Source organism: Vipera berus (genome assembly GCF_964194415.1).
Source record: "Vipera berus genome assembly, chromosome: 1".
Lineage (NCBI taxonomy): Eukaryota > Metazoa > Chordata > Lepidosauria > Squamata > Viperidae > Vipera > Vipera berus.
Window position 1 is genome coordinate 121,076,201 of NC_138202.1, and position 72,089 is coordinate 121,148,289.

Below are 72,089 nucleotides of genomic sequence, written 5' to 3' on the forward strand. Positions count from 1 at the left end.
ATCATTTAGCACAGAGGTCCCAAACCTTTTGGGTACCAGGACCCGGAGTTTTTTCCGCGGACCGGAGGGTGCATGGTTTTGTGTACTGCCAGCATCCCACGAATGGGGTTTTGCTTGTTTGTGCAGACCAGTTGCTGGCATGCTGCGGCCTGGTACTGGTCCACGGACTGGGGGTTGGGGACCCCTGATTTAGCACATGATCTGAAACTCCTCCTTGTGAGGAAGGGGCAGTCTTGTAAATCAGCAAGTGCTGAGTGGGCTTCCAGAATGGAGTCCCACTGCTAAGATGGACTCCTGCCAGATCCAAGAGTGAGGCAAACATCTCTTAAAGTGGGGAGCCCAAATTAGTGAGTTAAGATGACACCTTTAGCAAATCAATACAATAGTTCAAACTCTGTGATTCAACAGCTGATTCAACAAACTAAGGAAACTCTAGTTTTACTGAGAACAACAGTGTGACAGGATGTTGCAACCATGGAAAATGAGGAGTGAGTGAGCAAACTTGGCATTTTTATACTCAGCAGGCTTGTTAGACTGACTGGGTAGCAGGTCATTGCTAAAATGCTGTCATAAAATGAGTGAAAATTACATTTGCTTTCAACTATGTAGGTCAGGGTTCTTCAAACTTGGCCCTTTTATGACTTGTGGACGTCAATTCTCAGAATTCCTCAGCCAGCATGCCTGGCTGAGGAATTCTGGGAGTTGAAGTCCATAAGTCATAAAAGGGCACAAGTTTGAAGACCTCTGATTTAGGTCTTGGGAGGAGCATACAGAAAATATTGTACTGCTGTGAAATTGTAGAGATTATAATATTTTTCTCATTAATTTATATTGAAAGAAGCAAACCATCTTACCTATCAACAGGTTGCAGTTTTGTTTCAGTTGGTGCAAAATAGTGTTATATCTTTCAGTTTTGAGGCTTGGGCTGAAATCTAGATCCAAGTCTAATTCACTTCAAGTATCAAAGGGATCTAAAAAAAATGTGAATTGATGAGGCAGCAACGGTGCTTATAACATTGTATATGCTCTCTCCTAGTTTTTTTTAATAGCATTGGTATATTTTTAATTGTAGAATATTTTAATAGTTTATTTTATGGCTTTTTAAAATTGTATGCTATCCAAATTCACACTTGTGAGATGGCAGCTATACCTGTATACATTTGATGGATAAAATAAACTTAATGGAAGTTACTTCAGTTTTAACTGAATCTGTTTTGGTGTTTTTATCACAAATCACTCATCCGGCTTAAAACTTTTATTTCAGAATTCAAAGTTCAAAATTTAAATTCAATTAAAGAGAACACTAGAGTACTTTCCACTTGGAAAATTTGTCTGTTTTTGTGTCTCTATGCAAGAGATGCATGCCTTTTTTTTTTACTTGGAAAAATGCTCTTAAAAATAAAGTTTTTTAACATGTGGCTAGGATCTCACGCAATCTTACCAAGGCCATGGCAAACTATCAGTCCAGAAGAATTACTCCTCCCTGAAATCTTCCTATAAATGTAAATTAGGTACTTACTTTTCAAGCTGTCTGTATTAGCATTTTAAATGCTGCCTTGAAGATTTTTTAAGAAAACCTTTGTTATCTATTTTTAAAAATCTTAATAGAATTACATTAACATTCAGCCTACCTCTGAGAGTAATCAAATTGCTTTACTATTATTTTAACAATTTTCTTTATTCCTTCTACAATTTATTTATTTGGGAGGATGCTGGCCTACATACAGAACATGCCTTGTTGATCTGGGCTGCAAACTCCAGATAATCACTAGGAGACAGCAAAGTTTTAAATATTTTTTAAAAATTTCTCTTGCATTCTCATCTAATGTTTGTCTGTATTTTTGCAGCTGGGGTTGAGGAAGAATTATATTTCCTTTTTTCTGGGTGATAAGAGTGGAAAGGATAGATGAAGAATCCTTACTTTTATCTGGACAACAGTGCACTTAGTTAAATAACTTAAGACAGAGAAGGAGTAAAAGGCCCCAAGGTCATTTAACAGGGAAAGATTATCACTCAACTATAGAGCACAAGTTTTACATAATAGAACATCCCAGCTGAATCTTACTATCTCAAGATAAGTTCCAAAAAACTTCTGCAATTTGAAAAGCTGATGTTCACTCTTTTTCTTCTCTGCCCCCAGGCTTGCACAACATTCCAACTAAATCTGATTCCAAGTAGCTCAAAATTGTACTAGAAACATTTTTCTAGTAGTTTCTCATCAGGTTTGGCCCTCAACTTTTGGGGGGAAATCATCCAAACTCACCTACTGCTGCTACAGTAACAACACAGGGATATATATGAACTAACTAGGATAGTCTGATAATAGTTGGATTTAGAAACACATTAAAACAAATCTGAACAAACTGTTTTATGACTTAGGACTGTATGTTATGGATAGTTTAACTTATCATTTACTGAACGAAGCACCATTAGTTCTGATTATGAACTGAAATGGTTTAGGTCATAAAACCTGTCAAGCTACAAACCATAGCAATACTGATAGTACAAATCTTCTGTGATTTAAGAAACCATATACGAATTAAGCAAATAAACACATTTTGTTTTTACTTATTCAAATAAACATCTGGCTAAGTAGCTGAATGGTGGCAGCAAACAATCCTGCTTAAGTACTTTAGATTTTACTTCATGCTTCTCCAACTTTTCCTATTAAAAATGGCTCTAGCAGAGTTGACCCATAGCAAAAAGGAAAATTTAAGGATCCAGCATTTCATTGGCTTTGAAATGAAATACAATTTGTACTGTTTGTTAGCATATATGTCACAAAGCAATTTGCAAGTGAATGTGTCTTGGAGCCCACAATGGGATTCTTCAATTAACCTGCAGTTGCAATAATTAAAAGTGCTTCATTTTATCCATGCAGGTTTTGTTTACTGATGCCTCAGATAACATTTCCAAATTAATGGAATGTTCCATATGTGAACTAAGGAAAATGATCTGTTATGCACTCAATAACTTCTGCAAGTTGGTTAAAAAAATGGAAAGAGCAAATTGCATTTTCCCAGCTTATTGCTTTAGCTTGAAAATTTACATGGAGATGGAGAATAGTTACAATTCATATTTCTGCCAGCAAAATGTATGTTAAATATTTATTTGCAAAGGGAGGGAAGGAGAAATAGAAAAGAATGGTTTTGCTTTATAAAAAATACTGCATTTTCGCAAGGTTTAGCAAGGGAGGAGATAGCACACCTATACAACTCAGAACTAGTGTTATTTGCTCATGAGGAATCAAAAGGAAGGCTTTGCACATATAATGCATGAGTCCCTTTTCCGTTTCTGTGATTTGTCTGGCATGTCATTCTCCAAGTAAGATAACTACTTAAATAATTAGATCTCAACACACGAGCTTGCAAGATTTCTGTATTTCAGTATCCTTGGTTTAATAAACAGATTGATCATGGATGGGACAGTACTTACTTTGTCTAAGCCAGGGGTAGGCAACCTCGGCTCTTTTATGACTCATGGACCTCAACTCCCAGAATTCCTGAGTCAGCTATGCTGACTCAGGAATTCTGGGAGTTGAAGTCCATGAGTCATAAAAGAGCCGGTCAGCTAAGCTGACTCAGGAATTCTGGGAGTTGAAGTCCATGAGTCATAAAAGAGCCGGTCAGCTAAGCTGACTCAGGAATTCTGGGAGTTGAAGTCCATGAGTCATAAAAGAGCCGAGGTTGCCTTACTCCTGGTCTAAGCCCACAAGGAGCAAGAGAGTGACACACCTTGAATTCTATCTGAATGTTCCTGGGCCTAGGCCCTAGGTTCAGCCAATCCTCCACCCTGTCACTGATTTGTCACTCCTAACAAGTTACTTGAGAGGCCCTCCATACTTTTTCTGGGCAAAGCCCAGAAGATTCCATTCTCAGTTCACCATCTAACAACCCTCTTCATCAATGCTTCTTTCCACAGAAGGGTTGAATACTACATATCTGAAAAATTTGATAAAAACCTCTCTATTTCTAGACCACTATTTCTAATGGAGGAGTGACCATAAAACAGGGGGTCTTCAAACCTGGCCCTTTTATGACTTGTGGACTTCAACTCCCAGAATTCCTCAAGCCAGGCACTCCCACAATTCTGGGAGTTGAAGTCCACAAGTCATAAAAGGGCCAAGTTTGAAGACCCCTGCCATAAAGGAATCAGCGGTTAATTTAGCAACTAGAGATCCCTTTTTTGGACTTTGGACGCCTTTGGATCTTTGCCGTGCAATCGCAGGTCTGTTTCTGAAAATATCTGCATTGCAGAATGGAAAAGGTGTTGATGTTCCTAAGTCTTCTTGCTTTCGAAAAGAATCCACGGTCTGACCGGTTCTTTCTGTCAGATCCTTTAACTAGCCTGCAGGTTTGATTGTTTGCTCTTTCGGTTAGTTTGCTCTCGTGCTAATGCGGCAGAGGACCGAGGGGAAACCTATCTATACTAGCTCAACCAGTCTTTCCGAACAAGGAACACGGTGAGCTGAAGAGGAGTTGCAGCTTAAAGAGGATCGCTGATGCCGGGCCCCGTTGCTCCAGCTCCTGAAATCGACAGGCGAGTAAACTGTCCGGCCTCTCTGCGGTGCAGCTTCCTCTTGCACGTCCGTGGAGATTCTCAGTTAAACCAAGGTCACGGTTGTCCCAAAGATCCTTTTCCAAAAGGCAAAAAAAAACAACCCAACAAATTCCAGTCGCCACTTGGAAAAAAAAGAACCTTTGAGGTTTCTCTTGCACGTGCTTTTCCCAGGGCGAAACATCTCTCATTTCCACAATGCTTGCGAAGCGCGATTACTTTTGATTCCCCCGTGGTGTTACCGCCGTCCGCACGATCACCAACCACGCTTGCTTTGGCCGACGGCGTGCCTGCCTCACTTATTATCTATCCCTCGAGTTCTGCGATGCCGCCTAACTGGCTGCAAGTATTGCAGAGCGTTGAAGGAAAAGAGGTCATCTTTCTTTCTTCGCCCACCCCCCCCCTACTCCCACCCCGACCAAGAAAACCAGAGTTCCTTTTCCTTAAAGCAGAGGTCTTCAAACTTGGCCCTTTTATGACTTGTGGACTTCAACTCCCAGAATTCCTCAGCCAGTGTGCCTGGCTGAGGAATTCTGGGCTTTGAAGTCCACAAGTCCTAAAAGGGCCAAGTTTGAAGACCCCTGCCCGGGATTAAAGGAAAGTTTGTTTTCTTCTCCGGCGCCGCTAGATCGATAAAGAAGGCGGGCCGCACTACTGGGGTGGGGATATCTGTCGACGTGTAAACACACCCTTTGAGGCACGCGGGCTTTTTGCCCGCTCACTTCCATCGCTCGTTAAGTCTCCCTCGGATACTCCGACGGAAGGAGGGAGGGAGGGAGGAGAGGGAGGAGGAAAAAGGGGCGGGGGTCGTCCTGGAGGCGGAGCTGAAGAGGCGGGGGGCGGTGACCGTCTGTAGCCCCTTTGTTCGGGCGGGCGGGAGAAGAGGAATTGCACAAGGCGCGAGTCTTTGTGAGGTTCGCCGGGCGCATATCCAGTAAGTGGGCTTCCAGGGCTTCGGGATGGATTGGGTTGAGGGTCGCCGGGTGTCCTGTCTTCCCGAGCCACGCGGCTCCTCTGCAGGGAGCTCAGTCCCGATTGCGCGCGTGGAGAACGAGGCTCTGACGCCAACGTGGGATTCCCGGGGAGGGAAATAGAAGTGTGTGTGTGTGGGGGGGGGGAGGGGTCGTGCTAGGGCTTCTTAGGAGTTGGAGGAGAAGCAGCAAACCTCTCCCCCCCACCCAATTGCCCTGGATCGGATTTATGGCCTTTCCCTCCTTTTTCGGTTTCTGGGTAGTTGCGCTTTCAGGAAAGGATTCTCCCGTTATGCATGGAAGGCTTTGGTTCCTTTGTGCGATACAGCAATGCTGTTCTTGGAAATGCATTGTTTCGAGCCGTGATCGTAGTGCCGCCGTCCCTTTGCCCGGATCGTGGTTTTGAGCTGCCTATTAAGCGACCCCTTCCTTTTGTTTTGCTCAGGACCTTGGTACCCCCTTCCCCTTTCCCCTAATTTACTGTAAAGCATTAACACTAGGCTTTTTTTTTATCAGCCCGAGTTTCCACCGGGAACAAAATCGCTCCGGAGCCAGATTTTTTTTTAAAAAAAGGCTTAATTGGAGAGGGGCCAGGATGATATACCTGGGACTTCGGAACAGTTGTGTTTCATGTTTTGTGAAGTATGTTTAGCCCAGTTTGATAGGAAGGGGCCCCGTTGGCAGTCAATACTTGAAATTGTGTATACTAATTAAGGATGAAAAGAACTGGACATAATGACCAAGATTATATCCACATGTATTTTGGTACGTCTGATTGAGGTATATTGGCTAAGAAAGTCCACTTCTGTCTCATTTGGTAAGTTGTGTCTGTTCTTTTGGGCAGCAGTCTTAAGCCAGCTGGTTCTCTGATGTTGTTTCTTGGCTCCAGGCACATGGCCGGTTATTGACCATTTTTTTATCCTGGGCAGTTCCCCCCTCTCCCCCCCCTTTTGAACTTTAATACTACAGTATTATTGTTTAGATTTCTTGAGTTCTGATGAAAAGTTCCCCCTCAATGCTGGCTAAGAAATGTGAATACTGAAGGAGAAGGTTTATGGAGATTACCTGATTCTGGAAAGTTGCAAAAATTAGTATTTCTAAAGCCATTAAACTGACTGTGTAATTTGTATTTGCCAATGCTATTATCTGATCAAGCAAACAAGGTTTATCAGAATGATCTAAATTACTTTTGTCCAGGTAGCAAAACTGTGGTTTGGTGCATAAAGAAATTTCCTGGGGATCTTGTTAATGTTGCATCATTTTTTTTTAACCCAACACTGTTGCTTCCTGAAAGAATGAAGGGGAGAGGAGACAAATTTTTCCACTCCGAGGATACTGAATTGTTAATTGTTAAAGCAACTACAAGAAAATTTCTTTTATCTTCCACATTCCTGACCTTTTCTTTAGGGCCATCCTTCTGTTATTTCCTTACATGCCTGAAAGATTGAGACTAGCAGAGAATGTGACAATAATTTTCTATGGACTTAAAATATTTATTTGAATGGCTAGAGTTATTAACTTATTCCAGATTGTAAACTGCAATTATCACTGTGCCCTTGCACCTGTAGACAGTATATGAAGCCTTGCATTCATTTTAAGGTAGAAATCTTATAGGTTGGCTCTGGACTCCATTCATTTTAAAGACACTCTGGATAGAAGAGCTTTAGATCCTGCATAGTATTCATTCTTTTTAGCCACAAGGAACATGAACTAATTGCAAAACTGCCTAAGCCCAGAGCTCACTTGGAAGCTAAGTAGCTCCTGAGTGCTTGCATTGTGTGTTTAAAGAAAATAATGCTGGGTCCATACAAAGTGCATTTGTTAAACTGAAGTAATTGAGTTCTGAATGCTCTGAAACAGCTATTCACAATGAGGGCACCTTCTCATATTACATTATTTTCTTTTTGGACATAGCTGAGCACAAAGTATTCCTTGCATAGAAATGTGGAGTTTCCATGTGGGAGAGGCACCGGCTCCCAGGATTTCATTTAATTTGTTTTATTTACTACAAGTTTATTCACTACCACTATCCAGAGATGTAGGCAAGGTATTTGATGAGTTTTACAACCTTGCTTTGTGTCTTGGAAATAAAACAAAGCTTGCAGCCACTCATACCCACACAAACTTGCTACCTGCAAACTTTCTCAATTTCAGATGTGTTCTTGGAAATAAAACAAAGCTTGCAGCCACTCATACCCACACAAACTTGCTACCTGCAAACTTTCTCAATTTCAGATGTGTTACTTAAGGAAAGAGTGCTTAGTGGTAAAGTCATTTTTGTAATAGACTCAAATCAGTCTTTTGCTGTCTCTGGAATAAAACTTTTTAAGTGTTAAACAGTAAAACACCAAATGCATACCAGCAAGTGTTTTGTAGCTACACATATCTTGATAACCAGTGTATTTTGAATGTTACTATCAGTAAATGACTATAAAGTGTGATTTATGAAGTGAGGGAGGATATCTTTTCTCTTTAAATGAGATATTTAAAATCTGGGTGTAAGATAATAGTGCTCACCTGCCTGAGTTAGTCCTTCTCTTCAACTTCCACTCTCTCCCCACCTGACTCAGGACACTCTGCTCTCTGTCCCAAACATTTGAATTACCTTATCTATGCCTTAATTTACTTTAATTCTGCTATAATTGTTTTTGGCAGACATCCAAATTTTTGTTTCTTTTGCTCTTTAGTGCTGAATAAGTGATAATATCCCTGTTGGATTAGTCACCTGGATTTAATCACATAGTAATGGTGATAAACTGATTGATTCAGGCAGGGTAGAACACTCATTTTAGTTTAGAAACAGGAAAGACTTGATTTTTCATGTGAAAAAAATCAAGTATTGGGGGAATCCAAAGCCTGTAAGAAAGTGAGTTTCTGTGAATTCAGAGACTTGTTCTCTGAACAATTGATAATGCATTCTACAGGCATAGGTACCTCCAAATATATGACATTGATTGAACAGTCCTGTGTGTACCTCCCTGAACCCTACTGAATTAGGTTAATTGGCACACTCTGAGGATTGTCACTTTAATATTAGCTGAATGTTTCACTGTTTCTCCAATATACTGTTAACCTGAATATTTTTAGGAATAGTCATTTTTCTTTTACCACTGAGGATGTTTTCTCTTTCCAAGGATAAGAAAAAATGCAAATACAAAAATCAAAGCACTATTTTTAAATCTTACACCGATTGCGTCCTTTAGCATCATCTGGAGAGGGTGGGTAGACCTAAGCAAATTTTCCTGTTATTAAGAGGAGTGCCAGAATGAAAAAGCATTCGCCACTGCTTCTCTTTCATTATTTCCAGATGACCCTCTTTATCACCCAAGTTTCCCGATTGCAGATTAAATGGAACTAGGATTAAATGATTACATTTGACTGTTTCTACATCTGTAGAGTAGATCATACCTACTGTTATAAGCTGTATGTTTAAATGTAGGTAGGACTTACAGAGGGATGCGGTGGCTCAGTGGGTTAGGACGCTGAGCTTGTCGATCAGAAGGTTGACAGTTTGGCGGGTCGAATCCCGAGTGCCGCGTAACAGAGTGAGCGCCTGTTACTCGTCCCAGCTTCTGCCAACCTAGCAGTTCGAAAGCACGTAAAAAAGGCAAGTAGAAAAATAGGGACCACTACGGTGGGAAGGTAACAGCGTTCCGTGCGCCTTTGGTGTCTAGTCATGCCGGCCACATGACCACGGAGACGTCCTCGGACAAGCGCTGGCTCTTCGGCTTTGAAATGGAGATGAGCACCGGCCCTTAGAGTCGGAAACGACTAGCACGCATGTGTGGGGGAACCTTTACCTTTACCTTTTACCTTAGGACTTACAGAGAACTGACAGCCAGTGAGCTCTCCTCCTTTAGTAAGGTAAAAGAAATTACATAGTAGGAGTTTTCATCCTTAATGCAGTGAAAAGCCTTCTCTTCCCAGACACTTTAAACTAATCTGATAGCTACACTGTGGTTACCCAGCTGTAATATCCAGTCACCATGTTGATGACTAAGATATCTCTTGCAGTGATTGCACACATCAGTTGATTGAAAAGAGATTACTTTGTGTGGGCTGGGGAGGGGAGGAAATTACAAGTGGAACCGAGATAATCTATTCTAGAACTTGTGATTGGCAAAGTCAAGGGTTTTGATTGGCTTCTTGATCACGTCTCTACCCCCATCTGGAAACTTATTTCACTGCTTTGGGTTTAATTCTCAAAGAGATTAAGTTAGATGAAGGTGGTGGGAGCAAGAAACAGAGTGCATTACGGAGCCTGCTACTTATGACCTGGGCAAGCAAGCATCAGTGAAGAACAGAACTGTGCCGTAGGATTACAGTTCCTACTATGTGGCATCCTTTTATGGGTACCTCCCTTTCTTCAAGACACATTCATTGTGCATGACCACTGGAGCGTTATGCCCATCCCAGGCTACCAGGATGTGGCATCCATCCAACAACTAAGACATACTGACTCACAGAAGGAGCTTTCGCCAAACCTCTTTCATGGATTTTAGGGCTAAATGGACAGTGAAGGAATAGGAAAAAGAAAAGTGTACTAAAATTTACCCTTGCAGTTAATTGCTTCTGTCCAGTTTGGTTGACTTGCTTCACATCTCTTCAGCCTTCTGTGTGAAGTGTTGTGATGTCCACATAGGAGTTTTTAGCGACACGGTGTCCATCTGCTGGAATTACACTTGTCTTCGGTGCAAAAAAGCATCTCCTGGTATTGTTGGGGGAGAAGGATTAAAATTAGCTGCAGGGGGATAGGTTGAAATTTACAGTAAATCCAGCCACAAGGAAACTTAAAGGCACTTGAATTGTGCCTTTGTTTTTTCCTTTAGAGACAATATTAATTTGGGAGTGGAAGCTTAGATGAGTTGAGGAGAGGTGCCTTCTCCTCCTAGGTGCCATATCCCAACCCAAGTTGGATCCCTTGAAGTTTCCAGTAGTGATAGAAGATTTTTTCGGGTACTTCAGTTGACCACAAATTTGCCTTGAGGCTGAATCTATGAACAGTGAGAAAAGAGGGAAGGAAAGAACAATTGCTTTCTGAGTCTGTTCTAAGGGGTGATAACTGCCACCTTTTAATAAATGTATGGTAGTCAATATATGAAGGGACGCGGTGGCTCAGTGGGTTAGGACACTGAGCTTGTCGATCAGAAGGTCGGCAGTTTGGCGGGTCGAATCCCGAGTGCCGCGTAACAGAGTGAGCGCCTGTTACTCGTCCCAGCTTCTGCCAACCTAGCAGTTCGAAAGCACGAAAAAATGCAAGTAGAAAAATAGGGACCGCTACGGTGGGAAGGTAACAGCGTTCTGTGCGCCTTTGGCGTCTAGTCATGCCGGCCACATGACCACGGAGACGTCCTCGGACAAGCGCTGGCTCTTCAGCTTTGAAACGGAGATGAGCACCGGCCCCTAGAGTCGGAAACGACTAGCACACATGTGCGGGGAAACCTTTACCTTTACCTTTTAGTCAATATATGTTAAACTGGTAGGAATTCATGGCCAATTTTGGTTCACATGGTGTGGTAGGATGGAGGGTTTGTGGTCACTGTGTGTTAGGGGGAGGGAGCACGGGGGGGGGAGGCTCAGCTAATCTCAATGTACACATGTTGTACTTTGACAATAAAGGTTTATTATTATTATTTTACATTTCTTGTCTTTTTGCCTCTATAAATTCATGTGTTTCTATGTGAACATGTGTGCGTGTGTGCGTGCGTGTTCATATGCATGCTGATACATATTTAAAAAGTAATGTATTCAATTGCTGTGGAGATTGTATGTGTTCAACTGACACAGAGTTAGAGAGGTTTTCAAATTTGAACTTAGCTTTTTAAGGAAATGAAATTAAGCTTGACATCATCTGGCTTCAGTGGTTTCTAAAGGCCTGTGGAAAGATTGGGGAAAATCCACTTTCAAATCTGAGAATTTCCTCATCTTTCAAGTAGAAGTTGTGTTTGGATAAATATTGATTAAATACCTTGCTTCTAAGGGAAGTTTAAAGATTATTTTATGACTGCATGATTATAAATAAAATTAGTCTGGTACCAAGTCCATGCTGGTGTAGTTTTCTTGACAATGTGGATTTTTTTTTTCAATATTGGAAGTTGTTTACTATTAATTTCTTCCTTGATGTGAAGTTCAGTGAATTTTGTGGCTCTTGTCAAAAATCTCACATCATGTGGTTCCACTGAGGTCTTGGTAGTTGGTGATCTCATGAAATCTTATCCATTAAAAACAATCAAATCTAAAGAAAAGGTTTGGGAAACCCACTGTAGCATTTGAATGCAACTGATTTGCCTTTGAAAAATATGTACTTGAAATCAAAACTCAAGAGAGCAAGTATTTTTAGTTCATGTAAATGTTCTGAAGCCCATGAGGGTTCAAAGGAAAAGTTCAGAATCAAACTTGAATTTCCTGGGAAAGTTTTCTTACTAGCATTTGAAAAAAAAAAACCTTCTTGAAGTTACTGCTTACAATAATATATAAACAAACAAATACAGTTTTGGATCGCATGACTCTGATGTTATGTAGTTTTGTTCGAAGGAAGGAAGGAAGTTGTAAAGTAGTAGAAAGGAGATTTTAAAGTACGTAGAAAAGCTACGTATTTCCCTCCAGATGTTACAGAAGGGGCTATGCTTGAGACAGCAAGTGCTGCTGGTGAAGGCACCCTTGGAGTAGGATGGCACATGTCTTCCTGGGGATCTCTGTCGTGCAGCATTAGACAAGTACTGTTGTTTCATCCCTGCTAGGGATTAAAATAAAGTCTTCTGGAATTGTGTTTTGTCAAAGAAGGCAGTAGACCAAAGATTCATAAGCCCTATTCTCTGCTGACATCACCCCGAGCATTTCTCTGAGATTCATCAACTCTGACATTTCTGCAGTTAATTCTTATTATTGTGGGCAGTGAGAATGGAAAGGAATAGAAGGGAAAAATAATATCTTTGTCCTTTACGGATCATAAGGCTCCCTATTGCTGTCATTCCAGGATTGCTCTGTTTGTGTCCTTGAGTGTTTTCTTTTTATTTTCTTATCTCAACACTTTATTATTTTGGTTTTCCTTAATGCTTTGTGCTTTCAGGGGTGGGTGGAGATGAGTGAGGAGAGGGGGATCTTTTCCTTGACCTCTAGAGTGGAATGATATGACAAATTCCTCTCAGTTTAACCTTTTGCCTATTGTGTTTCTTGGCTGCAGGCCTACGCTGAGCCAAGATGAGCTGGAGCTTCCTGACTCGCCTCCTTGAGGAGATCAACCAACATTCAACCTTTGTGGGAAAGGTGTGGCTGACGGTGTTGATTGTCTTCCGCATTGTCCTGACTGCGGTTGGTGGCGAGTCAATCTACTACGATGAACAGAGCAAGTTTGTTTGCAATACACAGCAGCCAGGCTGTGAAAATGTCTGCTACGATTCCTTTGCCCCCCTTTCGCATGTCCGTTTCTGGATTTTCCAGATCATTGTGATAGCCACACCCTCGGTGATGTACCTGGGCTTTGCACTGCACCGGCTTTCACGCCAACCTCCTCGAAAAACCCGGGCACCTGTGGTGCGACATGGTGCTGCCCGTGATTATGAGGAGGCCGAGGACAATGGGGAGGAGGACCCCATGATCTTTGAGGAGATTGAGCATGAGAGGGTGGTGAAGGAGCCTGAGAGCGAGAAACATGATGGCCGCCGGCGCATCAAAAATGATGGTCTGATGACAGCATATGTGCTTCAGCTGCTGACCCGTTTAGCCTTTGAGGTGGGCTTTCTGCTGGGGCAATATATGCTCTACCAGTTTGAGGTTAACCCCTCCTATATATGCAAAAGCAGTCCCTGTCCTCACACAGTGGATTGCTTTGTTTCTCGCCCCACCGAGAAAACCATTTTCCTCCTCATCATGTACGCAGTGAGTGGGCTGTGCCTGCTTCTCAATATCTGTGAGCTCTTCCACCTTGGCTTTGGGGGGATCCGGGATGCACTCCGTGGCCTTAAGGATGATACTACGCCCCCAAAGCCCCAATATGCTCAGAAGGATCCCTCTGCACCCCCAACCTACCACTCTCTGAAGAAAGAACCCTCCAAGAGCCAATTGGCCAAGGAGAAATTGGGTTACAGGGGAGCGAGCATGGCTGCCGAGCGTTACCCTGTGGCATCGAGACTCCCCAGCCATGAATTGGAGCGGCTGCGTAAGCACCTGAGGGTAGCCCAGGAGCATCTAGAAATGGCTTTCCAACTGCAGCCGGAGGGTATCGCCAGCCCTTTGCGAAGTAGCAGCCCCGAATCAAATGGATTGGCTGCGGAGCAGAATCGCTTCAACTTGGCCCATGAGAAGGAAGGGGTAGCTTGTGAACGACCTAGTGGTAAGTGGGATGAGGAACAAGCTTTTGTTTGGAGGTCAGTGCCAGTGTGTTAGAAAAAGTCAACCATCGATGGGCAAGAATGGGCCATTTTGGCAGGAGCCCTTATTCTGAGTCTGAATGTGGTTATGTTTAAAAAGCAATTAGTGTGAATAGTTGGTTTCTTGGGGCTGTTACCTGTTGGGTCCACTTAGTTCTTTGAACCAAACGTGCCTCTAAGCTCTCTTTGCAGTGTGCCTGGGACAGTGAACAGTTTTTCTCATTAGGTAGCCCTTCTGAAGATGGTAATTTTAAGTAATTTTATTAAAGACTACCGATAAAGAGGAATATTTGTCGCTCAGGGTTGAAATTGGTAGTCCTTGATGCTCTCTAAGCTTGGTTGTTGTCTTGCAGATGGGTGATTATCCAAAGTAGGTAACATGATGTTACCTACTTTGGGTAGTGAGATGCTTGCAAGACAACAACCAAGCTCAGAGAGCATCAGGGACCCCTCATTGAAGACTATAATGACAGTAGGACTTCTCATAATTTCTCCATGAGGTTTGAATTGCCAGCTGTTTTGCCCTTTCCATAGGTTCAAGTTGTATCATTTGCTAGGACAGGCATGTAAAGTCTGGCATAGAATAAAAAAACATGCATGAATGCTGATGGATAAATCTTAGCCATTGTATGGTGTGACAACGCAGAATCAGATATCCCCAGGAAAGCTGGGAACCCCCCAAAAGTATTGAAGGGTGGGCTGCAGGATCTGTTCTTCAGGGATTGGAGTGAAAGGCTGTCCTAGTCCTATTAGACCTCTCAGCGGCTTTTGATACCATCGACCATGGTATCCTACTGCGGCGTCTCAGGGGGCTGGGAGTGGGGGGCACTGTTTTGCAGTGGTTCTCCTACCTCCTGGGCCGCTCGCAGTCGGTGTTGACGGGAGGACAGAGGTCCACCCTGAGATCTCTCGTTTGTGGAGTCCCTCAGGGGTCGGTCCTCTCTCCCCTCCTGTTCAACATCTACATGAAGCCACTGGGTGAGCTCATTCGTGGTTTTGGGGTGGGGTATCACCAGTACGCTGATGATACCCAACTTTTTCTTTCCACCCCGAATCAACCCAGTGATGCCCTCACCATGATGTCCCATTGCCTGGAGGCGATCCGGGTTTGGATGGGGAGAAACAGGCTTCGTCTCAATCCTGACAAGACTGAGTGGCTGTTCATACCGGCATCTCAGGCTGACCAGCCTTCTCCATCATTAACAATAGGGGGTGAGGTATTACTCCCCGTTGATAGGGCTTGCAACTTGGGTGTCCTCTTGGATTCACGGCTCAGTTTTGAAGATCATATAGGAGCCGTGACCAGGGGGGCTTTTGCCCAGATTTGCCTGGTGCGCCAGTTGCATCCCTATCTGGACCAAGATGCTCTACGTACAGTCACTCATGCGCTCGTGACCTCCCGGTTAGACTACTGCAATGCCCTCTACATGGGGCTACCCTTGAGGACCACCCAAAGGCTTCAACTGGTGCAGAATTCAGCCGCGTGAGTTTTGATGGGAGCTTCCCGATACTCCCGTGTAACACCTCTTCTCCGTGAGCTGCATTGGCTTCCGGTTGCCCTCCGGGTGAGATTCAAGGTGCTGGTAATGACCTATAAAGCCCTAAATGGCTTGGGTCCGGACTATCTAAGGGAACACCTGCTGCCGGCATCATCTTCCCATTGTCCTGTGCGCCCCCACAGGGAGGGCCTTCTCAGGGTACCGCCGGTTAATGAATGCCGGCGGGTTATTCCCAGGGGAAGGGCGTTCTCTGTGGGTGCGCCTGCCCTATGGAACCAACTACCCACAGAACTTAGGACTGCCCCCGACTTTTGCTCATTTCGCCGGGACCTGAAAACTTGGCTCTTTGATCTGTTTGGTCCAGACTGTGGGGTTGTTAGATTTACTCTTGGGGCTTGAATTTAATTTAATTGTTTTAATTGATTTTAATTTTTTGTATTTCATGGTTTTAACTGCCCTGTAAACCGCCCTGAGTCCTACGGGAATAGGGCGGTATACAAATTCAATAAAATAAATAAGTAAATAAAAACCTTTTCTTCTTATTTCCAGGTCTCTGAAGCATTGGACAACTGCTTGTCCCACAGGTGACAAGGAGAAGTGGAGGGAACTGAAAGCATGTACATAAGTGCACATAAATAAGCCTGATGTTTGGAAGTACCCTGATGGAAGAGTCGGGATGAGAATATGCTCCAATCCTATTTCCATGGAAATAGGAAGGAAAGCGAAAAGGTGATAAATATGAATCACCACTTCCCAGATCTGGGTGGGCGGGGCAGCTGTAGTGATTACTTTCATAAGTCTTTGTATGTGTGTTTTTTTATGGGTCTAAAAGGGAAACTTTTTTTTTTTACTTTTATACGTGTTGTACAGGTACTGTTGTTCTACCAAGGGGGCATTTTGTCTTTTTTCACCTCTTTCCAACGGTACTGGATTATTAGCTACATAGCAATTGCCTCCCTCTTTATACTTTATATTATTTCAGTTCGCTGTACATAAGAGGAGATCTCCAACTTTCCAGGATTTTGCACAGGATTCATCTGCGCACAAGTGGACTCCCTAATTTTTGGTTTCCTCTTCCCTGACCACCAGATAATGGAAGAGATTGGTGGTTGGGCCAAAGATAATTCTGCTGCATTCCAGGATGCTGACTTATGAGCAGCGTCTGCCTTCCTTGCCCTCTGTGGGGGGCTGTGCTTGGTTCCCTCTGAATGGTAGGGGGGACCAAAGTCACGTTTTGAGTCATCTCAGAGACAGACATGATTTTTTAAAATGTTTTTTTAAAATGTTTTTTAAATATAATTTACCGGAACGGTTCTGAAGTTTTGTTCTTTTATATGGATGTATAATATATACAATTTATATATATATATATATTTGGTAAAAAGAAAGATTTTTTTATAGCAATCTTGATGTCTTGACTCTTCTTGTAGGGAAAAAAAGTAATTAGTAAGGTTTGCATAGTTTTATGGATGGTTCGCAATGAGAATTGCAAAAAAGGTGTAGATCCCAGCAAATCAATAAATAATGTAAGGAAGGAGAAGGCATTGTGTATTGGCAGCTGAGTTAAATCCTTAAAATATTTGGGATGTTCCAACACCATAAGACCGATGCATGTATATTGTTGGAGGGTTAATAATTTGGCTTATTTTCCAGCAAAGAAGGTAGATAGGTTTTAACACATTAAAGCTTAATGCACCAATTTCAATCTTATTTTTTGTAAAAAGTCATAAAGTATGCTATGAATTTTTGAGTAGGTTTATTAAGATGGAGAGTTTAATTAAGATGGAAGAAGTGCCCTATCCTGGGTCAAAGTTTTGGCTAATTTAACAATCATTTATCAAGGAGTGTTTTGCCAAGAACTGGGAGGAGGCAAAATCCAATCGCCTTATTGCCAGGCAACAGTATAAGAATATAAGCAGTGTCCTGTCAGATAGGACCTTTGCCCCACCTAGGTCAGCAGTCTCCTCACAGTGGTCAAACAATTGCTCAAGGAATGCCATAAGTCTCTCAGCAGATGGCCTTAGGGCAATAATGCTGCCATCAAAGCAAATAGCCATTAATCTCCCTGACTTTCGTGTACTGGTCCAACTGTTTTCTGAAACCAGCCAAGCTAGTAGCCAACACTGCATCTTGTGATAGCAAATCTTAAAACATTGAATTATGTGTTCTATTAAAAAAAATCCTTTTGCTGGTCCTGATTCTTCCAGGATTCAGTGTCTTCCTGACAGAAAAAACAGGAAATGGGCCCAGATTGAAAAGCAGCATTTAAAACATAAGGTGTTGGTCCAAGATAGTTTTCTTGCAAAGTTGCTTTGAAATTGCACCTGTGGAAAACGATTGCCTTCCTTCATATGATGCCTCAAGCCAAGAGCCTTCCTGATGCTCTTTGCTGTGGTCTAGCTGAGAAGTGATGAGAGCATAAATCAGGGGTCTTCAAACTTGGCCCTTTTATGACTTGTGGACTTTAACTCCCAGAATTCCTCAGCCAGCTTCCTCAGCCAGGCAAGCTGGCTGAGGAATTCTGGGAGTTGAAGTCCACAAGTCATAAAAGGGCCAAGTTTGAAGACCCCTGGCATAAATGATTGTTGCAGGATTGTATTGAGCTTAGAGATGACCACTTATATGTTACCCATTTTAATCTATATATCTTGGGGGTTCTCAAATTTTGCAGCACCTAAGTGTCAGGTACAGGTTTCCACAGGCAAAGTAAGAAGGAAAGCTCAGAGTGCCTTTTGACAATGCCCTAAATTTGCTTGTGCAAGCCTGATCGATACTTTAAATAGTTGTGCCCTAATAAGTTGTTGGAGCAACAGGCTCCCCTCATAGAGTATTATACAGGTAATCCTCAACTTACAACATTTCATTTAATGATTGTTTGAAGCTATGGCACTGAAAAAAGTGACAACCGCACATTCAACTGTTGTCCCTGTAGTCACGTGATCAAAATTCAGGTGTTTCCTCAATCTGCTGTTTTGGGGATGTGTTCTACCAGCTCTCTGCTCCCCAGGCAACACAGCTGAAGTCATGTTATTTGGCAGTTATGGAAGTCCAGCGTATCTCAGACGTCTCATTGTGGAGGCCAAATTATTGGAGCTGTTCTCTCTCTCACCTTTATAGGGATGTGGCTGAATTGGGTTCCTGGGCTTCATGCAAAGAGAAGAGGTGGGGAATTCAAAATTGTTTAATTCATACTTTCTGAAGATGAGAGAAATGAAACCAGGCTTCAACTTATAAACACTATATATCCGTATTTCACCTATATACCTACTGTACAGGTAGTCCTTGACTTAGATCAAAGTTGAGCAGAAATTTCTGTTGCTAAGTGAGGCATTTAAGTGACTTTGATCCCATTTTGCAACCTTTTTTTGACACAATTATGAAATGAAAACACTGCAGTTGTTAAAGTGAATCATGCGGTCATTAAGTGGATCTGGCTTCCCCCATTGACTGCTTATTGGAAGTCAGCTGGGAAGGTTACAGAGGGTGACCACATAACCCTGGGACAGTGCAACCATCATAAATCCACAAGCTTCCTAATTTTGATCATACGATCATGAGGATCCTGCAATAAACATAAGTGTGAAAACTGGACATGTCATTTTTTTCAGTGCCATTGTAACTGAATGGTTACTAAATGAATGTAAGTTGACTCTGTCTATCTGTCTGTCTGTCTATCTATCTATCTATCTATCTATCTATCTATCTATCTATCTATCTATCTATCTATCATCTACCCACCCACCCACCCACCCACCCACTTACTTACTTCTGCTTTCAACAAGGGAAATTTCACCTAAGACCCATGTTGGATCACACTAGAGCAGGAGTGTCAAACTGCCGGCCCATGGGCCAGATTCGTCATGCTGAAACCACGCCTACCCGACCTCCGGCAATGGGGGGAAAGTTGCAATTTGTCGGGACATGTCATGTGAGTTTGACCCCCCTGCACTAGAGGCTCTCCTCCAACATGTAACCCAAGGGTCAGTCTATTGCAAATATGAGCAGGAGGGAGAGAGCACTCCTTGACTGCTGTTCACCCTTACAATACCTTTCCTACAAGACAGACCACAGTAGGGTAGCTTCCTGGCTGTGAATCTGTACCCTACTTTCTCACAGCTTTTCCACCCTACCTTGCATTCTTTTTAAAGTATGATGGCTAGAGCTGCATTTTTCTGTGTGCTCTTCCATGCGCAGAGGTTTTATCACTGCCAGCATAACCTCCCAGAGTTGGGGACAGGAATAAGAAGACGGCGCTTACCATGTAGTAAAATTGCCTGCTAGGTCCCTTGTTCTTATACCTGCAACAAATATTTTTTGTCACCTTAGGAAAGGTATGGGTGATGTTCACCTGATGCACTGTGCTTACAATTAATGAACTGTGGTTTATTTAAGTGGGGCTGGGTTTGCACTGCCATGCTAGGCTGAAATGTGAGGGTGTACAGGGACCTCTGAAATATCAGGACAGTGTCGTTCTGCCCTGTTTGTGAAATCCTGAAAGGGAAGAAGAATTGCTCCTTTGGGCTCTGTCAACAAACACTGCTTTCACTGAATTGGGCAAAAGTCAATGTCTGCCAGGAAGGGGAACCAAGATGAAGGAACTACAGTATTTTCTGTTCATCTGCCTTGGGAGCCATCTATTGACAAAACTTGGTATTACCTGCAGAATATAACGAGGCTCCAGAGTGGAAGTTCAGTGGCTGGCTCTCGTCCTGTTGTGTCTGCTCTCCAGTGCTATCTTGGAGCTTGAAGCCAAATTGATCCTCTTCCCCGGCTGCTTCCTTCTCTTCAACAAGTACCTTGAAACTTACCTGCAAGAATTTACACTGAAATACCCATACCTATACTTTTTCAGGAATAAAAAGTTATGTTTTCTGACATTCGTTAGACTGTGTGTTTTCTGTTTAGTAAAGTGAGCACAAAGTGTCCCAGGAGTGGTATCTTTTTTAAAAAAAAAACAAAACACAAAAACAAAACAACACTACAGAGCAGCATTGACAATTTTCTTTTAGAGACTTAAATCTTTTATTTTAACTGTCATTGTTTTGGAAACAATTTTCTAATTAGGCTTTTACAATGATTGCTGATTAGGAAGCAGTTTCACAAAGCAAGGGGACTCCTACGCCCTGGCCACCCGGCCACATTCTGATTAAGGATACTCTGTAGCTGCAAGCAGGACTTCTGTCAGCCTGTCAGCCTCCAGACGTTCACCCCATCCTCAGGGCTTGTTTAAACCAATTGACCTTCTATTTCAGACATCTCAATAGTGAAATTGAAACTTTCCTCCTTGGGTGGAATGTTTATCAAGTGACAATATCTATTGCCAAAGGCAGACGTCACCAGTTCCTAAACCAAGCTAAACAGGTAGACCTCTACTTACGACCACAATTGGGGTTAGAATTTCCATTGCTAGGTGGTGGTTAAGTGAGACATCCTGATTTTAAGACCCTTTTTGCCAAGATTGTTAAGCGAATCATTGTGGTTGTTAAGTGAATCATGCGGCCATTAAGCAAATCTGGCTTTCTCCATTGACTGCTTGTCAGAAGTCAACTAGGAAGGTCACAAATGGCAATCACACTTGTGTTGCAACCATCTTAAATCTGTGTGTTTTCCAAGTGCCTGGCTTTTGATTAATGTGACTGGGGAAGCTGTGATAGTTGTAAGGTGCAAATACTGGTTGTAAGTCATTTTTTTCCCCAGTGCCATGGTAACTTTGGTCACTAAGTTGAGGACTCTCAGTATTTGCTGCATTTAACTGGCTCTTTTTTAAATATTAGAGATTTCTAAATATTTCAAAAATAGGCCCACCTTCCTGCTCCCCCAGTATTCTGATTATATATATATATTTACTGTATATATGTGTATATTTATGTGTGTGTGTGTGTGTGTGTGTGTGTGTGTGTGTGAAATGTTTAAGTATTTAGAATGCACTTGCTTAGGTCCCAAACATGGGACAAATCTTATTTCCTGTTTCAGCCTAACCCAAGGCCATCTACAGGCAGTAGCCACAGCAGTGGCAGCTCATATTTCTGTAAATTTTTTGGCTTGCTAACAAAGAATAAAGGGAGACAGATATGATCATTTCAAACTTGTTTGTTCTCATCAGTCAGCCATACCCTTCTGAGATTCGAACCTGGGCCGACTGCGTCTTAAGCAGTTGTTTTAACCCCTAGGCCCTATATATATATGTAGGTAGGTAGGTAGATAGGTATAAATGTATGTAGGTATGTATGTCCTGCAAGTTTCCTCTTGGTGTTTGTAGAGCCCCAAGACTAAATCTGTGTCTGAAAGAGCATGAGGAGAGAAAGACACAGTGAAAATGTAGTATGTCAGGCCTGAAGATCATTAATCATTAATCAAAAATGGGCAATTTTTTCTCCATTTTTTTAAAGGAAGCATTCAGATCTCTAGAATTCAGAAAATTTGCATGTTAAGTTAGCTGAAAAAGTGTATGGCTGTTCTTTGATTAATAAGAATCTCGACCACCTCTTATTCTTTTTCTCAGGTTATGAAACTCCTTAAACTTTCCTTTCTAGTTTGGGAAAACAGGACCGCAGCTCTTCTTCTGTTCAGAGATAAAGGTCCAAGATAGTCAGACAAAACTACAATATATGCATTCATTTGCTGTCCTTGTGGGCTGTCATCAAGAGGGAACAAATGGAGGAGGAGGAAGGCTATTTATCATATCCCTTCCTGTCTGCTCAATATCGCCCTCTCCAACCTGAAATTAGATGAGGATCCTACACTTTTTATTCTGTGGGTGGGAGATCAGCTAAGCAGAGGCACTTTTGAGTGAACAAAACAAAAGGGGAAGATTAAGCAGGTTCTCCACTCCAGTCTTGGTTATCCATTCTGATTTTAGCTAATAAAATCTAAGGGCAAATGAGACGTGAGTCCTCCGAATCTGGCTGCGAAGGCCACATTGAAAAAAGATAAGGCACTGGCACCATTAAGCCCTGAGTGCTTTAACTCTGGGTCCATATGAAGAAGATACCTCGTTGCAGAGGGTCTAGAGTGAAGAGATCCGAGCAAGGCAATGGTTTTCCGTTAGGAGAGCACTATGTTGCTAAAGCCAAGTTCTTGCTACATGCAGACACAGTCCTGGGTGATGATGTTGGGCACTGTCTCATACTTGAAGGAGTAGCCACCATCTGAGGTGGTACGGATCCTCAGAGACTGCATTGTGTCTGCCAAGGCAGCACAGCAATTCCGGAAGTTGGGAATGTATCTGTGGATGCCAGAACAGTTTCCATGACAGTAATAAAACATAAAGCTGCTAGGATGCACGATCCAATTGTCCCATCCTAGTTCTTCGAAAGAGATGTTGATGGAGGTGCGATGGCAGTTGTGATGGGCCACAGCATTGTGCTGTAACGCTGCTGTGATATTAGCCGTGAATCTTAAGGGGGGCTTGTCCTTGTCCTGTGGCCTGGGTTTGGTGGTTGCCACAAGGAAGGGCATCTTTTCAGCACCAGTGACACAGGGGCAGCCTAGGCAACGAATGAAGAGCACAAACACATTCTGGGAAAAATAACGGAGGAAGGGTTTTCTAAAATGAAAGACAGTCCAGCCCTCAGGAGCTGGCACTGCCACGGTAGCTAGTGGAACCTGGCCTTCTTCAAAGAGCATCAGTATCTCTGCCTCTGGGGAGGAGTTGTTGGAGGCAGCTTCTAAGGGGCTGCTCTGAACCACCACAGGGCCTGTGTAGAACCACAGCTGGGCTGATGTCACCTTGCGACTCAGGATATGAATTGAGGATTGAAAAATGTAGGTGAAAATTCCCTCATGCCCTGGAAGCGCATCTGGCTGACAGCCTACACCTGCAAAATAGGAGAGGGATTAATGGGCCTCAGCATTACATACTGTAGCCTACCATTTCTCCTAGCCTGGAAGAACAAGAAGTGAAAGGACTCCGTAATCTCCTTCCTCTGTGTATGTGTTCAGCCCTTACTTCATAGAGCATTCTGCTATTGTCTTGGTTTAGATCTATCGCTGATTTTGCACATACCTGCTTTGTGTTTGCTTCAGCATTCCTTGACAAGACAATTGCTGGGTTTGTATATCTCATTAAGCATCATTTATTAAGAACCTTTTATATAATAAATCATAATACCTGGACTCACATCTGTAAATCATTGTGTACTGGGCCACATTTCTGGCTTCACCCAAATGCTAAACTAAAACCACACAGATCAGGTTATGGCTTTGCAGTTGGCTAATGTACATCATCTAGCTATCTAAGATGTTAAAATGGAGAGCTGATTTTCAAGATGCCCAGGTGCTGTGTGAACAATCTGCTAATATTCCTAGCCTGCTGTACCGAGGCAAGAGGTTTTTACAGTGAGCATCTGGCCTTATTTTAGGAAAGGAACAGGTATTCACGTCTGATGCTGAATAGATCTTAACACTGTTGTCTTAATACTGTAAGTGAATATCTGCAATGAAGTTAAAGCATACTCATGCCATACCCTGCAATAGAATAGCCAACTATGCAAATTATAAAACTTGGTGCATGGAAATAACAGTATTCTTGTGACACATTTGAAATTGTTTATTTGCTATATTGAATATTAGCAAACTATTTTGTTCCTATTTCTGCATTCCGGAAACCAACTGATAACTCTGCGTTGCCATCTCTCCCTCTCCCTCTCTCTCACACACCCCCCCCCCCGCCTTTCTCTCTCACACACACACAGATGCACACACATTCTCTCTCTTTCACCCAAAGTGGTCAACATTGATCCCCAAATCTCTTGCATCAATAGATGATCAATAAATGATGGAAGATCAGTTGGGGTCAATTAAGGTCCATGCCAGTCGTAGTCCTGAAGGTGAGGTGGCTAGTAGTGGGACAGTATTACCTGGGATTGGATGGTCAGCCACCAGTGTGAATAGTCTTGTTTTCTCTATTATTTATTGTTGTAGTTGTATTCATGATTATTCATAGTACTATTAGTAAATGTAGTATTTATTAAATTATTTTTATGGAATAAATATGTGGTGGCCAATGAAACTTCATGAAGGACTCAATGAACTGAAGAGTTTGGGGGCCCCCAATTATACCATCTACATTTATACCATTTTTCCCCTCGTCAGTTCAATTGTGTCTCATTCTTGAAGTCTTTGCAGTTTTCTTGGCAATGTTTCAGAAGTAGCTTATCATTGCTCTCTTCTTGGGGCTGAGAAGAAGTATCTAGCTCAAGGTCACCTAGCTGACTTTCCTGGCCAAGATAGGACTGGAATCACAGTCTCCTGGTTTTTAGCCTGGTTCCTTAACCAAAATGGCTCTCCTCTATATCTTTATCAATATCTATACTGTATCTAGTTTTGTTCCTGTGTACTTTGCTGTAGCTGCATATACTTTTATTAGGGCAGGTACAAAAAATTCAGCTAAGTTCTTTCTTTTATTAGTTTAATAATTGGCTGGAGTTGCTATATGCTTACATTGTAGAAGGAGAGCAGTGTTAAGCTGTGATAGCAAAAAAAATCAGGATGAAACTGATACCACCTGTTCTGACTTACCCATTTTATTAAAAGGCATAATAAGCTCATGCCTTTTAATAAAATTTGTTTTTTGGAAAAGATGCTACCAACCTTTTTCTGATTATATATTTACGTGTGACACAACAGCAAAGTCTTGCACTTGCAGAAACTGAATCCTATACAAATATTGCCTGGCTTACTGTTGAAGTTTTTCATCTGTGTATTAATATATATGTATTCATAATGCACACCTGTATGTTAATACTAAATAAATACTAAATAAAGCACTGGGGAAGCTAGAGCTGCCAAAACTGGGCTGCCAAAATCTGGACAGCCACTAGATGGCAGAAAAGAGATACAGAAAACCACAATTTCTTCCTTCCTGTAAAATGGAAATCTGGAGCTCAGATACAGCAACACTAGCAAAGCTGTAAAAGAATATGTGTATGTGCAACATCTCATTTCCTATTCAGACACACAGCCACATCAATAATCTGGATTGGGGAAAGTTGAGCTCTCTTTCAAAGTTATTTCTTAAGAAGGCAATCCTACACACAAGCACCTGCAGAATCTAAAATAGTAGGTTTATGTTAGTGTAACAATAAGCTTAGGTTGCAAGTTCATTATGAAGTCACAGTACAATATTACCTGCCTATTCTGAAGTAAGTCTCATTGAGTTCAGCGAGACTAACTCTCAAATAAAAGAATACAAATTGTGGTTGAAACAATATACTTTGTTATCTGGAAATAAGTCCAACTGAATCCAATTAGACCTCTATTTAAGGTCATATAAAGATCTCCCGTTAATTGCATTTAATTCAGTGGGACTTCTGAAAAACTAGAAAGAATACTAGCATACCTGAGAGCTCCCACACTCATGTCAGAAGAATTTGAATTGCTCACTCTAGCTTAAATTTCTGCTATAGCTGGAATAAAATCAAAATGTGTGTGTGTGTGTGTGTGTGTGTGTGTGTGTCTGTGTGTATCTGTGTGTCTGTGTGTGCACGCACGCACATCTCTGGCATGAAGTTCACTGCTATATGATTTGATAGAATCATACAGCTGGACATGACCTAAAAGATCGTCTAGTCCAACCCTCTGGTCTTTGCAGGATCCAAAACTTGACTTCAGTATTTGTTCCTGCATCTGTTGAAATGGGTTAGAATAGATGGTAAAATAGTGATTGCCTTGTCTTCATCAGGGCACTTTTTCTTTTCTTTTGGTTTTAAATCTCCATGACCCCTTGAGTCATGGTTTTTCTTACCTTGGATCGGGAAGACAATCACTTGGGTTATGTGTTCTTCCTCCGAGCTGCGAGTCACTGTTGTGTCCAAGGTATGCCGTCTGTGGAGCCCCCTTCGTCCCCCTTGGACCCTTTCATTTTGGGGGACAGGACCAAGGAAATCCAGGAAATGTGCCTTGATTTTAGCCAGGATGAGTTGCCTCTCAACGTCCCTGTTGCAGCCAGCAACAGCAGCAGGACACAGCAAAATCAACTGCAGGATCAGCATGGAGTTCATCCTGGTCCAGATGTGCAGAGAGCCTTGATCCATCATATACAAGGGAAGGATATGCAAGATGTGTGAAGTTCTGGCAAAGAAAAAAAAAGTTCTGGTCTGCGTGGAAGAGTTCAGGCTGAGGCGCTGTTCCCAGATATTGCTCGGTGGATCAGAATGTGTGCAGGGAAGTTCTGCCTTGTAGATGAGACTGTCTGGCTCTCCAGCTGAATCTGCCCAGCTCCTTCTGCCTCCTGATTTCTTTACTGAGCCAAGTAAAGGGGCATGATGGCATTGAGACTATCTGTCACTGACGCAAATGTCTGCTAGCCATGAATATTATCTCCTGGGCAGCAAAAACACAGGAGACGTCTGGAATGCAAGGACAGTGTTGCCTAGGGGACAGGACCTGGAGCAGAGTACTCTGGAGGAGAGATGGACGTAGTCCCCAAGTTGTCAACACGGGAGCAGTAACAGAGGGGTGATTCTCCTTAGTTTCTTACTGGACTGTCTGAAATTCAGGATTGTCAAAGTGTTATGTTCTGGGGGGACCTGATCATTCTCCTCCATCCCAGGCAGTTTTCAATCTAGCTCTAAGTCATTCATCTAACATTAAATTCTGCATCAAGGACTTAGTGGGCAGTTTACAAATGTTTCACATATGTGCACAAGCTCACAATTTGCAACCCAGACACTTTCCCTCCCTGGTTCAGTATTCAAAAGGCTTCAAATGCATTGGAACGACCTTTAAACATATATTTAAAAGATATATAAGTTCCACCTTTGATCACACTGAGTAAAGATGTAATATGGGTGCTACAAAGCAATGAAATTGCTTGTGAATATAATGAGATATTTGCATGATCCTAGAAGTGAAATGACACACATCTTAAGGCTGCTCTTTCAATCATTGCTCTTGATTATAAATTGCCTCCTAGCCTGGCTACATAGGGAGAGAAAAAATAATAATAATCTTTGGCTGCTTTTGTAACCCATTTTTTTTATTGTCTCAGATTATTGATTTCTCTAACTCAGTACTGTAGGGATAACATCCAGTTGCAGAAATCTGGATAACCAGACGACACCAACCAGATATGTCTCTGAATTTCTCTGTTCCTATTTAGTGATCTTTTCCATTTTTGACTCAAGATACGAGTCTTGGCAGTTCAAGACCCGAGTATCATATGATGGCGTGAGCTCCCAATTGTGCCCTAGCTTCTGCTAACCTAGCACTTTGAAAGCATACAAATGCAAGTAGATAAATAGATACCACTTTGGTGAGAACGTAACAGTGTTTTGTCCGCCTTGGCTTATAGTCATGCCAGCTACATGGCCATGGAAATGTCTTTTGGACAATGCTGGCTCCGTCAGCTAGGAAATGGAGATGAGCATGGCCCCTAGACTTGAACATGACTGAGTATGTCGTGTCTGTTACCTTTTCACAGAGACTTTAATTATTTATATCACTAGTTTTTCAGTACATGAAGAAAGGTCTTTTCCAATCTTTTTAATATAGAACTTCATCTGCACTGCCCAGAATCAGGACCTGGGACCTTCAGTAGCTATGAGCCTCTCTCCTTTTGTACTATACAACTGACTGAAAAGTATACATCTCTATATTAATTAAATGCATCTCACCTTTTTAGGTTTTTCCCCAAGTCAAAGAGTCTTCTGTTATAGCAACTCCATCTGTCAAAGTTAATACAATTCAGTAACTCTTTTAGTCACCTTCATAAGGAGGCGCAATCCGAATACAGCATTAAAAATGTGGTACAATGACACACTGCATTTGGGTTAGAGAAGTTATTAAATCACCTTTATGAAGGTCCACAAAAGATAAATCTTTATAATCCTTTTTAAATGTTGATAAATCAGATTACAGAACCTGGTTTCAGATGAGAAAAGATTATCATACAATTGTGGCTATTTTAGTAGCAGGATCACAATCAGATTAGGCATAAGGCACCTGAACCTCAAGCAAATATTCAAAATAACAGTGTGCTTATGCAAGGCCCAATGCACTGGCACCAGTAACTGAAACCTCTCTGGATATCCACCTAGTGCAGGGGTAGGCAACCTCGGCTCTTTTATGACTCATGGACTTCAACTCCCAGAATTCCTGAGTCAGCATCTGACTCAGGAATTCTGGGAGTTGAAGTCCATGAGTCGGCTCTTTTATGACTCATGGACTTCAACTCCCAGAATTCCTGAGTCAGATGCTGACTCAGGAATTCTGGGAGTTGAAGTCCATGAGTCATAAAAGAGCCGAGGTTGCCTACCCCTGTACTAGGTCATCCAGAACAAAATAATATATTGTCAGCATAGACAAGACAATTTGACGAGAAGAAATTAAATAATTCAAAGCAAATGAAAGGGAACCTACACTGAAGCCTGAAATATACTGATGAAGACACAGGTTGAGAGATAGAACTCATTATATCTCGAATCATTGCCCTAAGAAAAACCTCAGGTGGAACATTAATAGTTAATTGATAGTTCAAGGTATCAGATGTAGCACAGAGAACTAATCAGACCAGCATTGAAAACAGATGGTTTGCTTTGGCCACCGGCTGGTTGTTAACAATATCCCAGGCTGAAAACATTAAATTTGTTTGCAAAATTGTTGACGGTAACGTGAAGAAGGAATTGAGAGAAAACTACTGTTTTAAGGGATTGAATAAGAACAGAAGGAGAGACACCAGATGAAAACTGAAGGACTGAAGCTCTGTATGCCTTTTTAAACAGAGGATGAAGGTAAGCATCTCTTACGCTACGTACAAACTGGTTGAGATCCCTGGAAGTTGTAGTTTAACAAACCATCTGAAAATCCACAACTTTCCCTCCCTATACTGTAATAAATGCACAAAAGATTTTTGACTCATTTTTTTTTCTCCACTGGGTTCTCTTTATCTAGTTTTAGGATATGTGGAGAATAGATCATGTTTAATTTAAGACATATTTATATAGAAATGTTGAAAAATCAAAAGGGTTCACAAACTGTTAAGCTCTCTATGTGAAAAGCAACATTGATAATTGAACATTGCTACACTGGAAAGCTAAAATTACAGTATTGCTAGTGTTCTCCATTTCTTTTCTCTCTTTAAAACTGTAAGTACTTCTCTGGTCTAGAGGTGCAGCATGGGGACTAAGAAAAGGCAAATAATCAGCTGGCAGAGCAATACAACCCAGTGGAAGCAGAGATAATAACTCAAATTATTCTTGCAAAATAGAGTTTATCTGCATTGGATTCTGACTGAACATGAGAGGGAAGCAGCAGCTTTGTGCTAGATGTTACTGTACCCTAAAATTATTGCCACAGTTCAGGCAGGACCTATCTTATGGTTCAGACAAGAGTATATCATTGGAATCCTAGTTATGTGAAAATCTGTGGGCCCTTCAGAAAAATAAAGCAGATGATGGTAAAGTTGCCTTAGGATTTTATTGCATCTGGTCCATCAGGAAGTAACAGTGGAATGCCTGATTTCCTGGACACTGGTCAACAGTAACGTTGGACAACACAGGGGTGATATGGACATGTTCCCACACAATTTCCTCACCTTTTATACTTCCCTGAATTCCACAGAACCACAGCAAACAGCAGAATCAATGATAACATTCCCCACCCCACCCCAGTATGTACAAGAAAGTATTAACATTTCAAAGCCACAGAGTCTGAAGTGGTCTTAAAGAGGATCAAGTTCACAGAATTTGAAAATTGGTAGAGTGGAATTAAGCCATTAAATTCAATCTTCTGATCATTGCAGGAATTCAGACACAAGTATCCCAGAGATATATGGCTCTCCAGTTTCCACATGAAGTGAAAGGGAGGGAATCGACTGCCTCTCTGGGCACTTGATTCCACTGTCATATTGTTCTTACTGAAAGAAGAAGTTGGTGTCTGAAGTTCTGTAATGTAAATCCAATATTTCACATCCTTGCCTTCTGGAGAACGTTGTTACACATGGCTTCCTTTCAAGTCTTAAGCACTTTGATATTATTATATTCCCCCTCTATCTTTTCTTAAGACTAATCTTTCTTATTTCTTTCAGTCTCTCTTCACAGGATTTTTCTAGTTCCTTAATCCTCATTATTATCTAAGCCTTTCCAAATTGTCTGACTGCTGTTTATGAACAATGCAGATTATAGCAGACATTTTCTTTCTGTAATTTGGAAAATATATATCTATAACTAATGTGGCTGAACATATAATTAGTAGCTCTGCAGCCAAATCACACTACTGACAAGCATATTCATAATCACTTTTTATGTATGATTTACAAGCCAGCTATGTATCCAGTTAATTGTCATGCCATCTAACCTAAACTACCATGCTAATCAAAATACCATGGGATACTTCAAGTACTTTGCTGAAACCACTATATAATATGTTTACAGAATTTGCACCATTTATTATGGAAATTTGTACCTATTAAAAAAATCAGATAAGGGTAGTCTTGCAAATCCATGTTATAATAATCTTGATGATAACTGCATTCTTTATTTATTTTATTTATTAAAATAAATAATTTTATTTATTTATTTTGATAAATTATTTAATTTAATTTAATAAATTATTTAATAAATAATTTCTTTATCATTTGCTCTGGATTTTCCCAGGAATTTATATCAGATGGACTGGTTTACAGCCGGGCTTTTCAACCAGTGGTACAGGTACCACCTGTGGTACATTGGCACCTGGCAGGTGGTACGCGACCATCCTAGAAAAGTAGTGCGGGAGGGGAATGAGCTGAACCGGTGGCAGCTCCGCACAAGCCTGAGCAAGATATGGCTGGAGCTGCAGGGCTGTCAGGGCTCAGCGGAAGCGCCAGGATCAGCGCTTCTTTGGGGCTGTCAGGGTTCAGGGGAAGTGCCAGGATCACCGCCAGGCTCCAGCTGGAGCTCAGCACTGATCCTGGTGCTTCTGAGCCCAGAAGAAGCGCCGATCAGCTGGAATGTTGCAGCATCTCCAGGGTCTTGTGATTTACATTCAGATGCTTGGCAACTGATTCATATTTATGATGGTCACAGTGTCCCAGGGTCATGTGAAGTGACCAAAACCTGCTGCAGCCACCCAGAAGACCGGGGGGGGGGGAATAAAAACCAAACACCCCCACCCCACCCCCGCTGCCAATCTTCAACAGAAATGCTCACAACAATGAAAACCTCAGACAGGAAGAAGAGCGCCGCTGGGCAGGCAGGCAGGTGTCTTGCTTGGCTGTGGCTTGGGGGACACTTTTTTCAGTGCCACTGTAACTTCGAACAGTCACTAAGTGAACTGTTGTAGGTTGAGGACTACCTGTATTTCATCACTCTTTTCTCTTTCTTTTTTTTGGTCATCAAGTTTTTGACATCTTGCTAGGCAACTGGTGGTACTCGGATGTTGCCATATCCTAAAAGTGGTACAATGGGTGAAAAGGTTGAAAAGCCCTGATGTACATTTCCCTGTATCATTGTTTCTCCTCTTTTTGACGATATAAATAACATTTGTTCTCGTATCTGTCTGATATACACAAACAGAAATTTTTTGTCATCTCAAGCTACTTATGAGATGAGAGGTTTTTATGAAAGAAAGATAATATAAGCCTGTTGCAAATCTGTGTTCACCTTAACACTTTGCCTGTCAGAAATGGTATCTTGCAGAAGAATCAGTTTAGAAATATCCTGACATATTTAATTTGCTTGGTTTCTAGGATGTTTTTATTCAAATGTATAAGTTTTCAAATGCAGTCAGAGGTGACCCATTTTAAGGAAAAAATTATCCTATTGTGCTGAATGCAAAATCTTTCCTCATTTATCTCTTCTTGCAAAATTCAACTATTTTTTCTTGGCTAGAGAAATTATGTCTATGAAGCATTGAAAAATATTTATAAATAAATATCCTGTCCTAATTCCATGCTTTGCCCCTAAACTGAACATTAACAGAATGCTGCTGGAAATAGGTTCCTTATGGGGGAAAAATGGGGGGGGGGGAAATCATATCTTGAGTAACAGAGAAAGTAAGTTGCAAATAATCCTGGGAAGGATATTTTGTTTTGGCAGCAGTGTATTTTTTTGATAAAGTTTGTAACATGAAAAGAAAGTGACTGTGCAATTGTCTGAATCTGTGAAAAAATAACTATCCTTACACAATTCAGTCTTGCTGAAATAGCGGTAGTAAGGGTTGTGTGGTGTGTGCATGTGTATGTATGAGTGGGTGTGATTTCCATTTCTGTTTTGGCTGACACTACCATCTCCTTGGCCATTTCTTCATTCCAGTCTTTGGTAATGAAATATTTTCTGCCACTAGTGCAGCTGTGTGAGTTATAACTGATCCACTTTCCTAATTATACAGGGGCAGGGACAATCAGGAGGCTGAGATCTGATGACAAAGAATCTTCTAGTACTTCTTTTGTTGAGAAACCATGCTTGGTAGCAGCATTCCAAGCCTAAGGGTTTGCTGCCAATTTTTGTTACCACTCAGGGCATCACGGCAGGGCATCCGGGAAAGGAAATGGAAGACTCACAGACCCAGCATCTGATGTGAAAGATTCAGGGTGCATACTGTCATTGGTAGTCCTTAGGAGCTGCCTTAGCCTGTCACATTGTGGTATGGTATTGGGACCAGAATTTCAGGCCATTGCAGGCATACTACAAACTAATAAAGGAGAAAATTTGTCACTCAGGGTTGAAATGAGGGGTCCTTGGTGCTCACCGAGCTTGGTTGTTTTCTTGCAGACCAAACTATGTAACATCTAGCACTGATGATGTTATCTAGTTTGGTTAATGAAACGTCTGCAAGAAAAAAAACCAAGCTCAGAGAGTACCAAGGACCCTTCGTACTACAAACTGCTTTGAGATGGGGAGGAGTGACCCTGTTCTCCCCACTGCTCCCTTCTCTTGAGATGGGCTAAGCCTGAGGCAGCTTCAGGGCTGAGGGATGCCTGCCTGTGCCTCCCTGCTGGGCTCTATACTTAGCCATGTCCCAGCCCCCCTCTTATCAGCCCAGTCATGTCATCAGAAAGTATTTTTGGGGACAGCAGCTGCAGGCATTTGTAACGCTTCAGCTTTGCTCCTCTCACAAACGCCTGGGGAGCAGGCAGAAGAAGACCAGGGTGCTACAGCATACCAGGGGCAGACAGCAATTGGGGTGTATGAGGAAGAGTGGGCAGGCGGGCAACAGAAATGCCCAGACTGATCATGGAACAGGAAGGGACAGAGAAGTATTGAGGAGACAATAGGAGTTTAGACGCATGAATGACTGAACAGCTGGACATCATCTGACAGGACCAGGAGAAGCAAGAACCGGTTGACTGAGAAGGCGGATACACAAGGTTAGTGAACCCAGAGAGAGAAGCAGGAGGTTCATTTGGGAGACCCTTATTACGTTCCTTATTAGCTTGTGTCCCTGTGCGAATAATGGGATTAGGAAGAACCAAAGTTGTCTAAGAGGGTGTTCTGGATGCTTCTGAGTGATGAAGGTCATACAATCAAAAACCAGTCCTGGTTGCTAAGTAATGGAACCAAAGGAAAATAGCTTTTGGGGTACCAAAGGAAACAGACTACAGCCGTGGCTGATCTAGAGCTTTGTGGAGTGAGACAGACCAAGAGGTCCCCTCCCATACCAGAAGCCCAACCTTCCTCTCCATGAAGTGGCTGCCATCCTGAGCAGCTTCTTGCTGTTACCTGTTCTTATGTACCAAGAGCTTACAGGGAAATACTAGAGTCATCTCAGTGAAAAGTGGGGGGAAAGAAATTTGTGTTTCATCCTGCTGGAATTCTCCCCCTCACTTTCTCCTGGAGAGGGGCTGGGTGGCAGTGAATGGCAGCCTATTATCAGCAAAACACTATTTAGAGCCTGATAGGGGAGGAATGCATGATAGGGCAAGTATGTTTGGCAGGCTGTGGCGACCGTTGGGCAACTGGATTCTCTCGGCACTGGGATAGCATTTCAGCAGGAAAGGCAAATTGGGAAGCCCCTAATTAAAATCTTATATTACTCTGTCTCTCATTAAGGGTACCCTGTGCAACTGACTTAGTTCTCACTTGCCCTACTACACACAATCATACAATATTAGGAATCCAGTTCATGCAAACGCTTCAAAGATGCTGGGATGGTGGTCATGCTTTCAATATGGTTGCCTGTATACACAACATTTTTTTATTATACCTCCTTCAGGTCTACTGTGCAAATCAGAAATTTAGTTTGCATTCTTTCTGGTGGATTGAGATGGTCTAGAGCACAGGGTGGGCAACCAAAGACCAAAGTAGCAAATTGGTTAAAGGGGTTGGACTAGGACTGGAGCAATTCCTCCTCATTAACATCTGTTATAAGCCACAGTGATATCAACATGTTGTCCTGAACAATTTTGTAACCTCAAGTTACTTGTGGCATTTACACAATATGCCACGTAATTTGACTGAAGAGGTCACAATACTTCGTTATGGAACTACTTGCTGATTTTAGGTCAATTACTTTCAGTTCAACACATTTCCCAGGGATGATGTGGTGTGCAGATTTATTTATTTTTTAGAAAAGGAAGCCAATTTCCCATGTAAGCTGCCTTGAGCTTCCAGAAATAAGGTGGAATATAAATCTCAAAAGCAAACAAATTAACAAATAATGTGGTCCCTCAGCCCTTTTTTTTTTTGCAGTCACTGAAATCCATCTGAACACTGATTGTATCATCTGACATTCTGAGGTAGGAGACACCTAAAAACGTAGTGTAACCCCTATAAAGTTTTAAAATGAAATATGTTGGCTCCCTCAAAACCTGGCAAAACAAAAGTGATTTTAAAAGATGGCCCTGAGTGTGACATGTTAACTCGCTGACTCTGCCCTCATGGCAGTCCTCATCTCTCTGAAAACTAGCAAGTATAGTTCTTGGGTAGCTTCCAGAATTGCCCACCACTCTGGCTACTAATGAGACAGGAATGTTGATGAAGATAAAGAGTACCTTGACATAGCTGAAGAGGCATATGTTCACAAAAGAGACAGCCACTTTTATGCAAACAGAGAATTGCACTGAAGGTGATAGTTCTGGCATGACCTTGTCTCATGCTACTGGGAAGCAGCTGCAAAGATTTGAGCAAGGAGACTTAATCTCTTCCTATTTGTTATCTTATTTTCACCAAAGGATCTATTCACTATAGTCCCACTTCCCAGTTTTAAGATATAATTGTCTACTAACACCATGCAGATTCGCCCAGCTCAGCTGAGATCAGCACAATGCATCAAAATGTTAGCCTCACAAAAGGATTGTGTAAAATAAGAATACAGTATGTGGTGGGTTTATCCAGGAGTTACCGTTTGTTGCAGAGAGGGCAGTGAGAGTAGTAGGTTGGAATGGCTCTGGACTCCCCATGGTAATAGTTGTGCAATAGCTTCACTAGGTGCCCAGCTTCCGACTCAGTCCAAAGTTTACATTATCAAGACTGAGTAGCAGTGTGATTAAAGCCAGAGTTAGAACTTTATCCAGAAATGCAGGAGAGAATGGGGGTGTGAAGTGATCGTGCGTGCCAAACTGAGCTCTGAACTGTTTTTTCCATGCAGTTTACTGCTCTCATTTCATCTTAAGTGAGGATACTGACCTCCTTCTTTCAACCCTTGCTCCTTTTCCAGCTATAACTCTGCCTTGATCTGATTCTTTATAGGTCCCCGATGGCAATGGATGCTTTTGGTGGAGCTCCCCGATTCCTTGCCTCTCCTCGTACTTTCTCAGTCCAAAGTGGCACAAATGCCATTCTGAAATGGCAGGTGGCTGGGGAGCCACGTCCCACCATTGTTTGGGAGAAAGACGGCTCTGTGCTGGAACTGCCCTCTGGCCGGATGCTTGTTGAGGTGAATGGGGATGCATACAGCCTGCTGGTCTCTCAGGCTGGCCCAGCAGACAGTGGACGCTATGTGTGCAAAGCAAAGAACAGTGTGGGTGAAACCTACGCAGCTGCTCTGCTGAAAGTGGAGACAGAGTCTGAACTGAAACCTAATGGAGATCTTGATTGTCAGCCGCCCGTCTTCCTGAATAGGCCTGTCTCGGCATGTGTGACTCGGGGAGAAGATGTGACTTTTGCCTGTAGGGTCTCGGGGCAGCTTGAATGGGAAAAAGATGGACGCAAATTATCAGACATCTTTGAGAGTAGCCATTACAAAATGCATGTAGAGCCTGGGGACTGGCATTCTCTGCATATCTATAACACCCGACTGCCAGATGCTGGGGTCTATGTGTGCCGAGCACAGAACAGCTTTGGGGAGACCATGGCTGCAGCTGTGCTCCTGATAGACCCTGTGGCATGCCTTCCTCATAATGACCCATCTCAGGGAGCTCCCCAAAGCTGCCATTTCAAGAAGCCACCCGAGTCAAAAGAGGATAAGAGGCATTTACATCACCCTGCACAGATTGTATTGTCTGAAGGCAGACAGAATGGAGAAGTGCTTCCCAGCTTCCCCCCAACAAAGTCTTTTACTGTGAATGAAGGAAAGCATGCCAAGTTCCGCTGCTACGTCGTTGGCAAGCCCAAGCCGGAGATTGTCTGGCAGAAGGATGGGAAGGTGTTGTCTGCTGGAAGGAGACATCTGCTCTATGAAGACAGAGAGGGCTACTTCATCCTTAAAGTGCTATACTGCACAGCACGAGATTGTGGACTCTATGTGTGCACAGCCTGCAACACTGCTGGCCAGACACTCAGCACTGTGAGACTCCATGTCAGAGGTATCCATCCAACGGGGAGGAAAAAGAGTGGGGTGGGGATGTGGGGACGCCACTGAATCTGCATAAGAACACATTGGCTGGGTTTGTATATTAACTTTAATTCACCTGGATAAATGGGTTCTGCAATCCCAGTCAAGTGGATGAAATTAGTGGATGAAAGCGGATGGGCAACTCCAAAGGAAAGAATTGTTTGGGGGACATGCCTGCCAATTACAAGAATGAAAGAAAAATATGTAGGCATTGCTTCAAGGGCATGCCAAAGCATAAGTGTTAAGCTTGAATTAGTTTATAAACCAATCCAGCCCATGATAGATTAGATAACCACAAGAGGAATGGCCAGACCACTTGTGAGAATGGGAACAGGCCTAGAGCAAAAATTTCTCAGATGGATTACAAGAGGGGTTTCAGACACAGCAGGGAGCCTCTTCACCTTTATAAAAGTGGCAGGATGGCAAGCAAAGACTTGGTTGGGTCCTGTTACTTGCTGAGAGATCCAAATGGTCCTTGGGCTCCATTCTTGATGTGTGTACACTCTTTGCCAATAACAATACCTATGAAATGCAGAGTGGTTTGGTCCATGCCACAGGAGGTGGACAGCAAAGCTTTGCTCGCTCTCTCTCGAGGGAAGGAACATGGCACGTGAGATAGGAATCATTGATAACAAATTGACTGGACAGGTTTCCTTCTACTTTGGGTTAGGATGTAGTCTTGATTCTTTCATGCAATGGAGATATATAGAATCAACACATGTGAATTTGGAGATCAGCAAGTAGGTAATAGTCTTCTCCATCTGCACTGATTCTGTTGTTCACTACTATGGCTTAGAGAAGGGAGGAAGGAGAGTTTGCTGGCCAGCCAAGTAGCGGATGAGTTAGTGAATGTTCCTGGATTATACAGTCTGTAGATGGAGCCCAGTAGAATTGAATGATCTTCCATATTTAATACATGGCCCAGTTTTCTCTTAACTGTTCAGTATGTGTAATAGAAATATTATCATTGTGTGATGTACCACCAGCAATCAGAACAGGAACATTTAATACTGCATCTGCTCTTTACTGTAGTTTGATAGGGGTGGTCTACTTTCCTCCATGCAATGAAGGTAATTTGATTGAATTTGATTATTAATTTAATTTATTTAGCCTCCCATCTCACAAAATGCAACTCTGGGTGATGTACAAAAATTATGGAAAGAAATATACCAGCAAAGGGAGAACAAGAATGGACACCTAGCAATGGAGTGATCTGATCATATATTCAGTTCATTGGGAGCCCTGGGCCTGATTTTATAACTAGGTCTTTTGGGACTTCTGGAATATCAAAAGAGTGGAGCTAATGTAATTTGGGGGGGGATGTTCCATAAGGTAGACACCATGTCAGAAAAGGCAAGTTCCTGAGACCCACCAAATATAGATGGCACCTGCTGCTGATCTCACCTGCAGCATGCCTTCTCTGCCAGAACCTATGGGGTAAGCTAATGTAACCAGGGAGAGGCAGTTCCTCAGATTGTTTGGTTCCATTACAATGCAGGGCTTTAAAGATCAAAACCAGTACCTTGAACTAGAAGCAGACTGGCAACCAATGCAGCTTGTGGAGTAGAGACGTAACATGTGGTGTTCTAAAAGCACACATAACTGCCCTTGCTGCTGTATTTTGTACCAGCTAAAGCTTCTGGGTACTCTTCAGGGGAAGCGTCATGTAGAGCCAATGCAATGCAGTCAATCTGGAGGTGGCTAGGGCATGAGTGAGTGTAAGCAGTGTCTGCCCATCCAGAAAAGGGTACAACTGGTGCACAAGCAACTGTGCAAAGGCCCTCCTAGCCATGACTGCCACCTGCCCTTTGAGCAGGAGTCATGAGGACCCCCAGACTGCACACAGGGTCTGTCTGGGACAGTGCACCAGAGATGGCAAAGTCCTGGAATCAGTGAGGCCCACAATTCAAAACCTTTCAATCTTGCGAGGGTTTGGCTGAAGCTCCTTGTTCCGCATCGAGACCCTCACAGCCTCCAGACACCGAGATACGACATTCATGGCTTATTTAATTTTATTAGACAACTAATAGCTAAATCTACTAAGTTTTATTTAAAATTTAATTATTTTTTCCCCAGTATTAGCCTATGAAAGTCAATGATACAAAGCAGCAGAACTACTCAACAGCTTATTAAATAATTGATACTGTGTTTTAGAAAAGTTTATGCAAAATTGCATTTAGTGTCAGATTTCGGTCTGATGAGAGAGTGTTGTTTAAGACATGGCTGCTATTCAACCACTGACGTGCTCCTGGGATTGCTCCTTGCCTTCAGGACTGCCTCAATAGAAGGAAGGATTCCAGGTTTAGTTGCTCTGACCTTCAGCTTTAGAACACATCTTCAGAATGGCAGAGATCATAGCAGTTAAAAAGATGGGGAAAGACAAGAGACGGGACATTGATGGAACGGAGGCAATTAATAAAGGTGAAAGAAAATAGGGTTATAAAAATGCTTTTCACTATGTACGATATTGATAGATGGATTTCAGGCTCTTTGCTTTTCCAGGAGAGTTGCTTGGGATTCATGAATTTTGCAGAAGGTTATGGGGAGAGCAAGAGAGGTGATAAAGTGGGTGGGCTGCCACGTGAGGCTCAGAAGAAGCAACGTTTGTTTAGCCTGGAGAGGAGAATCAGAGGGGTGGATGTGAGATAACAGGAATCAGTTATATGTCAAAGGCTGCTCTTGGCAAGGCGATCAGCTGTTATCTAAAACTCTTGAGGGTCAGACAAGAGAGGAGATGGACTTGAGTGGAAAAAGAGGAATTAAATATCAGGAAGCTTTTTTCTTCCTGTAAGAATAGTGATGCAGTAGAACACCATACCCAGAAAGCTGGTAGCATCTGCACTCAGTGGAACTCTTTTTAAAATAGGCAAAATGTATTTTGTGATGGGACCCTGTGAAGACAAAGGGAGGCAAAAAAATAGAGAAAGAGGGATAGGGAGGGAAAGAGGAAGAGAGAAAGAGAGAGATGGCAGACTGTTAATAGAATAACAGAGTTGAAAGGGACCTTCTAGTCCAATCCCCTGCTCAAGCAGAAATCCTATACGATTTCAGACAAATGGCTGTCCAATCTCTTCTTAAAAACCTCCAGTATTGGTGCACCCCCAACTTCTGAAAGCAAGTGGTTCCAATGGTTATTCTGTCAGGAAATTTCTCCTTAGTTGGTTCTCTCCTTGATTAGTTTCCATCCATTGCTTCTTGTCCTGCCTCCAGGCGCTTTGGAGAATAGCTTGACTCCTCCTTCTTTGTGGCAGCCCCTGAGGTATTGGAACACTGCTATCATGTCCCCCCTTGTCCTTTTCTTCATTAAACTTAGACATACCCAATTCCAGCAACCGTTCCTTATATGTTTTAGCCTCCAGTGCCCTAATCATCTTTGTTGCTCTTCTCTGCCCATTTTCTAGAGTCTCGACATATTTATATATTTACTTAATTAAATTTAAAATAATTTACATATTCAACCATGATTTATTTATATTGATTTAAGAGATTTGTGTGGCCGCCCATCTGCATCTCTGCATGGCTCATAACAACTGATGGGGCTGTATGCATAGCAGCAGAAATAACTGGGCCTCCAAATCTCCATTCAATGATTGAATGAAGAAATATTTCTTAACCTTGGCATGTTGGCTGGAGAATTCTGAGAGTTTGTAGTACATGCACCTTAAAGCTGACGAGGTTAAACATTCTGAATACACTTAAGCATTAGCCAACAGAGCCTTTATTTATAGCATAGGCAGTGCAACCAGCACATCAGTAAATAAATATAGGAAATTAAGCTTTAGCTGGGCCTTCTCATAAATGCTAATTTCCTGTAGGGTAATATTATCCAGTATCAGATGAAGTAGTGAAGGCAGGTAAACCTCTTCTACCTGATCTCATCTACACACTCAAAATGCTATTTCCAATGTGATTTTGCTCTTCTAAACACAGTAGACCAGACATGTCAAACACAAGGCCCGGGGGCCGGATCCGGCCCGCAAAGTGGTTTCATGTGGCCCGTGAAGCCATCCTGGAAACAGTGAGGGAACGGCCCCCACTGCCTTGGCCCTGGCCCAGAGACCCTCCTTCCGCCAAAGACCCTCAGATCTGTCCCACTCCTGCCCAGGCCCCCATAGGCACCCTTGATGCGAACAATGTAGAGCTGGCCACGCCCACCCAGTAGGCCATACGCACTCTAGCCACGCCCACGCAGTAGGCCACGCCCACCCTGGCCATACCCACCCGGCCCCCTGAGGGCAACCGCAATGCTGATGCGGCCCTCAATGAAATTGAGCTTGACACCCCTGCAGTAGACCTCTTGATGGATTCTAGTTGCCACACCCTGAGGATAAGAAAAGTGGCTCATTTGGGTCTCAGCACTTACATCAACTTGACCCTCAAAATTCTGGATCCTGGAAATTGGAAGGAAAAAAATGGAAATGATTTCCAGTTCAGTATAAAGCATGCTTTTTCCCACTCTGTGAATCTGGAAAGTGACTACATGTTGTTGATTAAGGGAAGGGCTCCCGGGACGGGGGGGGGGGAGAAATTTTTCAGAAAGGCTTAAGCCTGGCGCCTCTTTTTTAGAAACAAAACCACTGGGCTCAGTTGTGCCATCTAAACAACTACCACCTGTCTTTTCAATGATAATTGACGTTGCTCTTCCCTGCAATTTCATCTCTGCGCTCTGATCCTTGGCTTGCTGAAGGGGTAGACAGGTGTCCCTAGCAGTGGGCGCCGAAGAGCTGACAGTATGGCCCTTGAGTGCTATGGATACCACATGCCACCCACTTAGCACTCTGTTCTTGCTCAGAATAATCCTTTGGAGGAAGGCCACCCACTTCTTCTACAGCAAACCAAGGCAGGGCAGGCATTTTCTCAATAACCCTTAAACCTTAAATGTTAAAAATAATGGCATTAAACGTGTGTGTGTGTGTTCATATTCCTTTTGTCAGTTTAATGCAAAGCATTCTAAAAGAAAGAAAATGTCCCACCCTTCATTAAAACAATTAAGTTTACCCTTACACCCACCGTCAAAATTTTCTTGTTTGATAGTAAATTATTCGGTAAAGACTATGGGAGATTGCTACAGCATTTGTTGGAAAGTGAAGGTATCTTTTAAAGAAAGGTTCAGTATTAATTAAGCCTGCTGATTACTCCTTGTGGGCAAATCCTACAGGGCTCAGTTGGGTTCATCACAGTTTCTCAGGAGGAATTAAACTGTAGATAGCAAATACGTGCCAGAGAAACCCATGGGAATTGAGGACATGGATTTCTGGAGGCACAAGAAAAAGTAGCATCCTTTTAGATAGGCTAAGAGTTCTTTCTAATTTATTTATATTTATTAAGAATAATAAAAGATAAATCAAAGGAAAGGAAAAAACTGCTTGAAACAGGGAAAAATAGGAAAATTAAGAAATATAATGACCTCTAACCTTCTTTTCAACAGATAGCCACAATTTTATAATCCCTCTTCCCTCTTAAATATATAGTTCCTTCAGCCTCTCGTTTAATCCAAGTCTATCTTAATCTTCAAACCCATAAGCCATTACTTCATTTCTTTCTTTTTTCAGCAAAAATCCATATGAGACTTCCAGTCTTTCAAAAAAACGTTTTTTTTTTCCTCCGACCAAACAGGTTGGTTTTGCTGTTTTTGTAAGTTCTGACATTTTCACAATCCATAGTAGGGACTTCATTGTTCTTCCATCATTGTGGATATAATAATCTTGTTGCACTTAAATAGGCTAAAAGGGTTCTGACCCTGATGAAGTCGAAAGTGAGGGAAATTACAAAATAGAATCTGTGAAAGCTTAAGAGTTGGAGGAGAAGGGCTGGGCTGGCAGTTTAGGGAATCTAGGGATAGAGGACTTTCTGTATACAGACAGTCCTTACAACCATTCCTTTAGTACTGTAAAAAAGTGACCTATTTATGATCATTGTAGCATAAATGTTAAAAATGTTAAAAATGCAGATGCTTGGCAACTGGCATGTATTTATGACAGTTGCACTGTCCTGAGGACATGTGATCACCATTTGTAACTGTCCCAGCTGGCTTCTGACAAGCAAAGTCAATGGGGGAATATTTGCTTAATGACCCCATGATTCCCTTAACAACTGCAGTGATCTTTTTAACCTCTGTGGCAAAAAGATCCTAAAACAGGGCAAAACAACTGCCTTGCTTAGCATCAGAAATGTTGGGCTCAATTATGGTCATACGTTGAAGACTACCCATGTGGAGCCTTCCTGTGTCTATCTTCCAGAACCCCAGCTACGATTCCAAGCACCTTTGATGGATGTTGAAGTGATGGAACATCAAGATGCCATCTTAGAATGCCAAGTGCCTCTAGAGACAATGCCCACAACATGGTACCTTGAAGACAAGCGCCTGCAACCCAGTCCCAAGTACTTGATGGAGGAGCAGGGCCTTCTAAGGCGGCTGACAGTGCGGGATGCCCGGGCCGATGATGACGGCATCTACTTGTGTGAGATGGAAGGCAAGGGCCGCAGCATTGGGGAGCTCTCTGTGCAAGGTGAGGTGTTTGAAATAATGGTTATCAACTGAAATAAATAATTGGAATACATTATCATAATTTTACATGCAAAGTCCTTCAGGTATTGCACTGGACTCAGCAGTTCATCACACATCTGTACAAATTTAACCTTAGTTCAGCTCTCAGATCAATTTGACAGCATATTCAAGACATGACTTGGCTAGAGTAAAATATTTATTGCAGATCAGAGTAAAATCTCAAAAAACAACAGTTAATTGCCCCAAGAGCCAGAGATGTCAATATCTCTGCTCCTGAAATCTAGGCTTTCTCCTCCTGCTCTTCAGGAGTATTGAATATTGAGTGGGTTACTTGGTGGCTTCAGAAGAGAGATTTCTTTATTTAATGGATTGCCAGCCTCAGCCTTTACACACTGTACAATAGGATAATCCTTTGTTTGAAGAACTGTCAGTGGACATGGCTGTGTTTGAAGCCGTCCTTGGATATGAAGGCCTGTGCAGTCTAAACTCAATGCAATGATAAAGAACCCTATCAAAGCAGGAGCTTTGACGTTAGTAACTGGGCAGGCATACTAAAAAAAACACCACATGTTATTAACATGATGCAATTGTTAATTGCCTGTGGTAAACCAAAACTAGAACCTTGATTACATGTGCAAAAAGGCTCTGGTCTTTGCCATCCTAAGCAATTCACAATTGTGTTTCAGGCTTCAATAGTAAATCATAACGTACTGTATTATATATATATATATATATATATATATATATATATATATATATATATATATATATATATATATGTATATATATATGTATATATATATGTATATATATATGTATATATATATGTATATATATATGTATATATATATTGCATGAGGGTGATATAGGAGTTTTATACTGTGGAATTTTAATGTTGTAAGCCTCCTGGAGTCACCATGTGTAAGAGGGGCGTCCATATACATTTGTTGAATAAATGAATAAAATTCCAAAATTTAAACAGTTACCAAGTAGGTATTCTCTCTATATAAGAAGACCCAACAGAGAACTATTATATATCTGTAATAATAATGTAAATCAAAGTCCTTCTTTTTGACTGTTAGTAAATGGCCTACCCCACGGGTAGGCAACCTTGGCTCTTTTATGACTCATGGACTTCAACTCCCAGAATTCCTGAGTCAGCTGACTCAGGAATTCTGGGAGTTGAAGTCCATGAGTCATAAAAGAGCCAAGGTTGCCTACCCCTGGCCTACCCTAACGTGGTAGTGACTGCAACATGTAATCCTGCTGACAGGTAGAATGGGTTTCCATTCTGATAGTAACTGAGCAGACTCCCACCTTCAGGTCTCATTGTGAAGCGCTTGCCACGAAAACTGGATGTGATGGAAGGAGAAAATGCAGCTTTCTATGTGGAGACCCGGGAACCTGTGGAAGCACCAAGTTGGGGCCGAAATGGGCAAGAACTGGTTGAGGCACCGCATACACTGATCAGGAGCTTTGGGAAAACACATATTTTGGTACTGGTACATGTGTCACGGCAGGATGCTGGGGTCATCACTTTCATGGCGGGCGACTCACAAACTTCAGCACAGCTACGTGTCAAATGTGAGTAGAGAGTGAAAATGGGACTATTGAGGAAGGGAAGGAGGAATGATTATTTGGTTTATATCATGCTTTTCAATGCCTTTATTTGCTTTTGACATAAACATTATTCACCAAATGAGTCTCTTCCTGGGGACTCGCAATTATTTATCTTATCCTTTATCTTGGATTTAATGATGCCTGATATTTGGGACAAAGGGGGCTTGCCATATTATATTACAGAGATCTACAACAAATTTAGATTCATATTATGCTCAATTATTTAGACTTGGCAAAGATCTAGTCTGATCAGAGCTCTTTTAGAACTGATGTCAAATCAGGACAGACGAATAAAATTACAGTACTGCCCTGTACTACTGCATTGTGCCAGATTGTTAAATCAGTGTTTTATCTTTAGCAAACATATTTCCAAAGCAATCTAGTGCTCATGGATGCTGCTGCTTTTGCTACTTCCTAAACTGGCATGGACAAGTGTAAATTATGTATGGCTGTACATCAGATGCTTTTTTTTTCAGCCATCTTACTTATCAGGCCTCTACCTGTGATCAGATTCCTGCTGATGACTTGTAGCATCAGCTGCTGCCACAGTGTAGAAGATATCTAGTGGTTCTCCTAATCCATGCTTGGAAAGAAACCGCTCAAAGGCCCTTATAAACTAAGACCTCAGTTTACTGAACATCTAAGCAATAAATGGAAGCATAGTAATAGGGCTCAGTCTTAAGATTACTAAAACATGTTTGAATATTCTAGTTCTAGAAATTATCACCCCCGACAATGGTTTTTTCTTCTTCATACATTCATTGTTTACAACAATTGGAATCTACATTCTTCTGTCCTAAGACCATACAGTAAAATGGAATTTTGCAAGGTTATATTTAATGTAATTGATTTTAGAATCCATCAACAATATCTGACCTTTACATTTTCTTGAAAGTGTCCTCAAATTAAAATTTCAGGGATCCTTTGAAAAGCTTGAGACCTGGCTTTTTTTGTCATTCATTCATTCATTCATTCATTCATTCATTCATTCATTCATTCATTCCTAAGTCTCAGGTTCTTATTTTGTTTTTACATCCATCCATCCATCCTCCTGTTACAACTGTTCATCGGTTCTAGGCTTCCGTGGTTCTGATTATCTACCTCGAAGAAGAATCAAATAACTGTTGGACAGCTTCCTCCAATGTAGTGCCTCCATTTATGTAAAACTATAGCTCCTATCACACCCAGCCAGAATTGCTGGTTGGGGATGATAGAGGAGGATTTCAGCCTAAAACAGCCTGAGGCATTGAACTGGAGGAATGCTGGTCTAGAATCTTAATGATGGGGTGGGTGGGAAGGTAACAAGAAGAACTCTTAGCTAGTTGAGTAGACGTCTCTGGTACTGCACGTCAGAGAACATATGCATCTATTTTTCAGGGACATTTACATTTGGTAGGTGTTCCATTTATATTTTTGCAAATGTAATGTTCTGGCTTGGGGGGGCACTCAAACAGCAAAGGACAGGCAAGGAAGTTGAATCAACCAGTCAGCATGCAGGACACGCACCTCTGCACAATGCACAGTTGGGATTTGGAAGGTGTTGTTGTGACTCAGGGCCAGCCGGTGGGTCCGACAGCCGGGTCCGATGTATCGGAGGACTCAGATGTGGGGGAGGAGGGAAACGAACCGGCTGATGATGATTTGGAGGCTTTGCAGAGTCCTCAGCCGGGGACCTCTTCTCAGCTGTGTGAGCCCGAGAGTGCGGAGGATGATGACCCACAGCTGGCCCTGTTCAAGGACGCCCGACGTAGGAGGCAGACGAGCAGGGACAAACAAAGAAAGACTATGGGACTCCTCGGGAGGAGGCACAGGGAGACCACGCCCTGAGCTCTCTATAAAAGAAGTGTTTGGGGAGGGGCTAGTTGCTGAAAGCAACTTTTTCGTTTGAGAAGACAAGCTCTTGTGTTTTGTTATCTGCGTAAATAAACCTTGGCAGAAGCCTTTTAGCCTTGGACGCTTTCCAGACTCGTCTCTTAATTAGGGGTTGGGAGAAGAGGGCTGGTTCAGAACAGTTTGCTTTCAGCCACCCACCCCTTAATACTACGATGGAGCAGCTTCTTGCCGAGAATGCCCAGCTCAACCAGCAACTCACCTTGCTGGCCACTCAGGTGGCACAACTGCAGGCTCAGGTACATGCTGCCCCCCCACCCAGGAGGAAATGTCAGTTAGCTATGCCGGATAAGTTTGCTGGTAAACCAGAACTGTTTCCTGCCTTCCTGGGACAATGCCAGCTTTATATCAGCGTGAGAGCAGCTGATTTCCCCACTGACCGTGATAAGGTGGGATTCGTGTTGAGCCTTCTGTCGGGAGATGCAGCTCGTTGGGGCACGCCTCTGTTGGCACAGCCTAGCCCTTTGTTGGATAACTTTGGGGGGTTTTGTGACCATATGCGCCTCATGTACGAGGACCCGATTAAGGCGCAGACCGCCACCCGACGTCTGAAAGCTTTGAGGCAGGGTCAGCGCCCCCTACAGGCCTATATCAGCGATTTCCGGCTGCTTAGCCAGGATTCCGCCTGGAATGAGGCTGCGCTCGTGGATGCCTTTCAGGATGGCTTGTCAGAGGAGATGTTGGATGAGCTGGCCCGCGTGGACATTCCCTCAGACCTGAATGGGCTGATCCATCTTTGTCTGCGGATCGATGCCCGGCTGCAGCAGCGTAAGAGTCGCCGTGCCACCCCACAGACCCCTGCCGCCCCTGTTGTGCGTGAGCCCCCAGTCCAGAGGGAGGAGCCAATGGAGCTGGGTGCCGCCAGGTCCCGTCTATCGGTGACGGAAATGGACAGACGACGATCGGAGGGGTTGTGTTTTTACTGTGGGGACCCTGGACATTTGGCTGCTTCTTGCCCAAAGAAGCGTCAGCGGGCGTCAGTGACCAAGCCTGCCCCGAGAAAGTCCCCTGCTTTGCTATCGGGAATACGGCCCGAGCCCGATCTAGACGGTGTGAAAGATCGGGCGACCCACAACGATCACGCCGAGCGACGCCGTTCCGACGGTGCCTGTGAACCTCCACGGCATTTGATTTTGGAGGCACGACTGATCCTTCCTGGCAAGCCAGAGGGGATTCCGGTCCATGCCTTAATTGACTCTGGGGCTACCACTAACTTTATGGATTCGGCCTTTGTGGCCAAATGGGCTGTTCCCCAGTGTCCGGTGGATCCGCCCATGCTTGTGGAGACCATCGATGGTCGAGTGCTCCTGTCCGGGCCTATCACGGCCGCCACGCAACCCGTGTGTATGGCCATCAGTACCCATGTGGAGGCCATTCAGTTTTACGTCACTTCGGATCTGCACTTCCCCGTGGTCTTGGGACTGGCGTGGCTCCGGGCGCATGATCCACAGATCTATTGGTCTCAGAACTTGGTCACCTTCCCAAGTTTGCAGTGCGTGGACCACACCCGCCATATCTGTGCCGGCCAGGTGGAGGGTTCCTCAGGGGTTTCCTTGCCTCCCGTACTGTCCGACTTTGCTGACGTGTTCAGCGAGTCAGAGGCGGACCAATTACCCCCGCACAGGCCCTACGACTGCTCCATTGACCTAGTCCCAGATGCGCCTCTCCCAGTGGGGCGTTTGTACTCCATGTCGGAGCCCGAGTTGGCCGCATTGCGGGACTTCCTGACAAAGAACTTGGCTCGTGGATTCATCCGGCCCTCGTCCTCGCCAGTGTCTGCGCCCGTGCTCTTCGTCAAAAAGAAGTCGGGCGAGTTACGGCTTTGCTGTGACTACCGGAAACTCAACGCTATCACGGTGCGTAACCGCTACCCGCTGCCCCTCATCCCCGAGCTCTTGGACCGACTCCGGGAGGCTAAGATCTTCACGAAACTGGACCTGCGTGGAGCTTACAACCTCGTCAGGGTTCGGCCGGGTGATGAGTGGAAGTCAGCGTTTGGTACTCGCTATGGACATTTCGAGTACACGGTGATGCCGTTTGGCCTGACCAACGCCCCCGCTGTGTTTCAGCATTTTATGAACGACATCTTTCGGGATCTGTTGGACCAGTTTGTTGTGATTTACCTGGACGACATCCTGATTTACTCCCCGTCGCGTGAAGCGCATCATCAGCATCTCCGTCAGGTCCTGCAGCGCCTCCGGAAACATCGGCTGTTTGCCAAGTTGGAGAAGTGCCAGTTCTACCAGGTGACCATTGATTTCTTGGGCCACCGCATTTCTCCCGAGGGCATCGCCATGGATCCAAGTAAAGTTGAGTCGTTGCAGAGTTGGCAACCCCCGCGTCGCGTGAAGGATGTTCAGCGACTTCTTGGATTTGCCAACTACTATCGGACATTCATCCCTGGCTTTGCTGCCTTGACAGCCCCCCTCACCCGGCTCCTGCAGAAGAAGACTCGGTTCCAGTGGAACGCCCCCGAACAACAGGCGTTCCAAGCTTTGAAGGACGCCTTCATGAAGGAGCCCATCTTGAAGCATCCTGACCCGCAACGGCCGTTTGTCGTGGAGGCGGACGCCTCCGACATTGCCATTGGGGCCGTGTTACTCCAGGCAGCGACGCCCAACGGTACCCTTTTCCCTTGCGCGTATCACTCTCGGAAATTGAATCCCTCGGAGCGCAACTATACCATCTGGGAGAAGGAGCTGCTGGCCATCAAGGCGGCGTTCGAGGCTTGGAGGCATCATCTGGAGGGGGCGCGGCATCAAATCGAGGTCCGGACGGACCACAAGAATCTGGAAAGTCTGCAGACCGCTCGGAATTTGAACCAACGCCAGATCCGGTGGTCCCTCTTCTTTGCGAGGTTTGACTTTCGGGTGCGGTATATACCAAGCGGGCACAACCAGAGAGCGGATGCTCTGTCCAGGAAGCCCGAGTACACCCGAGTGGAAGACAAGCTTCCGCCCAGGACAGTGATCCCCGTCGAGTCTTTTGCTGCGGTACGGGAGCCGGTGGATATACGGGCTCGGATCCGGGAGGCGCAGCAGCAGGAGGCGTGGGTGGCTCAGCGGAAGGAAGAGGTGGGGCCAGATTCGCCTTGGTCGGTCACGGATGGACTCCTGTATTATCGTGACCGGCTCTATGTTCCAGGAGGGCCACTCAGGGGACTCGTCCTCAGCCAATGTCATGATAACCCGGCTGCGGGGCATTTTGGCCTGTTCAAGACTCTGAACCTGGTCTCCCGTACTTTCTGGTGGCCCCGAGTCCGACACGATGTCCAGTCTTATGTCACCTCCTGCGTCCCATGCAGGCAGGCCAAGTCAGCGACAGGGGCCCCGCCTGGTTTACTGCAGCCTTTGCCAACGCCCAAGAGACCCTGGGGGGCTGTGTCCATGGACTTTCTGACGGATCTACCCCCATCCTCCGGCTTCACGACAGTGTTTGTGGTGGTGGACATGTTGACCAAGATGGCGCACTTCATCCCCTGTCGCGGCTTACCGTCAGCTCGCGCCACTAGTCGCATGTTCATCCAACAGGTGTTCCGGCTGCACGGCCTTCCCGACAGGGTCGTCTCCGATAGGGGGGCCCAGTTTACAGCCCGCTTCTGGCAGGAGTTGATGCGGGCGTTGGACATTAAGGTTTGCCTCTCGTCCGCGCATCATCCTCAGACCGACGGGGGTACCGAGAAGGTCATCGGCATCTTAGAGCAGTATCTGCGCTGCTATGTTAACCTGCAGCAGGACAACTGGGTGGACTATTTGGCCATAGCCGAGTTTGCCTTTAATAACTCGCAACACACCTCCACGCAGATGACACCGTTCTTGGCCAACGTGGGTTATCACCCCAGGTTCTTCCCTCTTTCTCCCGTGGACTCACCGGAGCCGGCAGCGAACGAATTCATGGCGGAGTTACAGGCGATCCATCGGTTGGTGCGACGGCAGCTGGAGAAGGCCAAGGCCGACTACAAGAGGTTCGCCGATCGGTCGAGAAGGGATACGCCTCCACTATCGGTGGGGGATCGGGTCTGGCTGTCCACCAGGAACCTACCATCCACTCGGCCGGCGAGGAAGCTGGACCACCGTTACCTTGGACCGTTCCCAGTCGAGGCCGTCATCAACCCGGTCGCCTATCGTTTAACTCTGCCACGTTCCCTGCGCGTGCACCCCGTCTTCCATCGGTCCTTGTTGGTCCCCGAACAACCGGCCTGTCCACTTCGCCAAGCGGAACCTCCCCCATCAGGAACTCGTGATGGAGGCAGCACCCCCGAGTACGAGGTCGCCAGCATCAGGGATTCCCGCTGGCTGAAAGGTCGCTTCCAGTACCTGATCGAGTGGAAAGGGTACGGGCCGGAGGACTTCACATGGGAAGACGCGACCGCCGTTCATGCCCCTGCGTTGGTGACTGCTTTTCACGAACAGTTCCCATCCCGACCGCATCCGGATCGGCAGACCCGAGGGAAGGGCCCTGCGGTGCGGGATAGTGTTGTGACTCAGGGCCAGCCGGTGGGTCCGACAGCCGGGTCCGATGTATCGGAGGACTCAGATGTGGGGGAGGAGGGAAACGAACCGGCTGATGATGATTTGGAGGCTTTGCAGAGTCCTCAGCCGGGGACCTCTTCTCAGCTGTGTGAGCCCGAGAGTGCGGAGGATGATGACCCACAGCTGGCCCTGTTCAAGGACGCCCGACGTAGGAGGCAGACGAGCAGGGACAAACAAAGAAAGACTATGGGACTCCTCGGGAGGAGGCACAGGGAGACCACGCCCTGAGCTCTCTATAAAAGAAGTGTTTGGGGAGGGGCTAGTTGCTGAAAGCAACTTTTTCGTTTGAGAAGACAAGCTCTTGTGTTTTGTTATCTGCGTAAATAAACCTTGGCAGAAGCCTTTTAGCCTTGGACGCTTTCCAGACTCGTCTCTTAATTAGGGGTTGGGAGAAGAGGGCTGGTTCAGAACAGGTGTTTGCATTGCCCCATCAGCAGCCATCTTCAACCAATGCTTACCTGACAACAACTTTGCAGTGTAGGTACGCAGCAATGGTTGTAGGCAGTTGCAGGCAACTCTAAATCAGCTTTTAAGAGATCAATATCTGAGTTCAGTATGAATAACTTTTGATCACGAGTTCTTGTACTTGAAATGTCTTGGGAACAAGTTCATCATGGATAGAAAGGGGTTCTAACTCCAGCTGTCTTTGTTATCTTTTTTGCTGCCAGTCCAACAATCTTTCAGCTTCCTCCTTCCTCAGGAGCACTTGGGAAGTTCACCTTATTGCTAAAAGTAAAGTATATTCTGAGAAACTGCATTCTAAGAGAAGCTGTTCAGTATTTGCATTTCTCTTAATAATGCTCTATCCTTTCCCCATGTTCAGTAAGCATTCTATTAAAAATGATCTGCAAACTTTAGTTTTCCTCCATTTACATATAATTTGCAGTCATTCTATTTTACATGCAAAATCAACTAACTCTGGCATATTAATTTTGGAATTCATATGCCTCACTGCAGGATGCAATGTACCTAACGTTCATCACAAATTGTTCAGTTTCTCAGCCAACAATATGGCAATGACTGAATATATAATTAAATACACTTTCATGTCCTGATGAACATATTTAGAATGTCACCACAAGCATTTTTTTTATACACTTACAGTAATACATCAGGCAACCTAGGGGGACATCTCACTTCCTTCTGTTATTTTCTGCTCAGTGTTGAACCATTTGCTAAATCTTCAGTTTATTATCACACGTGCTTTAATTTTATCATACACTGCTATTATCACTTTTAGGAATCAGTTTTCCTATATGTGCAACTCACCCCACAGTTCAAACCTAATTATTTTATCATATACTTCTTTAAATCAACAAACTATAAATAAATTTCTTTTTTTACTGCCATAACAGCTAACGATTGAAATTAGCCATTTAATTAAACAAATTATACTCAATATTAATTTTATTTTGTTTTCTTAATGTTGTTGTGAGATTCTATCTCTATAATGTGGAAGTTGACCACTAAAAGTTTCCTAGTGAAAACTTGGGGGAATCTAAAAATGTGGTTATGCATCGCTTGCAGTTTGCATACTGCGGCACAGAAAGATTATTTTCTACTTTGAGTCAAGCTCAGGTCCTGGTGACATCATTCTTATGTCCCTGTAGTTTTCTTGACAACCATAAGGATAGGGTACAGTTAGCTGCAAAGACTTAGTTCTGACACATTGCCTGGAATTAGGAATGAGCTGGAGGAAAGCTATTAATCTGAAAGAGATTCCCGTGAATATGGAAATTCAATGGGAAGATGGCTCATCTTTCGGAGAGACTATCTCCAGCCTGTGGGTGGGATTCTACTCACTTACAGAAACATATTTATGATTTCTGGATCCTCCTAAAGCCAATTTCACTTCCGGGTGAAATTCAAGGTGCTGGTGATGACCTATAAAGCCCTACATGGCTTGGGTCCGGGATATCTGAGGGAACACCTGCTGCCGGCATCAAGTTCCCTTCGTCCAGTGCGCTCCCACAGGGAGGGTCTTCTCAGGGTGCCACCGGTAAGAGATTGCCGGCGGACGACACCCAGGGATAGGGCCTTCTCAGTGGGGGCGCCTGCCCTTTGGAACCAGCTGCCAGTGGAGCTGAGGACTGCCCCCGACCTCCGTTCATTCCGCCGGGGCCTGAAGACCTGGCTCTTCGAGCTCTCTGGCCCAGGCTGAGGATTAATTTATTTTAATTGGGGTTTTACTTATACAGGGATAAATTTAATCTTTTTTAAACTTGGTTTTTTAACTTTTGTATTTTCGGTTTTTAATTACCCTGTAAACCGCCCTGAGTCCTCCGGGAAAGGGCGGTATATAAATGTAATAAAATAAATAAATAAATAAATAAACTTTGTTCCTAGATGTAAAGCTTAGGTTAACAAGCTATGGTTAGTTATCTGTTTTGGACAGAAATAGTCCAGTCGTGGATATATTTGATAGAACAAATCTACATTTGATTGGCTATTGTAATATGCTGCAGTTCGCAGATATTTTGGAAGTTTTAATTACTCCACAAGGTTGATGGGGATTAGGTGGTTATTGCAGGAAGATGATAACGTAAAGGATTTCTTCTCTCTAGGTGCCAAAAGGATTCCACCAAGTGCACCCGTGGAAGTAAAGATGTGCACCACACGTAGCAATGCCGCCCTCCTCATGTGGTGCCCACCACCAGATCTGCATCGTAGCCCACCAAGCAGCTACATCCTTGAGAGGCAGACTGTAGGAGAGGCTGAGTGGGTGCCTTGTCTAACCACTGATGTCGCTAGCATGGTTGAAGTTCCGGGGGATGGCGTGCCCCAGGAGGCTGACTACCGCTTCCGTGTATGCTCTGCCAATCAGTATGGGTGCAGTGAGCATGTGGAATTCCCAGGGTCCGTGCATCTTGGTAAGCCTCCCTGCTCCTAAGAGGTGGGCTTCCTCTTTGCATAAGAATGGGCGTTTCAAGCATTTCTCTCTTCTGATTTTGGTTGCTTTGGGATTTGTCATCTTCTTCCTCCTCTTCCCGCTGCACTAGCTCACTAGTCTGCTTTTCCCAACTGGCTGTTCTTTGCACCCTTCTTACACACTCAGGTTGCTGAATGCCTTCCTTTTTTTTTTTTTTGGAGTTTGAATTCCACTGGAATAATTTATTCTGTGTGCTTGGCTTTGCAAACTGTGCTAGCCATGTGTATGCACCCGCTATTGAATCTACAATCAGCAGGGTCTGTACAACTGCTAACTTTTAAAGCTTAGATTTACAAATCCAAAAGACTAGAGTCATCATAAGACATTAGTCTAAAACTATAAACGTACGGCTAAGAGACTAAAAAATATGACCTTGATGGAGATATACCAGATCTGTTTAAGCCCCACTACAGGAAGGCTAGGAGTACTTTTGTTGACAGCAGCTGTAATCACAGAACCTTGCAAGTTGCAAGATTTAGCTATAGATCTTGCATATCTCTGTCAAGATCCTTCTCTCTACATGAGTATATACAACTTAGGATGGTTACAGCATCAGTCTGCATGCGGTTAGGTGCATTGGCTCTTTTGAAATTATTTGTAGTGCGTATAAAAGTGGGCCTTGAAAGAAGTTCCATAAGAGAGAAGTTCCATAAGGTAACAGCCAGGTAAACAAGGCTTGAGTCTAAGACAAGAAAGTGGTTGATGAAAACGGTTCAAGCAGACTGCCCCCCCCCTTCCACCCCGTAAAAATAAAAGAGGGAGGAAGAGAAGTATAGTCAGACTTGCAAGTTTTTGTTACTGTGGCTGTACTAATAAAAGTAGCCCTAGGCCAGTGATGGTGAACCTCTTAGAGACCGAGTGCCCAAACTGCAACCCAAAACCCACTTATGTTTCATCAGGTGCCAGGTGGGTGTGGCCAATTGGGTGGGTGTGGCTGTGGTGGTAACGGCAGATTGGGTGGGACTAAAAAGTTCAATAATTCCAACTTTGCGAGATCTTCTTTTTTCCTCACGAGAAGTTGAAATTGATTGATTGAACCTTTTTTTTTTGCACACAGCGGCGGAGGCCTAAAGTGAAAAGGTTTTATAAAACCCAGCTGAAGGCCTAGGACTGGGGCGACGGCGCACGTGCCCACAGAGAGGGCTCTGCGTGCCACCTGTGGCACGCGCGCCATAGGTTCACCACCACGGCCCTAGGCCTACATGGTTTCTTGGTGTGCTTCTTAGTTTCCTTAGTCTGTTTCTTAGTATGGTCTACCTTGTAGGGCTGACATTACTCTCCCAAACTTTGACTGTTCTTACAGTGCCCAGAGCCCATATAAAAGAGGGACTGCAAGATGTGATGGTTTGTGTCAATGAGGATGCCACTTTTTCAGTGAAACTTTCAGCTCCCATGTCTGGCTGCTGGTTCCTCAGAGGGAAGAAGCTTGCAAAGGAAGAGGAAGACCAGCAATACCACATCACACACAGTGAAGTGAACCACATATTGCAGGTCAAAAATGTGCAGTTGTCTGCCAATGGGTCAGAGGTGCGATTTGAAGCCAATGGTGTGAAAGAATCAGCAGTGTTACATGTGAAAGGTGAGTTGTTAACTGGTCCCGAGAACAGATCAGTAATTAGAAACTGTTACATGTATTTATTTATTAAATGTATATGTTGCCCATCTCACTGTTGAAGCTACCCGATGGTACCTATATTCTAAGAACAGAAAGAGGACAGAGTTATGGCTGTAATATAAGAAACAGAGATCAGCAAATCCCTCTGTTTTCCTGCTTTGCAAGAGTAAAAAATTAATTCAGATTGGATGTAAAAGACATTTTCCCCTAGTAGCAATAGCACTTAAACTTATATACCGCTCCATAGCACTTTGCAGCACTCTCTGAGTGGTTTACAGAGTCAGTATATTCCTCCCAGCAATCTGGGTCCTCACTTTACTGACCTCAGAAGGACAGAAGGCTGAGTCAACCTTAAGCTATTTAGGATCGAACTCCTGGCTGGAGGCACTTAGCTTGCAATACTGCATTCTAACCAGTGCACCACCATTGCTCATTTTATGGTTATTCTAATTAGAAGTAACACCCATCGCTGTGGTTTTCAAATTAAATAAACAAACAAAAAACCGTGAGATCCAATAGTGTATTTCCATGTGAGGTCTGACTTGCCATGCTGGTCCATGTTTTTTCCCATGACTTGCTTGCAACTATGATGCATTTAGCTGCAAAGGCTACCTGAGAAACTCAGTGTTTACATTTACTGTATGTTTGCCTTCTTTGAATGACAAACAGAGCAAAGCTTCAGGTACATCCCAGCATATATGTAAGAATTTCTTAGGTGGCTTGGAAAATGGTCAGTGCTGTTAAGATCACAAGAATAGCCCAAGATGGAAATGAAGGCTGTTATGTATAGATTTTGCTTGCAAAAGTATTGCTTTCAGCCCCACAGGTACATATTACTCCAGTTCCTGAGGCAAGGCGGCTCCGAACCCTTCTCCAAGGGATGCCTCTGCTTCTGGAATGTGAGGTTTCCATGCCTGATGCCCCTGTCTGCTGGCTCAAAGACGGGAACCCTATAGCCTTGGATGATGGTGCTTGTGTCCAATCAGAAGGGTGCATTCATAAGCTGTCAATTCCCTCTGTCTGCTCTTTGGACTCTGGGACGTATACATGTGATGCCAGGGATGATGCCATCAGCTTCACTGTGACCATAGAAGGTAAACAGAAAGAAAAAGCAATAACACTTGATTTTAGCAGGGAGGTTTTTTTAGGACCCAGATGGTCAAGGCAAGGCGGCCCTTTAGAGAGTCCTTTATTGCTCTCAATAAATATTCCAGCAAACGGCCCTCCAACAACCCTTAAGGCTCCACTCCCACGCTACCCTGAAGGCAGCCACCCTCAGTCCCCCAAACAACAGCCCCTATGTTACAACATAAGTCCACAGAATAAGAGCACGCTCACAAGGTGAGGTCCGGGTTTCCAAGTCCAGTCCACCTGGTTAAGTGAGTCACACTGTAGTCCACAAGGTAAAGAAAGTCAAGGCACAAGACAAAGGGCAGCCCTCAGGGCAAAGATAAGGTACAAGCAAAGGCCGTTCTAAAGGCAGAGCAAAGCAAAGCATACCGCAAATAGCAGTCCACAAGACAAGGCCAAAGTCCAAAACACAAGGCAGAAGGCAGTGCTCCTGGCTAGGCACAGCAAGTGGTGACAAGCAGGCTTCAAGGCAAGGCAAGATGCAAAAGGCACAGGTCAAAACTGGGGGAGTGTAAGCCAAAACAAACCATTGTTCCTGGCAAAGACTCAGTCCCCCACAGCTTCTCCTTAAGTCACTCCATTCCAGGTGTTCCTTGTGAGGAAGGGCGAGGCGACCTTCTCCCAAATAGCCTGGCAGCCTTTCTCTGAGCTTGCCTTCCCTTTGCTCTCCGTGCCCTTGGATTGAATGGAGGAGGCAGCTGTTCTTCATCAGAGTGGATCTGCTGCCTATTAGCACCACTACCTGTCAGCCGCCAATCCTCCCCTGTGTCTGTGAAGGCAAGCAGCTCTCTATCTGGTCGACCACCTCCCCCAATGCCTGAGGGGCCTGGAACAAACATGCCAAGGGAGACATGCCATCCCTGTGGGACGGTCCCTGTTCCAATTCCTCCTGCTGCTCCTCCTCTGAACCAGGCTCCGATGGAGCCATGACAGGTTCATAGTGTAAAAGTGCACCTCCTTTTGTGGAGTTTAGTGCCAAAGGTAAACTACTTGACGCTCCATAAGCTTTTGAATGTAGCTGATCCCACATAAAATAATATCCATTGTTTTCTGCCATTCGACTCTTAGAGTTTAGCCTGTAATCAGATCCTTTCTTTCCAAATCTGGAAATTCAGTAATGATTCTGAACTTGGTAGCATTTGGTCCCTTCACCATGTTTCTCTCCCCCCACCCAACCACAGAACCTCCTGTGAAGGTGGTTTGCTCCAATTCCAAAGAAGCTCACAACTACAAAGTTGCGGATCGTGTGGTGCTGTCCTGTGAGTTATCCCACCCTGATGTCAGTGTGCGTTGGTACAAGGATAGAGAAACTGTGAAAGAAAGCAAGGACCTCCTGATGGAGAACGTAGGACCTCACCACCGTTTGATAATCCCCTCAGCCCGGGTGCCGGATACGGGGGAATTTGTATGTGACATTGGTAGAGAGTCTGTCTTTTTCAACATCATTGTTGCAGGTCAGTAGCCTCTCTAGTCTAATTTTATCCTAATTGCACAGTTAAAAGTTGTACAAAAGAATTCTGCTTAAGTGGTTACTGCTCTGCCCAAACTCTGTGACTCGTAAGCTTCTGTTGACTCATGAAAAACCTTGTAAGACTTGTGATACTTCAAAACTCCGTATTCCTCACGTATTTCTAAGCAGAGTGCACTTTAACAAAGGCGTGGAAAAAGAAAATATTTGTTGTATTTTTTTACTTCGAGTTTCTAATGAAAAACATGCCTACAAAATCTATGGAAAAATGAAATAACTTGCTTTTGCAATGCTGTAAGCAAGGAGCGATTTCTAAAGTCAGGAGAATTTGTGCCTATAGATCTTAGCAACCTGGAGTCCGGTGCCCAATTTAAGATTTTACAAATCTTGAGCTCTTTTTGAAATGGCCTAATGCAATTTCACTGCAAATGTGAGATCTGAAAGAATATTTTTTTTACCTTTTCTTTCTAATGGAAATGTGTGTGTGGGGCAAATAGAAACCTCTTCAGCCACAGTGTTGTTCTAAATGCTCTTAGCCTGAAGCTCAAGTGAAGCAATTACTGCAAATGCCTGAAAACTTTCCTTTAAAGACTGGTTACTTTATTCCCTTTAGGTGTAAGCAGGTACTGTACAATCTCTTAATCAGACAAAAACTCCTGCGGGCAAAACCAAGGGCAAGTCAGGAGTGAGTGCTAGTGTATTTTATTTTATTTTTACAAAAAAAAACAACATTTGACCAACTTCATCAACAGATCAAAGAGCCTTTCCTATACGTTTTGATTCAATGTCTTTTTACGATATGATACAAAAGCAGGGGGATATAATTTTGAACCCAGTGGATCTAAAAGCCTGAGGCTAATTTAATGCAAAAGTGTTCTCTTACTTCAGGAAAGTTTTTCTTTGGCCTTTCTCTGCTTTCCTCACCATAGCCATACTCTGACAGCACTCTTTTACCGCCCTATTCTGATGAGGCTGCCTTTGACGTGTCCCCAGCCTTTGAGTGAGGACACTCAGTCACTGCCCTTAGTAATGTTAGTGTTAAAAATGAACACTTCCCCTCTTGTTCTGGAGTAGTCGGATAGAACAGAAGCAGCTTAAGGATGCAATGCAAATAGGCCCTGAGCAAGTTTCCACTTGCACAGATAAAGTGGTGTGGTAAGAAGGCACCGTAATCTTCCCAGCACTTTCCTTTGTTCCACAGAAACTCCTGTCCACATTGTCCACTCCAGCCCCGAGGAAGCCCACAGCTACCTGGTCTCAGAGCGTGTGGTGCTGGCCTGTGAGCTGTCCCGCCCCAACGCCCCTGTGCACTGGTACAAGGACGGGGGAAAGGTGGAGGAAAGCCAGGGCCTCTTGCTGGAGAACGAGGGTCCACACTGCCGGCTGATCCTTGTCTCTGCCCAAGTTCAAGACACAGGAGAGTTTGTCTGTGATGCAGGTGATGACTCTGCCTTCTTCAACATCACTGTGAGAGGTTAGAAATAGCCCTTCTAAACATACTTTATCTATTTATTGACGTAAAATTACTTCTCATTTTTCAACTTTTTTCAGTTGGACTCAAGGTACAGCACATGAGGTTCCCTAAGGCAGGGCTTTTCAACCTTTTCACCCATTGTACCACTTTTAGGATATGGCAACGTCCGAGCACCACCAGTCGCCTAGCAAGGTGTCAAAAACTTGATGGTCAAAAAAAAGGGAAAAAGTGATAAAGTACAGGTAGTCGACTTACAGCAGTTCTCTTAGTGACTGTTCGAAGTTACAATGGCACTGGAAAAAGCCACAGCCGAGTAAGACACCTGACTGCCCGCCTGGCGGCGCTCTTCCTCCTGTCTGAGGTTTCCATTGCTGTGAGCATTTCTGTTGAGGATTGGCAGCAGGGGTGGGGTGGGGGGTGTTTGGTTTTTATTCCCACCCCCCAATCTGCTGTGTGGTTGCAGCAGGTTTTGGTCACTTCACATGACCCTGGGACACTGTGAGCGTCATAAATATGAATCAGTTGACAAGCATTGAATGTAAATCACAAGATCCTGGAGATGCTGCAACATTCCAGCTGATTGGGGCTTCTTCTGGGCTCAGAAGCACCAGGATCAGTGCCGAGCTCCAGGTAGAGCCTGGCGCTGATCCTGGAGCTTCCACTGAGCCCTGACAGCCCCAAAGAAGCACTGATCCTGGCGCTTTCGCTGAGCCCTAAAGCTCCAGCCATCTTTCCCTCAGTCTTGTGCGGTGCTGACACTGGTTCAGCTCATTCCCCTCCCCTACTACCACTTTTCTAGGATGGTCGTGTACCACCTGTCAGGTGCCAATTTACCACAGGTGATACCCGTATCACTGGTTGAAAAGCCCTGCCCTAAGGCAGCTTTTTCCAACCTGCAGATGAATTACGCCTGCAAAGCCTAGAAAACTCAGAATTTCTGAGATTGGGAAAAGCTGGAAAATGAAATCTTCCTACCAACCGCTGGGCAGACAGCCCAGTTCTGTTTTGCTTTGGTAAACAGAAATTTTTGGTTGTTTATTCCCCTCTCACAGGAGAGTTGGGATATACCTTTGTTTATTTTATGTTACTCTTCTGGGTTTGTGATACTTGGAGGCACTTGTGATTTGTTATACCTCAAAAAGTTGGTTTTTATTCAATGGAGTTGTGGTGACTTCAACTATAGAGATCAACTTTGGTAAACATTAAATTAAAATTCCGGGTGTTTATCCTCACTGGAAGGAAGTTCAAGAAAGGATCATGCAAGCTGTCCCAGGAAATCACCTCTGGAAGTGGCTGATTGTGCTTGTCTCTTTATCAGTCATGAGTACATGATACAGTCTTACCTGATGCAGAGATGTGGCACAACATGACACTGTGCTATAAAGATGGTTTGATCCAGGCTAGAAAACTCTTCTAATTAATGACCCTCCTGTTATGAAAAAAATAGTCAAGTGGTTAAGGCATCAGTCTAGAAACCAGGAGACTGTGAGTTCTAGTCTTGCTGTAGATATGAAAGGGTGACTGGTTCAATTACTCACTCTCTCAGCCTAACCCACCTTACAGTATTGTTGTTGTTGTTGTTGTAGGGAGGAGGAAGGAATAGTATATATGTTCACTGCCTTGAGCTGTTTAAAAATAACAATAATGGTGGGATGAAAATAAATAAAATATCTGGAGCTGCATTTTACTGAGATATGTTTTTGTTTTAGTCTGTCTAGTGTAGTGATGATGAGCCTTTTGGGCTTGGTATGTCAAAAATCCAGAAAATATCTTCCTTGACTACTGGGATGTCTTCCACACTCACACACATAGACACATTCCTGGACAGACAGACAGTCAAATGAGACCTCTCCAGTTCTCTCCTCTCTCCTCCAAAAAAGGGAAAACAATGGTTCCAGGAAACTGTAGACCTATCAGCCTGACTTCAATATCTGGGAAGACTCTGGAAAAGATGAGCAACAAATCAGCGAACACCTAGAGGCAAACAAAATCATAACCAAAAGCCAACATGGGTTTGTCAAAAACAGATCATGCCAGACAAATCTTATTGTACTCTTTGACAAGGTGATGAAATTAGTGGACCAGTGAAATGCTGTGGATATAATGTACCTGGACCTCAGTAAGGCATTTGATAAAGTAGACCACAATCTACTACTTAAAAAGATAGAAAAATGTGGATTAGACAGCATCACCACCAGATGGATTTGTGACTGGCTGACCAACCGCACTCAGCGTGTAATCCTTAATGCATCTACATGGAGGGAAATATGCAATGGAGTATCCCAAGGCTCTGTCTTAGGCCCAGCACTCTTCAACATCTTCATCAATGATTTGGATGAGGGGATAGATGGGGAACTCATCGTATTGGCAGACAGTACCAAGCTGGCAAGAATAGCCAACACTCCAGAAGAGAGACTTAAGATACAGAAGGATCTTGACAGACTTGAACATTGGGCTATATCTAACAAAATGAAATTCAGTTGTGAAAAAAGTAAGGTTCTACATTTAGGCAAGAAAAACCAAATGCACAGGTATAATATAGGTGATACCTGGCTCATTAGTAGTAATTGTGAGATGAATCTTGGAGTCCTAGTGGACAATCACTTAAATATGAGCCAGCAGTGTGCTGCAGCTGCCAAAAAAGCCAACACAGTGCTAGGCTGCATTAACAGAGGGATAGAATCAAGATCACATGAGGTGTTAATACTACCTTATAATGTCTTGATAAGGCCACACTTGGAATATAGCATCCAGTTTTGGTCACCACGATATAACAAAGATGCCGAGACTCTAGTCTAGAAAGAGTACAGAGAACAGCAACAAAGATGATTAGGGGACTGGAGACTAAAACATATAAAGAATGGTTGCTGGAATTGGGTATGTCTAAGTTTAATGGCAAACCTAGACAACGCACTAAAAAGCAGAGACATCACCCTGCCAACAAAAGTGCGTATAGTCAAGGCTATGGTCTTCCCAGTTGCAATGTATGGCTGTGAAAGTTTGACCATAAGAAAGGCTAACAGCTAAAGAATTGAGGCCTTTGAACTATGGTGCTGGAGAAGACTCCTGTGAATCCCTTGGACTGCAAGGCGATCAAACCGATCAGTCCTAGAGGAGATCAACCCTGACTGCTCTTTAGAAGGTCAGATCCTGAATTTGAAATTCAAATACTTTGGCCACCTAATGAGAAGGAAGGACTCACTGGAGAAGAGCCTAATGCTGGGAAAGGTTGAGGGCAAGAGAAGAAGGGGACGACAGAGAATGAGGTGGCTGGATGGAGTCACTGAAGCAGTAGGCGTGAGCCTAAATGGACTCCAGAAGATGGTAGAGGACAAGAAGGCCTGGAGGAACATTGTCCATGGTGTCGCGATGGGTCGGACATGACTTCGCAACTAACAAAATGTTTAATGAAGAGAAGGACTAGGGGTGACATGATATCTCTGGGGTTGCCACAAAGAAGAGGGAGTCAAGCTATTCTCCAAAGCACCTGTAGGCAGGACAAGAAGCAATGCATGGAAACTAATCAAGGAGAGAAACCAATCTAAAACTAAGGAGAAATTTCCTGACAATTAAAACAATTAATCAGTGGAACAGTGGAACTTGCCTCCAGAAGTTGTGAATGCTTCAACACTGGAAGTTTTTAAGACGAGACTGGACAATAATTTGTATGAAATGGCTTAAGGGGTTGAGCTAGAAGACTTCCAAGGCCCCTTCCAACTTTGTTACTCTGTTGTTATTCTGAAGGCCCCCTGAACAGACCCTCTGGAAGTCACCAAAGAAAGCCCTGTTCTTACGGGGGCTGGGGAGCCTCTAAAAATCAAGTGAGAATGCTAACTTGATTTTTGGAGTCCTTGGAGGTTGTGTGAGAGCACTTTTTCCCCCTGTAACTTTCAGTGAGTCAGAAGGCCTGGTGTGTCACCAAAAACGACATGGTGTGTTATAGGTTTGCCAACACCTTTCTAATGCAATATATCTTAAGCAAATTGGCAACTCTTCAGAGCTTCATACTGCCCTAACTAAAGATGCCAGGGTTTAAAATGGAAGTTTGTCAGACAAAATAGGTTTACTGCTACTGAATTGTGGCCTTTCCCCTTCACATTTGGTCTCCTTCCTGTTCCAGAGCCACCTGTCCAGGTAGTGTGCTCCAATGCAGACGAGGCTCACACCTACTGGGCTTTAGAAAGAGTAACTTTGGCCTGTGAGTTGTCTCACCCTAGTGCTCTCGTGCACTGGTACAAGGATGGGAAACAAGTAGAAGAAACGGAGGGTCTGCGGCTAGAAAGCAAAGGGCCTCATCACCGCCTGATCATTGCCTCAGCCCAGGTGCAACACACAGGAGAATTTGTATGTGATGTGGGAGGCGATTCTGTCCTTTTCACTGTAACTGTTTCAGGTCAGTGTGATTTGACTTTTTTTTCTCCTCACTTGGGGATTTAAACTGTATTTTCCTTGAAAAAGCCACAGCAGGTGATTATGCCCAGCTAAGCCTGGCTGACTCAAGTTGGGTTAGACACAGTTCAGATTTAGATGGGGAACCACAGGGAAATCCTAGGGTTTACTAAGAAGCTGCATAAACAACCCAGATGTAGGGATTAACAAACCATTTCCACTCTGTGGCTAAGAAAGTAATGTACAGTAGGTGTGTCATATCTACAAGATTTAAGTTTGGTTTGAAGGAGACTACCTTAAAAAAAAGAGAGAATATGAAGTGCATGCCACTTTAGAGAGCTATTGTGTTCTGGAATTCAGACAGGGGTGTTCATTTTTGTAATTATCATAGTTGCATCTCTGATTTAATTCACCAGACTCAAGGGAGCTGATGCTGCAGGAAGTTTCAGCCATCTTCTTCTTTTCCCAGGCATTTAGTGGACACGGCTGAGCAGATTACAGCAGGGGTCATCTTCTTTAGCTTTCTCCTTTGAAATTGCTGTCATTTCTTTCTTACACTCAATTTACTTGTGGCTGAATCACGACAGATACTTTTCTGCACACTTTAGAACACACATGTCAAACACAAGGCCCGGGGGCCGGATCCGGCCCGCAAAGTGGTTTCATGCGGCCCACGAAGCCATCCTGGAAACAGTGAGGGAACGGCCCCTATTGCCTTGGCCCTGGCCCAGAGACCCTCCTTCTGCCAGAGACCCTCAGATCTGTCCCACTCCTGCCCAGGCCCTCATAGGCACCCTTGATGTGAACGATGTAGAGCTGGCCATGCCCACCCAGTAGACCATATGCACTCTAGCCACGCCCACCCAGTAGGCCACGCCCACCCTGGCCATACCCACCCGGCCCCCTGAGGGCAACCGTAATGCTGATGCGGCCCTCAATGAAATTGAGTTTGACATCCCTGCTTTAGAATGATGTGTTGGCTTCTTGGTGCTTCCTGAACTTGGTTGTTTTCCAGCAGATGTTTCCATTACCAGGCTCAGTAACAAAATTGTCAAATCAGCTGTCATTGCACAGAGAAAGATAAACCTCATTTTTGTTGTTGTTAGTTGTGAAGTCATGTCCGACCCATCACGACCCCATGGACAATGTTCCTCCAGGCCTTCCTGTCCTCTACCATCTTCTGGAGTCCATTTAGGCTCACGCCTACTGCTTCAGTGACTCCATCCAGCCACCTCATTCTCTGTCGTCCCCTTCTTCTCTTGCCCTCAACCTTTCCCAGCATTAGGCTCTTCTCCAGTGAGTCCTTCCTTCTTATTAGGTGGCCAAAGTATTTGAGTTTCATCTTCAGGATCTGGCCTTCTACAGAGCAGTCAGGGTTGATCTCCTCTAGGACTGACCTCATTTATATGCCATTAATTGATACAACCAAAAGTCATGGAAAGAAACAACCAGCTCATAATGCATCCTCCCCAGCAGCTGACACCTAGATTAGCAGGAAGTAGCACTAGATAAGCAATCAGGAGACAAGACCATCCTAATCAAGGAACAATCAAAGAAGAAACCATGCTCCAACAGCAAGACTGGCAGGGCAAGGTATATATACTCTTCTTCACACTGATGGTACTATCTAGCCTGATTATGAGACATCTGCAGGAGAACAACCAAGCTCAGAATCCACTAAGAATCCAGCAGTTCAACCTTGAGCTGCATAGATTCTCTATTATTGTGGCTTTGATTTGTTGAAAGGGTTGGATGGACTGTTATCTCATGAAGGTTGGTTTTGTAGTGATAATTCTACGGTTTCCCTGGATTTGTGGGTATGATTTAAGGTAATCTTTGTTATGTCAAGTGGGACATTTGGGACTTTAGTTGTGGACATCCAGTATCTGGAACAGGGGGACCTTGTGTCGGCAACTTCTTTCCTCATCCTTGTGAGTCAGGACTACCGGTACTGTGTAAAGCACTCTTCATAGGGCTGTTTCTGAAGACCACATACCGGTAGAAGCTATGCAGCGAGTGGCCCAGAATGCAGCAACCTGTTTTTAGCTTGTGGATCTCAATATTAGCATAGTCTGAGACTTTCCCTGGCTTTCTGATGGCTTCTGGGTGCAACTCCAAGGGCTTATTTTGACCTTAAACCCTTTTATGGCTTAATGCCAAAGTACCTGAACTACTGATCTCTCCAGCCTGATTCAATCCACCTCAAAAACAAACCAAATAAAAATAACTTTAAAAGCAGTTTGTTGGCAATTCTGCATAATTGACATAGAGCCAGAATGCCTGCCACATAAAAATTACATTGTCAACTACAGTGAGATACCTGCTTACTCCACTTATTCTTCATTTATGTGATAGTTTTGTCATACTAAAAACAATCATTCGTCAGATCCAAATTTGAGGGATCCAGATTTGATCTAGACTTTTTAAAGATCTAATCAGATCTGTGCAGAAATGTCAGTTAGTCTTTTTATCCAATTGGACTACCAGATCTCAAATGTTAAAGAAAGTCAGATCTGCTTATTAATTTGCATATTTTATTTAGCTCCAAATATCTTCAGTGCCCTGCATTCATCATTGCTCCATCTCTACTTGTCTGCTCTAGATTACTAATCACTCTGAGCCATAATGACAAGCTTTGCATGACACTTAGACCAGGCAAAATGGAGATAGGTAGTTTTTGATTCAGCATGTTGTAGGAACTCAGCCCTTACCTTAATATGTTGTCTAAATCGGATTTATTTATTTGGGTGTAATGTATTATGACAGTGCTGCAGTTGTAATTTAAAAGTCCTTGTTAAGGCTTAAGCATACTATGAGAAGAACACATTAAATGTAGGTTGTTCAATTTTTACTCAGAATGTATGCTTAATTGTGTATAAATTAATTATCGTTTGTAAATAATGACTTACAACAATACAGGAACCTGACCATCATGTCCTATATAGGCTCAAGTGATGGTTTCAAACTCATTGCAGCAGGCATCTTTTCTCTTATATTGATAAAAAGTCAAACTTGTAGATAGCCAAATAAGCTTAATTTGCAGCAAAACGCTTCCATTTCAGTTCCAGGTGTGTGTGCGCATATAAGTAAGTTTCAGGGAAGGGGAGAACACTTTCATAGTCCTATTTTTACTGATACTCATTCATAGAACGTATTCTCTTGCTATAGACCATCCTGTGAGGATCATACACTCCAATGACGAAGAGAGCCATGTCTATCAGGTTGCAGAGCGTGTGGAATTGTCCTGTGAGCTTTCTCGTCCTGATGGCCCTGTACATTGGTACAAGGATGGAGAAGAGGTGGAAGAAAATGAGGGGCTCCTGGTGGAGAGTGAGGGCCCCCACCGTCGGCTGGTCATTCCTTCAGCTCAAGTACAAGACTCTGGGGAGTTTGTGTGTGATGCAGGTGGCGATTCGGCATTCTTCAACATTACCGTCACAGGCAAGAGAATTATTTTATCTTACTGGGCAAAGGCCATTTTCATGTTCTTTCATTTCTCCCCCTGCCAAGTACTTTCTGGGGGGATTGGCTTACAGCTCTTAGAATTTACATTTCACAGAAACAAAGTTTGTCTTTGGTTGGGAGTTATGGAGATTAAAGTCTAGTACATCTAGAGGGCTCTGGGTGATGTGAACTGGTGCACACCAAGTTGTTTCAAAGGCTCCATGGGTGCATTTTGGTCCGAAGGAGAGCTGAATTTGTCCCTGGCTCACTTATACAGTGCCGTGTTTCTGATGAATGATTAAATAGATGCGCCCAGGGACTTTGTGAATGAGCAGAGTAGTTATGCTTTCCATGTTCATTTCTTAGCTTCAGATAATTGTTGGTCACTCAGAGATAAAATGACTATGAATGTAGGACTTGCACAGTAAGCTATCCTGCGTCATAAGACAGCCTATCTTCCACTGGTTATCTAATCCTTCCACAAGATTGTTTATGTTAGGTGCCCTGCCGTCACAACAACCCTTGTCAATTAATATCACAAACTGATTATGCCTTGTGAAAGGCAATTCTTCCCTTTGTTTGTTCCTAATGGTTGCAGGGGATGATCTTCAATTTTTATGTTACGAGAAGGGGTGAATATTTTCTCTAATGTTTTATCTCCCTTTCTGCTTCACACAAAACAACTTTCAGAACACAAACATTGCCCTGGTGCACCAATTCCTCTTTCCTCCTGGGTTTTTTTTCCTGGTGCTTCCTACTCAATTACAAAGGATTGCAAGCAGGTTCCCCCCCTCAAGGTGTTTTGGACTACTGTTCTCATGACCCTGCATCAACATGGCTAGGGGTCAGGAACTGTGGGAACTGCTTTGAAAAAAGTATCTGGAAGGCACTGGATAGTCTTCCACCAGTGGGAGCCATTTTCTCTAAACCTTGAGTCAATAGGTCCACAGCAGCTCTGAAACTCGTTCTGGTTTCTCTGTCTCCCTTGGTACTGCAGAACCACTTGTGCAAATTGTGCAGTCCAATGCAGAGGCTGTTCATGCTTATCAGACCTCAGACCGTGTGGTGCTGACCTGCGAGCTGTCTTCGCCCAATGCCTCTGTCCAATGGTACAAAGATGGGGAGGAATTAGAAGAAAGCGAAGGCTTGCTGTTTGAGAGTGAAGGGCCCCACCGACGACTCATCCTTCCCTTAGCGCAAGTGCAAGATACTGGCGAGTTTGTGTGTGATGCAGGTGGTGACTCTGCTTTCTTCAATGTTACAGTTGTAGGTGAGTAATGTACCATGAGCCGTCCTTTAGGCCAGAGGTCCTCAACCTTTGGCACCAGGAACCGGTTCTGTGGAGAGAGGGTTTTTTTCTGCAGACTGGAGGGTGTGTGTTTTTGTGTGCTGCCTGCATTTCACGGATGGGGCTTTGCTTGTTTGTATGGACCAGTTGCTGGCATGCTGTGGCCCACTACTGGTCCACGGACTGGGGATTGGGGACCCCTGCTTTAGGCCCATTACGATAAATTAAATATATTTGCTTTGAGTTACACTGGAAGCTTGGTTCTGATTTGCCATTCAAAGGAAATAATTCCAAGCTAAACATAGCTAGTTCTCCAGTTACGACCACCATGGAGACCAGAATTTCCATTGCTCAGCAAGGTGGTTGTTAACTGAGTCACACCAATTTTACTACCTTTTCTCCCCATGGTTGTTAAGCGAATCACTTACGGTTGTTAAGTTAATAACACAATTGTATAAGTTAAAAACCTGGCTTTCCCCCCTTGACTTTGCATGTTGGAAGCTGGGTGGGGAGGCAACAAATGGTGATCACCGATCATGTTACCTGGGGACATGCAACCATCATAAATACATGCCAGTTGCCAAGCACCCAAATGTTGATCAGGTAATCATGAGGATGCTGCAATGGTCCTAAGTGTGAAAAATGGTCATGTTACTTTTTTTCAGTCTCATTGTATCTTTAAACCATCATTAAATACAGAAACAGGCAGTCGAGGATTACCTGTACCTATATTTATCCACATACCTTTTTTTTTGAGGGAATGGGTGGAGAGGCAGAATAATCAACCATTCTCATCTGCTGAAGATATGTATGAAAAGTGCTGCAGCAAGAATAAAAGGGATAGGTTCAGATTTCTATTAATTATGCCTCTAAAGGAGGGGAGAGCAACAGAAACAGCAAAGGCCTGGGATATTAACAGGAGGAATTAAATAGTCCAAAGAGAGGTTTTGAGGCTAGAGAGACAATTGCTTACACAACCCTACTAAGAATCCTGAAGTGATGTTTGCACTTCAGGGTGCCAAAAACAGCTTCCCTCACCTCACTTCCCTCTCCCATTTCTCCCTTACCTCATACTGCCTGACACAAGACCATTTCCTTCTGCTATGAAATCCTGTTCTCGGGAATACATCTCTAAAAAGCAACTATTTTTAAATGCAGAACCTGTTAGCTGTAACTGAATAGTCTTAGTAAGGATGGCAATTCTATCTTGGGAAGCCGTGCATGAAAAAAAAATCCAGAAAGACAGAAAGCTATGCATGGAGAATGTCTGCCTGTCCATAAGTAGGAAAGTGTTACAGCACTGCCAGGAGAGGGAAAAAAAAGATTAGTCTGTTGGTGCCCTAGCTGGTGTAGTGAATAAGGAAGATGACCTTGGTGGAGATACAGCATGCAGGAATGATTACCTAGCCAAAGGGGCTGAAATATTTTTTTTTTAAATCCAGAGTAACCCTATCACATTTGATAGTATCTCAAAGAAAGACCTCCCTAATTCACTGAACTACAAGAAAGAGGAAGTACAGCACAATCAGACTGGCAAGATTCTTTTATTATAGCCATTCGCAATGAAAACACTTTTAGCCTTCCTGGGGAGTTAATTCCCTAGCTGGTTCTCCTTAGTGGGGCTGACAGCTGGGTAGATTGCATAGTCCCAGCCTCCGCTGAGATTGATGATTGCATTTATAGCCTCCTGTATTTTGCCATGTTCAAGGTGGCATATGTGAGGGTTTCCCCTAATGTTTTCTCAATGAGGTAGATTGAAGTGAAAGAAACAGACTAACCCAGGGGTAGGCAACCTCGGCTCTTTTATGACTCATGGACTTCAACTCCCAGAATTCCTGAGTCAGCTATACTATGCTGGCTCAGGAATTCTGGGAGTTGAAGTCCATGAGTCATAAAAGAGCCGAGGTTGCCTACCCCTGGACTAACCCATAGCCACCCAGGGAATTCAATGGCTGAGTGGTGACCTGAATCTGCATTTCCTCCATTCAGGCCTTAAAAAAAAGAAAGAAACTTTATAATAATTATCAGAATAGCACTGGCACTCTTGGTTCCCCTAATGGGGCTTCTGGTTCCCTTGCAACCTGTTTAGATCAGGGGTCCCCGACCCCTGGGGAACCTAGTTGGAACTGGGCTGCATGAATGGCGGATTGGTGCACATGCTTGCAGCTTGACGTGCACGAATATCAGGCCTGCGCACATGCATGCGCAGCTCGACTTGCACAAGTCCGTTTGTGTGTTCATCTGTATGCTTGTTGCTTGCACAAATCAAGCTCTGTGCACGTGCGCCCTGGCCTGCTGCTCATGCAGCCCGGTTACCCTCTCCCTCCCCCCTCTACCGGGCCACCAAAAGTCACAAAGGTTGGAGACTGCTGGTTTAGATGGTCTCTGCTTTTTACCTATTCTGAACCCATTCTTTGGAGTAAAAGGGAAAGGTAAAGGAATCCCTGTGGATTTTACTCCCCTAGTTGTTGCTGACCTTAGGGGGTGGTGCTCATCTCCATTTCAAGGCCATTGAGCCAGTGCTGTCCGAAGACATTTCCATGGTCATGTGGCCAGCATGACGTCACGGAGGCTGCTATCTTCCCACCAAAGTGGTACCTATTCATCTACTTGCAGTTGCATGCATTTGAACTGCTAGATTGGCAGGAGCTGGGGCAAGAACAGGAGCTGACCCCATCCTGTGGCGCTCAGGTCTTGAACCCAGGCTGCTGGCTT

General features: G+C 43.8%; 2 protein-coding genes across 5 annotated transcripts; one reads left to right on the top strand and one right to left on the bottom strand.

Annotated features, from left to right (window-relative positions):
• Positions 1-4,414: 4,414 nt before the first annotated feature.
• On the top strand, positions 4,415-20,758 carry LOC308679551 (gap junction gamma-1 protein-like). Of its 4 annotated transcripts, XR_014028803.1 has the most exons (4): positions 4,415-4,539; positions 12,712-13,860; positions 15,946-16,125; positions 20,060-20,758. XR_014028803.1 is itself a non-coding variant. In XM_081346775.1 (3 exons), exons 2-3 carry the CDS (start codon positions 12,729-12,731, stop codon positions 15,951-15,953), a joined length of 1,140 nt encoding a protein of 379 aa, XP_081202901.1. In that variant the 5' UTR covers positions 4,415-4,539; positions 12,712-12,728; the 3' UTR covers positions 15,954-17,814. The 4 variants fall into 4 exon arrangements, 3 of the variants coding, with proteins under 3 accessions (XP_081202901.1, XP_081202902.1, XP_081202903.1); XM_081346775.1 differs by lacking the exon at positions 20,060-20,758 and having other exon boundaries at positions 15,946-17,814; XM_081346776.1 differs by lacking the exons at positions 4,415-4,539; positions 20,060-20,758 and adding an exon at positions 5,358-5,491 and having other exon boundaries at positions 15,946-17,814.
• A 1,718-nt stretch (positions 20,759-22,476) lies between these two features.
• On the bottom strand, positions 22,477-26,396 carry INHA (inhibin subunit alpha; the record flags this gene model as incomplete). The annotated part of the gene is made up of 2 exons (XM_081337409.1): positions 22,477-23,213; positions 26,141-26,396. The coding sequence occupies 2 exons, from the start codon at positions 26,394-26,396 to the stop codon at positions 22,477-22,479; spliced, it is 993 nt and encodes a 330-aa protein (XP_081193535.1).
• Between the last annotated feature and the right edge of the window lie 45,693 nt (positions 26,397-72,089).

Excerpts from the sequence above, each read along its gene's own strand:
- LOC308679551 (XM_081346775.1), top strand. The coding sequence starts at position 12,729 with ATGAGCTGGAGCTTCCTGACTCGCCTCCTTGAGGAGATCAACCAACAT.